The sequence below is a fragment of the Leuresthes tenuis genome, unplaced genomic scaffold (genome assembly GCF_036924035.1).
Source record: "Leuresthes tenuis unplaced genomic scaffold, fLeuTen1.0.hap1 SCAF_4, whole genome shotgun sequence".
NCBI classification, from domain to species: domain Eukaryota; kingdom Metazoa; phylum Chordata; class Actinopteri; order Atheriniformes; family Atherinopsidae; genus Leuresthes; species Leuresthes tenuis.
Window position 1 is genome coordinate 5,146,976 of NW_027325358.1, and position 71,874 is coordinate 5,218,849.

Consider the following 71,874-nt stretch of genomic DNA (forward strand, 5'->3'; position numbering starts at 1 on the left):
ACCACAAGAGAGACAAAAAAGAGAGAAAGGATGGTTTCAATAGAGCAAGAGATCTTCTGCAGATGGGAAAAATGCTGATGAAAAGAAAATGTGCTTTTTTAGAAGTTGTCTGCTGTCCAGAATACAAGTATAAAACCATTCAAGGGTGAGTTTTGCAGTTATTATGTTGGTTGATAGATAGATGTTCTCATAGGAGTCTGATATGTCATGAATAATGGGACAATTTAAAGAGAGAAAAAAATGAGCTTTTACCATTTAGCTGCTTCATTTTCATGGTGCTGGTTGTTTACTGGGAAGCCTGTAAAGCTTTTATACGTTACTTCAGGAAAAACAAAGTGCTAAACACAAAGAAAGGGCCAGCAGGAACAACCCAGAGGCTGCCGCTCTACAAAGGAAAACTCAACTAGACTCAACTCAACTTTATTTGTATAATAATATGTTACTTAACATTATACATCATATTCAAACACCAGTGTAACCAGTGCTTTCTTCAGATCTGAAGAAGCCTGTCGGATGCGTCACTCACTCTGGAATGTGAGTCAGGGGTGAAAAAAACAATCCTTTTTGCTGACAGTTGTCTTTCTTCTGCAATAATGACCTTTATTTGACAGAAGCTTGACAGGAAGTTGGTCAGAAGGAGGCGACAAGGACCTTTAGCCTCCACACATAAGGCGCTCAACTAGCAGAGCTACACAGCACTCTAAATCCATTTAACACTTGATTTTACCACAATATCACAACTGTCTGCAATGACAGTCACGCAGCAAAGGGTGCAATGTTAAGCATTCATGATATTAATTGATTAATTAATCAACTGTTTTGTGATTAACCAAACCATTTTTTTTCACACACAAGTCTGACATCATGTGTGATACAGGCATTTAGAAACAGAGGAGGGTTCTCCTCATTTCAAAAGGAAATTGATCCTTTCAGACATTTCCTTGATCACTTGATACGTACAATAGCTTAGACACACTGACCCTCATGTCCAAACCTTTGACTGGTCTGCTAAATTTGGGATGAAAAGCTAAATATGCACCTGATAAGTTTTGCTGGATGGATGAAGTGAAAATATAATTATCAGCTATCCTAAGGCTAGCTACAGAAGTAGACAACTTTAACATTATATAGAATTCAACACAGCGGATTTCTTTTGAAAATTACAACAGAGAGCAAGGGTTGAAAAAGCTAAGTAAACCATTCCATCCCACTTTCCCCAAACTATCAGTTCTGTAGTACTACTGACATGTAATGTCAAAACAGCCGGTGCCTTTTTTCATGTAATATGCTGTTAAGACGTCCTTATTTCACATATTTACCGCCTTGGTGGCTGTTGACTGTGGGAGATCGACAGGAATGTTGGGCATATAAAAATAGATTATAGACTCTGGATAGTGAACACTCAACTCCCCCACCCTCCTTACATGCTTAATGTATTTTAATTGCAGTGCACAGTCACGTTGTGCTGATGTGCTTGTGTTTCTGGGTTTCCACACGTTTTCCTACAGATGCATACTTGAAAGTTCCTTTGCGTTAAAGTGTGCACCAGAGAGAGAATGTGTCATTCTTCACTATATCTTTGCACCAGCTTTGTAACCACAATCACCCAAAATCAGATGTTTGCCATAACTGTGGGATTAATTTGATTTATGCATAATTTGAAATAGCATATTATACAACAGTCTAAACCAGAGGTGATCAAAGTCAGAGCCAACCCCCACATACATTTTGGGAAAGAAAACACCACAGTCACTCCTTTTATCTCTTTTACTTTGTTATGTTGTATAATCCTGTGAAAAACTTTGACATATCCAGACTAAAGTAAATTCATAAACGGCATGAATTAGTTTGTGACTTTAAGGAAACAGCTAAATTTACTCAGAACTAATGTATCTGAGCTCTCTGCGTGTATATTAAAAATGAATCCTTTAAATAACTGATATAATATGTCTTTACTTCCATTTACTGAATGTCCCTTGAAACAGTTTGGAGATTAAACTTTGGTCTAAACTCTTAACTTAATTTCACTTTTCAATTAATTTCAACTGTTGCACATTTCCTTGTTTCTCGGTCAGTCTTATCCAAAGGACAGAGCACCATGTCTGCGGAGGACAGCAGAGGCCATCGCAGCTGAGATTAAATTTAGAGCAATGAAATGTTATTATGACAGCCAAAGCACACGTTGTTGTTTGTGGGCTGCTTGCTCAATCAGGGCATCATCCGCTTTACCATAGCCCAGACAGCAGCATGTGTAAAAACCTCTGGTTTTGTGAGCACAGAAAGGGTAGAGCAACACACTTCAGCTGACTTAATTTCTAATCTACCCAGAACTTCAGAGGAGTTAAAACTGACCCTGGCCTCACTATTATTTTAGTCCCTGGAAAAGCATCTATGTCATTTAATTCCTGGGTGCTATTGGTCGAAATGCATATTTTCTCTATTATGTTTTGAATGATGTTCTTTTTGTCCCAATGCGCTTAAGTCAAGTGGAGGAGTTTTTTTTGGAGAGGTGACTATGTGTTAGCAACACTACAGGTTGCCTTAAACTAAAAGAAACCAGTATGTGGACAGCCTTAGGTCTGCAACAGGGGACCAAGGTTTGGAAATGTCCCAGCTGACGGTGTCACAGTTTGTCACATAATATTGTGACATCAAAATGAAAGTACCGCATTCATAGATGTGTAATACTACATTGATTGATCAAGGGCTCTGTAAAGGAGGCAAGAAGCTAGACATCTAGACAACTCCCACTTCCTCTGAATCAGATATAGCAAGTTTCTGCAGCAAACTATTTTTCATGTGGCTGCTTGTCGCACCACCACCTCAGACATATTCAAGTTAAGCTCTTGAGCTCAACAAAGAGTACAGAGAAGTGTTGCTTTTGTTTTGCTCACAAACAGCAAGAAACTCATCATAAACTTGATAAAGTCACCGGGATCCTGGTCTTGTTGTGGAGGACAAGGGTAAGTATAATCTTGACTTTTTACTAAAGTAAAAAGTCAAGTATTAATCTTATGTAATTTTGTATAATTTGTGAAATGAAAGGCTCACTTCTGGAATCTGTTAGTAACAGCAGGTAAATACACACATATTTTCATGCAGATGTGTAAGTTCTCTATCAATGACCAAACAGAACTTACAAGAAAATTTGGAGTAGAGCCTCTTGAGGGACTTTAGTTTCATTTCAAATCCCACTTTTGTTGGATTTCTGGCCTTTTCTGTTACCAAGCCCTCTACTTTCTGACTATGCACACAACATTTCCACTGATTTTCTGCCTTTTCCATTTTTCTATTTAATGTACATTATATAGATGTGAAATGAACCTGTTTCCCTTTTATATAACGGTGCTTGTATAACCTGTATAAGTTACAACCATCATTTGTAACATTCAAAACTGAAAAACTACTATGTTGAGGAATCATAGAGAGCCCCGGGTTTGTACCAGCTGTTGTTAAGAAGCAGCCATAAATGCTTAGGTTACAATTTCAAACACTGAGTTTAACATGTGTTGTGGAAGTTTTTAATCGCTTCCTTCCTAATACTTCTGATGAGCAATGAAATAGAGAAACTTACTTTTTCTGCCGGCCGGCTAAGTTTTTATTCTTCGTTGCAAGGAAAAAGATCAGTCCACACCATTCAGCAGCAATGGTATGAAAAGATACAGACAAAAGAAATACAGAGTATTTATACCTGAAGATGGGGGGCTTTGTTCTTGAAGATGTGTAATCACATCTCCGGGGGGGGGGGGGGGCAGGATGCAGTCTTGATGGTAATTAAGAAACAGGAGGTTAAAACAATTATCTTGTCTGAGTGTTAATTAAGAGGTAAATAGTTTAAAACAATTAGCGTGTCTGGGTGATACAAATGGTTAATGTGGATTGGAGAGTCTGTCAGTCCTGAGACATAAAATTTACCATCACACATGCAATGTTAATCATTCTGCATTTTGATTATTAACAGGCCAATCTAAGACAAAATTAATCATGACGCCAGTAAAAAGTAACACCTGTAATTTATTAGTGTATGCAGTGTGTGTAAACATTCTGTAATGACTCATAAAATTTGCCATATTGCAATAAATGAGACGTCATTAGGGGAAGTACATATCTTTATAGATGGTGAAGACCACAATTTCACCACTTAATTACATTTAAAGACATATGCATGAAAAAAAAGTTAAAGAAGTCAAAGTTAAGAAGCAGAGTGCAAAAAACTTTCACTGTCACAGCTTCCATAGAAATGACAAGGTTAAGTAGCTGTGCTGCTAATCCAATTCAAATGAACATAAGCCCGTGTAAGAACGCACCTCTATAAAAGCAGAAGTTTTGTCAGTTTGCTGCGGCATTCAGGTGTGTGTTAACACGACGCCAAGGAGGCCATTTCCAAACTATTTGGAGTCCATCATTCTACAAAGAGAAAGATTATTCACAAGTGGAAAACTTTCAAGGCAGCTTTCGATCTTCCCGGGAGTGGACGTCCCAGCAAGTTCACCCCAAAGTGAAAAAGCCCAGAGCTACATCTCAGACTCTACAGGCCTCAGTTAGCATGTTAAATGTTAAAGTTCATGACAGCACAGTTAGAAAATGACTGAACACTATAGATCCTTCTTTTCAGGGCCAAAACTTTTGTAGACAACATTAAAGCTGTTTATCTGACATGACAGTTAGGCCGTGGTTAGAGCAAGTCGTCCAGTAACTGGAAGGTTGGTGGTTCAATTCCCACTCTCACCACTCAAGAATTGGTGAAACTGACAGCGGGAGACCTATGCTCCCTGGGTACTGTGATTGGCTGCACACTGCTCCAGTGTGTCTGGATGAGTGTGTGCATGCTTAACAGGTGCCAACCTGGTGCCAACCTGGATGGTTTAAAAACGGAGGACAAATTTCATGTGTGTACCTGTGCATGACAATAAATCTGATCTTAGGTTGTAAGCATGTTTTTTTTCTCATGGCATATCAGGTGGTTGCCATCATGTTATTTTGATGATGATTTCATGGTATTCTGGACATTTACACTTTGACAGAAAAACATTAGACATGTACTGTATTGGTAAAGCTAAACCTTATCTATTGGCTTTAGCTCATTTGAGAAGTGATGCATCTACCATCACTGTGCATGACGTGTGTTTTTGAGCTAATGTTTATGTGGTTGACCAGGAATAACTTTTAATCAGAAGTGAGTCAAATGGGAGTGAGGTTCTAATTATATAATGTTGCATTGGATAGGAAACAAAACCTGGAGCTCAGAGAGACGGGGGCAGCCAGAGGGCAGAGGTTATCAGTCGGGTTTGCTGATCTCATACCAGTGTTGTGAAATATGGAGCCCTTTCACATTTACAATGACAGAAACATATGAACAGCTGTCTTAGGTTTGCACTGAATTGTGTGTTTGGTAGTGCTTAGTATGGGAAACAGCCTTTTATTACCGTGTTCTATAAGAGACAGATTTGGTGAGAGAAGTGGAAGGACAGGATGATAATGAATGATGATGAAACTATTGAAGCAACAATGTCCCACTCAACACTGAAATGGAATATTTACCCATGGTGGTGGGATGTTTACCCTTTAATACCTGCACAGTTTTTTCTTTCAAATGATTGAGTTGACGCTCCTTATTAAAGTATTGAAATTAGGGAGAAATCAGTGGCATAAAATATACTCACACTCAGACATTAAGGTCTTAACAAAGCTGCATGAAAGCCTACAAACCTCAGGTAACTGAACCAACCTTTTAAGAAGAATGAACCAAACTCATGGGGTAGACTTGTTTTTTTTATACTGCTTCTGCATTTTGGCATTGACCCAGTGTAAAATGTCATGTGTTGTTGTTCTGAGGTTGTATCTAACTCATTTTAAAGCATTGGGAAGACCAATAAATGTATATATCCAATATATCCTGATATGTGAAATCTTAGAGGTGAAAGAGAAAGTGATGAAGACAAAGAGAATGTGAACTCGCGCTTTAAGTGAAAGCGTGTAAAAATCTCCTTGTGACCAGTTTCTATTTCTTTTCTCAATGTTTTTCACACAACCCTGCTCTTCATCTTTCTAAGTGTGTATGCATGAGTGTATTCTTAAATACAGGATGATCAAAAGAAAATCTCTGTCATGCAATTCAACTTTAATACTCTTGTGAGCATCTGCCAGCTATAAGTACTGCAGCTAAGCATTAAACCCTTTTAAAGCAACACTCCCCCTGCCTACCTTCTCTTTCACTCTTTCCTCATCTCTCATCTGTACCAGCTGTTTCTCGCAGCACTTTACGTAATCTCTTGGGTTGTATCATTTTCAACATCTTCTGCTGTCAGATGTTCTCACTGTTCTCCTGCTGTTTCATTATCTTCTTCTAATCCACCACTGGTCGAGCGTCAGTAACCTCTAAGCTTTATTATGTTTTTATCATTCCATTCATGGCTCTCTAAAACAATTTTCTGAATTACACAATGTAATGCTCAGACCATTCAGCTGAATGTAGTCATTCTGTGAAGGGCTGGATTAGACAGACCTTTTTGCTGAGTTTATACTTTTCCTTTAGATTCTCCTATTTTTTCATAAAGAATGGCTGTGAACTGAGATTATACAGTAACTTTAGTAACGTTTAAAATAAAGTTCTTTGAGATGGAAGGTGATTATTGAACTAATAAGATGACCCTCTTGCTTTCCTGCCAATAAGTTTCCCTTTCAGAAAAATGTCTTTGTTTGTGTTTCATAATCTGCAGATGAAATGTCTGGAAACATTTGTTTCTTCATTTGCTGCCTCCCCCATGTTTCATTTCATTTGCATTTTGTCCATACTGTGTCCTCTTTGAAATGACATCTGTATGCGAGTACACCCACACACACAGACAGCAGATGAATACAGAGAAGGAGATGATAGCTACAGCAATCTGCTGGAAGTGAATGGTTGGAGGGAAAGGGCAACTTTATCAGCCTCACCCCAGGTTTAATCCCGATCTTTCTTTTATGCTCTGGATCTTCTTTCTCTACATTCTTTCTAGATTACAACTACCTTCATGGTAATCCCATGCTGTTTCAGCCTACATTATCCCAGCCACGGTCAGTGTGTCTGACTGAGTGTGATTGAACGACACAACTGCAGCGGTAGAGATGAGACAGTCAATCAAAATGGATATCAGAAATGTTGCAATCCAATCACTCAGAGAGGTAGTCAGGCATTCAGCAGCTCAGATTTGAAATGCTCCTGGATTACAAAACCTGAAAATTATAATCCCACTTTATCTATTCATGTCTGTTTATGTAATCAGTACTATCCTGCCCTCTGGTGGCTGTGGTTTTTCCTTACTTCTTTGGTTTTCTTGAGTCTTACCTGATGCAGTCATACATCATTTCCAATGGTTAGGAACTTTATTCATCCCATGACCCCTTACTGTTATTTTCTAACCCCTCAAAGACTGTTTATAGTTCACTGTGGGTGAGAAAAACAGACAGCTTTTACCTTTAATTCAAATGATGTGAAGTGGCTGAAAAAGTTCTGTTACAATAATGTTTTTATTTTAAAATGTTTTTACTAATACTAAAATAATTAAGCAAAAAATGTAAATAAATATGAATATGAATATATGAAAATGAATATGAGCACAAGACACAGATAAACAGACACAACACTGGTTTGCAAACATAATCATAACATAATCATAATCATTTGCAATGCTTCTTTTTTGGTGGTACTTGGTTATTTGGCCAGGCAAATTTAAACTTAGAACTGATGATAGTTACATATGAGAAAGTCATCCCCCTGTGTTGAACCTAACTCTAATTTCAGCATGTTAATATGCTTACTTTGAAAAAAGCTAAGATGTTTAACAGATATAGTTTCTACTTTTTTTCACCATTGTAGGTGAATATTTACTTCCTTATACAGTCTGCTGGAGATCTAAATCTCGTGATCATGTGAGGCTAGGGGAGAAGGGAGAATGAGGAGAGGAAGTTTCAACGTAAACCTGATCCACCCTAATTTATCCATCCGTGACACCTAAAAGTATCATCTCTAAAGAGGGTAATGAATAGCTGCGTGTTGAGTAAAATGCGAATACCAGCATGCTTAACTGCTCATCGTGGCCGTGTTTTAAGGTCTTAATCTGTTTAATATTCTTTTATTAACGTGATTAAGGCCTTAAAGCTAAACAATATGATCTTAACCTAAAGTATGTTAAGGTCATATTCAGAGAAAACAATAATGAAATGAGGATTACTGCAAATAGAAAGAGAAAAAAAGGAAACCCTACTTTTAGGTTGATGGATAAACCCGATGAATACTCTATGTTTTAGCTTTGAGAACAGAGCTAATAGGATAGGAGACTTAATGTGAGTAAGTCCTGTTCATAGGAAAATTATTTGAATAGACAAATACAAGTCATATGAACACCATAGCTATTATATTGTCATATTTTGAATGATATTGTTGTCTATGTACAAATGGACAGTGACGATGCTAATATAACAACACAGTGTGATTAGAGTGTCACATAACGTTCACTGTGGGTTTCTGTTTTTTGAAATGACTGACTCACTCAACAGTTTTTTGAGTGTACAGTATATGGACACGTGCAAAAAATTTAGACACAGATGTACAAACATATGGCATTTCATGAAGCTGAAGGACAGTTAGTTTCAACACTCAAAAAGTCTATATGATTGGAGCCTAAAGGGTGTGGCAAGCTCAATTCCAATTCCTCCCCTTGGCCCTACCCTGCTATACCTTGAAGTAGTAAGGTTCTACTTTCCCTTTACAGAAGCAGTGATCACCTTTGAATATGGACATTGGTGACAGCTACATTACCACTTTTGTCAAAATGAATTGTCAGGAGATTCAAGGATGCAGTTCTTCCAAGAATATCATTGCCACAGTTCAGTTTTATCCGTTCAACTATATTTGGAAAAAAATACATCATCACAGTAAAGACAGGGAGTCAGAAAGTCTTTAGGAAACACAAGTGTCTGTACAAAAATTCCTTGGTAATCTACAAAATACCTACTACCAAGAGCCAGAGCCTCCTCATATCACACTATACTTTCAAGTTTTTTAGAAGTAGTCATTGCTTTTGTGTTACAACTCACAATGATTTAATTGTATTAGCCTCTACGAGTATATCAAGAACAGTATGATATGATTATATGCTAACGTGAAGTAAATAAAGGCACTGATGTCTCAGCTTTGCTCCACCCTCTGCATTGATTCCTGTGCCGTATCATCCAGGAGGCAGCCTTCAGAGAAAAAACGTGATGGGGAATGGGATTGGGTACCTGGTAACTGACAGGGTAAACTATTTAGTGGCCCTGGTGTTGTATCGCTCACATCCCGACTGCTCTGTCGTCGAGTCTGAGCTCTCAAGTTCATCCCTGGGTCCATCACTGACCTCTCTCGCTCTTCTAGCAGTCCATCAAACACTGCTCCCAAACTTTGTCTGATCTTCACAAAGAAGTCCGGGCAGCTAAAGGCGTACAGGATGGGGTTCAATATTGGATTTATAAATGCAAATGTTGCAGCTACGGGAAGCCCCACCTCCACCAGTTTGAGATTTTCTTCATCATACTGGGCTGTCAATTCGATCAGGCAGAAGATGTGATAGGGAGCCCAGCAAAGAACAAATGCTGCAATCACAGATGTAACCATTCTGGTGAAACTCTGAGATAGCTGCCTGTGATGAGACTGACCAGAGGTGGTGTTTCTTTTCTTTGTGGGTTCAGGGTTATTTTTATCACCTCTTGATGAAGCATGCAAATCAGTGCTCTGCTTTCTCCTCAGCTGCCTTTTCCTCAGGTTGAGAACAATTGTTATGTAGCTCCCTGCAATTACCACAAGAGGGAACACGAACGCTAGCAGCATCTTAGAGATGGCTGTTGCTCCTTGTCTCACGTTGCAATCTCTCTCCAGTGCTGCTTCAGAGGATAAATACAAGCCAAAATCATGATAGCACAGCTTTCTACCATCCTTCTTTTCAATCACTGAGCGAAACACAGTGTAAGGGATTGTATTTAATGCTGCCCACAGCCAACCCAGAGCACACACCTTCCATGCTCCTTTCACTGACCGATGATTCTGGCTCCAAACTGGCTTGACCACCAGAAGCAAACGGTCCAGTGAAATGGCTGCCAGCAGGAAGGCTGACACAAACATGTTGAAATAGAAGATGGATGACTGTGCTTTGCAAAGTGGAGCGCCAATCTCCCAGCTATGTGACGATATAAGGTAGAAAGTGAAGAGTGGGAGCGTCAGGGTGGCCAGGAAGTCAGAGACGGCCAGGTTGAGAACCCAAACAGAGGCCACGGTGTGACGTTTGAGGTGGAAGCCAACCACCCAGATGATCAGGGAGTTTTCCAAAATGCCCAGGAGGGAGACCAGTCCGTGGATGCAAACCACCATCAGATTGATTGATGTGTTGTTATTGAGTCCATGATTTGTCATCATTTCAAGCAGAGGGCAGAGTAACCGTCCGTTTGAGACGTTCATGCTTTTGGCCGTGTTGGACAGCACTGATCTGAAAGAAGAATCAAAGACATAAATAAGACATGATAGTTAGCAGATACAGATGCACACAATTCTCTTCTTGAATAACTCTTTCCACGGTGGTGGTACCAGGTACCAGGTCAAGATATGCTACTAAAGCACAATTTATTGCCAATTTCTAAGCAGAAATACCTGCAGAGTGAAAAAAAAGGCCCCAGCAGTCTAGGCCTATAGCAGCATAACTGAATTTGACAGGGAGGAGTATGATCTCTCCTGTTAGTTCTCGTCAGAACTCTGGCTGTAGCATTTTGGATCAGCTGGAGGCTTTTCAGAGAATTTCTGGGACAGCCCAATAATAAAGAATTACAGTAGCCCAATCTTGATGTAACGAATGCGTGCAGTCGTTTTTAAACCAAGGATTCAGCTTCTTCTGACCAATCACCTTCGCTTTCAGAGGGGCAACACTGTCCAAAGTTATATGCACTGAAGCTGTAGCAACATTAACAAAACAGTCAAGTTGTGCGGGATTAAAGTTTAGGTAGATGTCCTCTATTTTGGTTCACGCATTCTCTGATAGACACCTGTGCTGTGTTATCAAGTAGTGTAAACTCAAAAAAGGTGAGGTAAGTCAGGATTATGAGAAAATTCTGTCAATGCCACAAGTTAGCACAAGACAAAGGGTGTAATTAAGAGAGTGAGTTGGCCTGTGTGCACTTGTGGAAAATCCAGTTGAATCTAATGTAGAATAAAAGTTAATATTCAAGCTATAATTTTTAACATCTACATAAATGTTAAAGTCACTCACTACAGTTATCTGTGCTCAGCACTTCCTGAGATAAAAAAAAATTGAGAATTTAGACAGAAACTAAGTAAGGGCCACGTGGATGAAACACACCAACTAAGAGAAGAGGTTTTTGTTATTTCCACTTTGGGTGAGAAAGAGTCAGAGATTCATAGGAGCTAAAACTAGTCCTGGGTCTAAGACTGATTAGTAACCCTGATCTGAGGATAGCTGCTACTCCTCCTGGAATGTGAGCTCTTAAATAGCCGGAGGGAGTTGATGCTAACATGATCCTCCAGTTGCAGGCAATCTGTTTCTGTAAACAAAATATATCAATATCACGATCAGAGACTTAGACAGAAGGAATCTAATTTTCAGCTAACCGCATTTAACAGTTTAATGTTTTTTGTTTGGTTCAATTTTTTTGTCTAAATACTTTTTTTTAGATTTACCGGACTTGCTCCTCTTGTGTTCATTGAGTTATTTAATTTGGGTGGTGTGGGAGCAGACAGTCATTATGGGGTTTAGCAGCAGGTGGGAAACTGCAGAGAAGATTGCAAAACTACAACTCCGTGTCCAGGTCTCAACCCTCATGTTCTTGGATGAATAACAAATTCGGCCATAGTTCTAGACATGAGAGCTGCCCCCTTCCAACGTGGGATGGATGCTGTGTTTTCTAATCAGACCAGGTTTCCCCTATAAAGAATGCCGATTATCTATTTAACCCACACTGTCTGTTGGACACCTCTTTGCTCTTTGGTCCCTCTGGTGTAGCCTTCCGCCCCCTTTTTTTTTTTTAACCCTATTTTGTGAATATATTGGTATATCTGGGTTCTTGTCAAGGATTGGTGCATGCACTGGCTCAACATCTCTCCCTCTGGTGCTCCTCCTTATCCTTATCCAAATACCACTTTAGCATTTTGGAAAGGTGCCCCACTTCCATGCACCAAGCTCAAACTGCAGCAGGAATCTTCGCACCGGATTAAACTGCAATCTTTTCCTAAAATCTCTCTTGGAAAAAAGGATCTCTTCCTTGAAGCCCCGAAGAAAGATTTCATGTGAGCAGCTCACCACTCTGTGTACGTGTACCATGCAACACTTGTTATCAGCTTTCTGTCTCTATATTTTTTCTGACAAGTGGAAACTTGTCTTTGTGCCTGTAATTTCTGAGATGGCCTACTAGCGGTTAGTTATTCATTATATAACCATTTGTTACATGTTTGTTCTTGGAGTTTTTCTTATTTTTGTGTCAATTTGCTTAATATTACTCATGTCTTTATATGTTTTGTTGATACATATTTGTGGTACTAATGTCTTTGTTGTGCAATGAGACACTTGTGTGCCAGACTTAGGCGTATCCACCATATCCATACGTTAGATTCAGTAGAAATAGGAGGTGTGTTAACCTATAACCTGTTAAATTATCATTTGTTTTAAGCTAAATTATTTTCCGTTCTTATCTTTATTTGGTTTATCTGGAAAGTTGATCCCTTGTTAGTTTAGCCATACCCACAGGTCCTGCTTCCTCTATGCATCTCTGCCTTCTCTGATCATTTCTGAAACCACAGAGTAAAAAAAAAAACAGCAACTTTGGGACAGCTGCCTTTCACTTATTTAACACGATGTGGCACCTGTTGTGGTTTTGGGTGTTAACTAAGATGTGTAAAATGGATTTTTTTTCAAACCTCACTCTGGCTTGGTGATGGCAAAAAGCAGACTATCAGGACATATTTCCTGATAGAATAGCCCAGGGCTAACATTTTAAAGGTTACTTTCACTAATTAATACCTGTGTGTATCCCTTTCCTACAGCACTATCTGATTTTATCAAAAGTTATCAAAAATGGTCGACTGAGTACAAGACTAAGTAAGTGAAATAGTCCCTAAACAGTAATCCTTGTAATAGCACTAATGAACGCTGTGTATTAAGTAATGTTTTCAGAAAGAGTGTGGCTCGTGTGTCCGACACTTTGTGAGTTTTGCTGAGAAACTCCGCAGTCAGTAATCCAGGAAAAGGATATTTTGACATTACAGTTTAAAGATAGGCCACAATGTTTTCCTAACCTTAACCATGTAGTTCTTAACGTCTAAAATAGAGACAAAACAGCGACTTAACACAGTTAAAGGACACATACGGTACAGTTACATCCACAGCTGAGTGCAGCTGTAGTTACAGTTTGACATTAGCCACCATCGTTGTCCCAGTAAACATACATGTGTGAGAAAACGTTCAAGACATTCAGTCTCTTCTAACTTTCTCTGTGGGAGATCACTGGAGATTTTACTGAATTCACTGCACAGATGCTGTCTTTTAGTAACTTGAATGGTGATTTTTTTTCAGCTGACACTGCAGTTATGAAATCAGCATTTTATTAGAGGAGAGCGACTGTCTGGAAGTGCTTTGATGTGTTTAGCCATTTGAAAAGTGGAACGGAAAAATATGTGAACGTGAGCAGATTCATTGGGAATTTGGCTGTATTGATATGCACTTTGCAATACTTCTTTGATTTTACATTCCATTACATTTTGGAGAGTGCTCAGGTCCCTTTGAGTCTTGTAGATTTTATACATGCAGATTTGATTTGATCCCCAACTACATTATATTGGTGAGTTATTCCGACTTTTCAAAACTTTGTTTTTGTACAGTTTCAGTTGGACCAACATGTTTACATGCGTTTCAAAAGATCGGTTTTGGTTGAACAAACAAAAAAATTCATACTTTGTCTCTCATCTCGAGGAATATTTCCATTATTGTCCTTTTTTTAATCGTTTTTTTTCAAGTGGGGTTGTATGTAGTATTTATAAGTAGTTTTTATCTTACCGGCAGTAAAAAGCAGTCAATGCGAAGTCAGTTTAGAGAATCAGGAGAATTTTTTATGGGATTTTGGATGCTTAAAGCTACTCAGATAGAGTCTGTAAGTATATGTATATTTTTGCAGTCTAAAATATGTCAAATCTCAAAAATGTCAAACTCGTTTACCAGTCTACTGCAAATAGGATACTACTCATAAGTACTACATATATCCTTATTATCCTTAATATTTCACAAAACGTGTTGACACTGTGTTCCTCTTTGGGATCAGCAGCATGACAAAAATGTAGAAATTGGGTCTGTGGTCACAGATAGAACAATGTTTTTGGGACTGCTTCACTGGGTCGCTGTGACTTGTTTTTTTGTCACACAACCTGAAATCTTTTGTATCTTTATCTGCACAGTTAAAATCTTCTCTACAGTACTGTGATGCGCATAACAACAGTTCTAACAGCTATTCTTGGGCTACATGTGGGGGAAATTAACTTCCCACACCACTGGGTAGGCGAGCAACACAGTCTCACTAAATACACCAAAATAATATGAATATAAAGGTCAGGAAAAAGAAAAGAGGACAAAAACAAACAAAAAGCCTTTTACAAAAACATGTCAAAGCTTGTTACTGCAGCACAGCCACATACCAGCTATTGGGCAACTAAGACGATGGAGAAAGATTGACATTTCAAAGACTTTAGGGTCCAAGTACGAATGGTCAGTTATGTTTTTTTTATCTGTCTATCAATTTTATTTTAAGATAAGTAAATACTTTGTATTAGATAATTGCAAGTAGCCACACCTGAAAGATATAAACTAATCTTGAAATAGTGCTGTTGTGCTCAGTTTGAAAAAGCTGAAGATGACATGTTGCACGCCTGAAACATTCTCACACTTATCTGTATGTCGCCTAATGAAGGCAGGAATGAATGATGTCACCACAGTCTACTCATCACCCAGGAAACAGGTCAAGGCTGAACTAATATGTCATTTCTACAAAGTCACGTTAAGTTATGTTTAGTTTTTGTTTTGTGTCTACGTTGTCTCGTGGTCTCTCGTTGTCTCATGCAGATAATAATTGAAAACTTGATTTATTTTTAAAAAGAACCCGTAACACAAAACGTGGCTGAGCCGGAATACCAAAGAACAAAAACTGATCAAACAAAAACCGATGAGCAAACAGACCTAACTGGACATGACAAAACAAGAAGTAGTACAGAACAAGTAAACACGAGGTGTGACGGTCAAGATCTGACAATGAGTGAATGACAACCGGGAGACTAATTACTGTGGAGGGTGATTGGCAAGTGAGTGCAGCTGATGATAATGAACAGAGGTGAAGGGAGTGGAACTGATGACCAGAGAGAACTGAGGAAAAAGGTGAGGACATGGCAGAGCTAAAGACGCCAGAAAAAATTTTCTCAATAATTTAGCTTTTTTATGACCAATGCTTGTGTGTTGGCAGCCTGGTGGAAGCCTTACATTGAGGTTCCTCACTGAAGCATCCTAACTAAGAAAGACAATAACATCCTTATTCATTTAGTCTTTCTGGCTTACATGCCAGTCTGGAAAAAGAAATTCCAGTTACAAATACTTTAGCATTGCGTTTTGAGGGCTCAAGCACTATTGTTTTCAGTATTGCATGCCTGAAACTATTCATTGGTTAATATTTAACATGAAACTGCAACACCAGGTTATAATAAAAGTATTAAATGTCATGACGACTGACATGGAAGGCTGTATGTTTGGCGTTAGGTGCCTTTCGTGTTTTTGCACGACCTGATGTGTTGTTAAGATGAGACACTCCAGCCTAAGGGGAAAAAAAACTAAAGTTTTGAATCCACACTTGTCAGTATTGATTTGCTTGCTATAATTTCATGAAAATTTCATGAAAAAGAGAAGGCATGCCACAGTTTTTATCTCATATTTTTGTCACTCAGTTCTTCTACTCTGCGTGGTTGGAGGAATATCCATCAAAAGGATACATTTACAACTAAAAGATGGACTTCTGTTGGGCCTCTGCTGTCAGACGTGGACTCAATAGTGCAACAAAAATGATGCAGGGGTGCCACACTATTTGATAAAGTACCAGAGCGCACATACTGTAACGTATGTGTGTATGTGCTTTTTGGAAGATATATATATATATATCTTTAATTGTAAATTGCTAAATTATATGATGTACCGTAGGCCACCCGAGGATCAAAGTGATTCAACAACCTCTTGCACGTCAGAGGAACAAAAACAAGAAAAAACAAGCATTCAGTATTAATGATTTAATGTCTGGTTTCCCTATTTCCCGAAAACTGAGTCATTGCCCCTTTCCCAATGATTCCATGATTTCAGAGAGCTGTGCGTCTTTATACTTTCAAGGAAAATACGTGTTATATATCATACATCAGCCACCAAGGCTATGAGTATTGTGACAAAGGTTAAGAAAATTCCAAATGGTTTGTTTTAAGACTACACTGTGTTCTTGGTTGCTCTCAGGCTGTCGTTTGTACTTACACACCCCAATTTCTATATTCAGGATAGTGTTTTTATACTCAAACTGTATGTTCAGTTTCTTAAATCATACCTTAATCTATTACTCATCCTCATAACTAAATTTTAACACAACTATCCACTACAAGTAAGAAAATAGATCCATAGTTCCAATAGTTTTCAATGAGTACTCCGTATTAAACGCGTCTTTATCATCAGTACAGATGCTGATTAAATCCACTGTATATGACTTCATATAATATACAAATGAATTTATATGTAAGTACTAGTGGTGTGACGATACACTCGGCTCATGTGAACGAGACAAGACATGATTTTGAGAAGACTACCACGACAAAATATATGACTGGACCAACAGACTTCATTTAACCGATCATTTTAGCTGCTGCTTGCTGCTTCCGCTCCTTCTCCTCCTCATCTTTTCCTCCTTCTTTAGGTTCTGGCAGGCTAGACATAGCAAAGGCGCATTACTGCTCCCACAAGTCACAAATAGAAGTTTGGATAGCTCACAAATCTCGCGAGACTATGTGAATGTAAATATTGTCGAGTTTAATCTCACGATGTCTCGTGGCACGAGATCTCGTCACACCTCTAGTAATCCACAAAATGGGAGACATTTTGTGAATGATTGTATTTCAGCACATTACTCACTTGTTGGTTAACAGATCTCGCATTCAGCCGTGTGATTCAGTTACTCCCAGTAAAGTCCCTTTTCTGTCTCCTTTATGACAGTTTTTAAAAAATGTACTATTTTTAGCCAAACAAAACAAAGTTTTACCACCTGTCAGCAACATGTCAGTATGACAACCAGCCTGCTTTATGAAAAAAAGGGGGCTGTTGTTTTAGAGCAGAAACATGTTTCTGAATCTCAGAACTTTTACTTTAACAATGTAGTGACGATTCAATCATTTCTAGAAAAAACAGATGACTGTTGCCTCAATGAAAAAATGCAGAAAAAAATGCTCTGAACAGTACACAGACTTAGTCACATCCTCTTATACTACTCCATGAGGTAAACGTAGCACCGTGTTTGCACATGAATACAGACATCTGAAGAAATTAGTAATGTATGAGACAGTGCTGTATGACTTGGAGGCAAATCCATGTTTTCTTTTCAGTAGATGGACATACCTTGTGGCATTTGTGCGAGTTTCCCTTATAAGTTTGTATCTTTCGATAACATAGTACTATTAATATAAAACCTGCCTGTAGCCAAACAAGCCAACAGCAGTACGAAATACAGTCACAACAAACCAGATTCTAGTATTGAAATATATATATATATATATTTATATATATATATATATCAAAAACATCTTTGAATTCTATATTTCAGCATCGATAGCTGTGCAACAATTTAACAATTTAAACAATTTAAGATACTTTTTCAAGTATTTTAGAAGAAAAGACACAAACTAAAATGTCTAATAGCTGTTTCAAAAATACATGATTACACTACATTAATGACTACAGCTTTGTTTAAAGCTACAAGCAAACATTTCAGGAGCTTGAATAACACTCACCAGAAACTTGATCTTGCTCACAGAGTACAGAAGGAATCCTGTTGTGTTTCCTGAGAGTCTCTTTGTCTAATGATCACAGACGCTAATCCCTCCAGTACTGTCACTTTTACAGTTCTCCCATCCTGGAGACGCCCACTAAATCACGTACATACACACAAACTTCCCCGTACTTCACCCACTCATTACTCTAATCATTTTCCTCAGAAGTGAGTGAATCTACCGGATGCAAATGTAATCAAGGTGTAAACGAAGACAGTTGTACGTGAAAACAAACACATAGAGAAAAATCATTAATGAAGAAACAGAGACTGAAATATGATATCTGCGATATGCCACTATCTGTGCAACGTGACGGAGTATCATAACAAGGCTTGACTTGTGTAAACTTGTTCCCCTGAAACTAAAAACATTGTTTGTTGGTTGATTTTTTTTGGTGATATACCACCTCAACAGGATATGGTCTCTATTGCGACATATAGAACAAGCAGTGCAAAGAACAGTTTTTTGCTTGATTTTGCTTTGTGATTGGAAATACATATGTCACCATCTGCAAGTGAACATCACTTTTAAAATGGCATCACAATGCCACCGGGCTTGTTCTCATACAAAGCAAGTGAAGGAGCAATCGTAAGGAATTACTGTATGTAAAACTGGGATATTTTAAACTACCAATGACTTGTTACAAAACCTGCCAGGTGACAAGGTGAAATTAAGACAAAAGGCATCTGGTTATTTCCTGATCTGTCTTATAAAAGTTGTGTACGAAAAGTATTCTGAGATCTAAATGTGCTTGTAATCCAGAAAATAGCTTCCTCCTGTGGTAGTCTGCAGAGTACAAGACTTATGATTAAAAAAGGGGCACACTTTTGGGATGAGGAAGAAACCTAATTAATGCTCTGTGTTTTGAAGGATATGGCTACGTGAATGCTTTGGATTGGAACAAATATTGGAAAGAATGCAGGGGAGGGGGTAAAGTGGGCATGACGCTCTAATCAGATGATACTCTGTAACATCCCTGGCTGGCTGGAGCCTATCCCAGCGGTCATCGGGTGGGAGGCGGGGTACACCCTGGACAGGTCGCTAGTCCATCACAAACAACCACACACACGCTCACATTCACTCCTAGAGAAAATTTCAGGGACACCAACTAACCTAACATGCATGTTTTTGGGTGGTGGGAGGAAGCTGGAGTACCTGGAGAGAACCCACACATGAACGGGGAGAACATGCAAACTCCACACAGATCAAACCTGGAACCTGATGTCACAACTCGGTCCCTCCGTTCATCCCAGGATTGCCGTCTAGCAGCTCCTACACCACGCCTAAGACAATCCAAACTCTTTTCATGTGTCGTTCCACGATGATGGAATGACCTACCGAGCGCTACCAGAACAGGGGCGTCCCTGTCTATCTTCAAGAAACTCTTGAAAACCCAGCTCTTCAGAGAGCACCTCCTATCCTAGCACTTACCTTGTACTTCCTTACCCCCTCTATCTCTGCACTTTATCTTTCTGCACTTCCTTCTATGCCTGCACTCTATCTCTACTCTGTCACCTCTGACAGAGTCGGACTATTGGGTTCCTTCTATGTAGTTTATTGTTAGCTTTTTATATAGCTTGTTATTTCTTAATTTGTAAGTCGCTTTGGATAAAAGCGTCTGCTAAATACATGAACATAAACTTCCTTGCTGTGAGGCGACGGTGCTAACCACTACACCACGTGCATCCCACTCTGTAACATGTAAACTGGAATATGAATGCAAAATGCATCTTTTTTAAACACCATAATCTTATTTACAATAAGGTAGATAGGTTACTTGGTTTCATCTGATGCTACATATCACATGATATGCAGCATTTCATTTTAGAGAGAAGAGGCCTTCACCTGCCTCCCTTCCAAACAAGCCACACTTGTTCAGTCTTTTTTTTAACAGTACTGATATTTAAAACGCCAACTGAACCCTTTAGAGTCTGAGGTGTAGCTCTTTGGTTTTTTGCAGTTCCTTTAAGCAATGAAAGAGCATTTTTTCTTATACTTTGATTTTCAGGCATAGATTAAGCAGGGGCATACAAGCATTTTCAAAGCTTTCGGTGTTATTGGCAGGATAGTTTTGGACCACCAGAACTCTCTTTAATAGTGAACAAACTGAAATTGGATCTAAAACGCTCTGGTTAAGAAAGCGTTGTCTTTCTTGAAATTATGTTGTTCAAGCCACATGGAAGTCACTCTGCATAGAAGGCGCATAAAAGTCTGACTGGGGTTTTCCAAATTGCATGCCCTAAGAAAAGCCTCTTCTCATGAGATCACATCTAAACTATGTTGGCCAAACTCCAAGCACAGTCTCAGTCAATGCCAGGAGTTGTTTCTCAGGCCAAATCAACCTGTAAAGCAGGAAGATGGAAACTGAATGGGGCTGACATAGGTGACAAGTACAGAGAGGTGAAGGCTGGCTGAAACTGGGGCAATTGGGCACAGCAATGACCTGAACTATTCCCCCAAAATAAAATATGCTCCCCATGTGGGAGGATCTGGCTACAGGAAATTGCTTGAATGCATACAGTGCTAGTCTAACGATTTGGGCCTGAGGTCCGTTTCACAAAGCAGGTTTAGTGAAAACTCTGAGTTTATTAACCCTGAAATGAGGGAAACTGAGTTTTTTTTTTTTTCCATTTCACAAAGGGAGGTAACTCAAACCAGAGAAAGAGGGGTAATTCTAGCCTGTTTCAGAGAGATAAGTTAAGCTCTGGGTCAGTTACCGTAGTAACAGACTCTATGAACCTATCCTGGTCGAGACCAGGTTTTTCTCAATAAACCTTGAGTTCCTCTCTGTTTCCGCTCTTTCAGCCATACACGACATTTGATTTCCTCATTCATTCAGTCAGCAGGCGAGTTTTGGTGTAGCCTAGTTCTTCTAGAACTTTTCGAAGTCCATTAGACACAGTAGGAGGCGACTTTTTTCATGAACACGGCATGTCCTTTTGACAACGATCCCCTGGATGAAGGTGCAGCATTACTGCGCACAGGATTAAATATTCGTCGGGAGATGGTTATCAGACCGCATAGATGTTTTTGCATTTCCAGACAATTATCTTTTTGAGTGGCACCATTAGAATCTGTTGGGACAAAAGAAAAAAAAAGACAAATAAATATTTGTATGCATAGGCTTAAAAAAGATATCTATAGGCCTATTAGAAGGCAATTGTGTCTTGGGGGGATGAGCTCCCTCCAGGGATTCCCTCAGCCACAGGCCTTCCAATATTCTGGCTTAGGGCCAGCTCCTCCGCCTCCGTTAGAGGCCACCACCCGTTTTACGGCCTTGTTTCTGTTGGCTGAGTAGAAGTCTGTGTTACTTTGAATAGGCTTAATTATTTAACAGAACATGATAAAGATGAGAAGACATTTATGTGTGTGAAAAACTGCCCTCTATCTGCATGCTATCACCTTCATCATTAGACTTTGGATGAATCATTCAGGAAGGACGTGTTACGTAGTTCCCTACTTATCTTAAGGTTAAAAGATCTTTAAGGCAGGCATGTATATGTTTTTTTTTTAATCTCAGAATGTTGTAAAGAACCAACAAGGTTTATAGGGTTTGCTTCTTGAACAGATAACCTGATACATTTAATGATTTGATCGTAGGTACCATCATATATTTCATGGGAAATTTGGCATCTGTATCACAATGACTGCCCTTTTAATGTGAAACCATAAAAGCAGTAATTTGGTGAGACAGAACATTTTTAAGTAAAATATTAAGTCTTGACAAATAAATTCTGTTTAGGTATTTCTCCATAATATCTTAATAGGGTATCTCGTTGATGATTGTTACGCACTAAACATTTTATTTGAGAGGTGGGGAGAATCTAGTCATATTTCGTAGACATAACTTGGCCCATTTTAACCACTGGAAGCATTTTAATTCCAGTAATATTCATCTCTCAGAAGAGAGTTTATTAAAAAATGTGTCATTACACTGCACTCCAGCAAGTATGAACATTTTGTAAAGTATGACAGCTTTATGATAATAAATGGTGTTCAGCTTTTTATGAGGAAAACTCCTTACATTAGAGCTGTGTTCGCATATCCCGATCCACACCCATCAATGTGAAGACAGTGCTGTATAAATGCAGCTGTAGAGGTGAGGTGGGAGTGCACTTTAGACTTGTTCAGAAGCCACTGGGGCAATTCCAGCGTGAAACTATCCAGGTATGATTGTTTGTTAATTCATTTTTAAAGATTTCTGCTTTTTGCACTTTGTGCATTTTTTATAGTACACTGTAGAAACTAAATTATCTTAAATGAAAAAAAAAACAATGTGATAATGTTAAGTTAATGTGTCATTTTAATTCTGATTGCAATCAGTAAACTGTGTAATTTGTTTGTTTCAAACAAGTTTGTATTGGCGTTTTTGTTGTATATGTGTAACCAGTATGTTACAGTATATGAATATATTGTCCTGATTATTTTAGGTATTTACATCTATTTTAACCAACAAATAATTGCATAGGAATAACATTACAGTTGGAGACCGTTCTATATGTAGCTTTTAATGAATTACTGTTAAATTGATCAAATTAATGCTGAAATTTTTGTGAGCAAATAAAAGAAAAACACAACAATAATGTTGGCTGGGAGTGGCAGCATCACATTCCTAAAGCGTGTTTGTCTTTACGTTTAATTCTTTACATCATGTCTGCCTGAGTAAACCGAAGCACTGGTAGAACTGGTGGTATATTATTGGCCTTTCAAACTTACTCTTATGTTGCATAAAAAACACCAGAAAATTATGCAAATACAGTATATAAGTGAAGGCAATTGTTTTTACAATGATCAGTTTGCTGTTTTTCTATAAAATTATGCTTTGTGGTTGGTTTTAAGTGATATTGTGGATCTTTTAAATGCTCATTGTTCTTCTGGAACTTTGTGCTGTCATTTAACCCAAGATAAAGTACAGGATGTTGGAATATTCTGATGTTTCCTCTAGCAAACAGCATCATTATGAAGCAACATGAGCAAACATAACCAAGAAAACTCCGCCCTCTTCTGATGACTAATTGATTTGTCATTTTCTTTATCTTTGTAGAGTCATGACTTCATTGCTGGGTGTGACTCTGTTGGCCTTGGCTTTAATGGCCCCCACTGTGGCCTTTGTTCCCATCGGGGGAGGGGTGTCCACTCACATCAGCATCACAGGAACTGCTTTACTGCAAATAGTTACTGAGACATGTCGGGATGTGGCTGAGGACGCCGGCGATGACTTCAACCCCACAGTAGGATGATAGAGCACAATTTACAGATAAACAAACAGAGTCCCCGTTCTAACAAATGAAAAATCCGCCCGGTTACATACAGCATGCGTTCAAAAGCAAGAGAGGGACACACATAAAATGCTTGAAATCAACAGTCAAAGGAATAGTGCACTCGTTATTCATCATCTCTTACATTTGAAACTCAGGGTCCATCTCCTGAGGAGCTGGTCCAGGCCTGTTTAGGTCCCAAAGCTACAGGGCTGGTGTCTGGTGCCAAGTTCCACTCAGCTCTTCAAGAGATCTACACCCAGAATGGACTCGTAGACCGCGACTTTGTCAACAGGTATGGAAGGAGGAAAATGACAAAGAGTAGAATCTTCATAAAAAATTAATACACGTGTTTAAAAAGTATCAGATCTGCTCTTACATGTGAACAAAAAAACTTTCAGTGCTCCACACCACTTCAACTCTGAAGCTTTCTTTGAGGGACGTTCCCTAATTACTTCAGGCATGGCGGCCATTAAGGCCAACATTCGCAAGGAAAACTTCAAGGCCGCCAGGGAAACACTGGGAAGAATCCTTCATACACTACAGGTGAGAAGTGTGTGAGACGTCGACTCAACTTCATTTATACAGCATTTTTATAATACAAGTGCAGCTCAATGTGCTTTACATAGCAAAGACAAGACAGAGAAGTAAATGTGGAAATTAAACACAAAATTTAAAGCTTAACAGCTCTTACAATGGCAATTCAGAAATAGCTGTAAAATATGAATACAACGGGAATAAAAGTGGACAACAAAAAATAGTAGCGGCACAAACATAGGGAATTAAATAGAAGCTCTTTCAAATAGACATGTTGAAATCTTAGTTTTAAAAACAAAGAAGTCTGTATCCTTTACTCAAACTGGCAGCTGGTTCCAGAGGAGAGAAAAAAGAAACAGCAGAACACATTTTAAAACTAAATGTGAAAACAACAGTTTTAGCTGAGCCCATGCATTTAAAAGGCTGGACAACATGTGATATTTATGATCTTGAATACGTGTTTCCATGCACTGTCAGGACTTCTACAGCCACAGTAACTGGGTGGAGCTGGGCTACCAAGAGCCATATCTCAACCTTATACGACAAGACCTTCCTCTGGAAAACCTGGCAGGTGAGTGTGTGTGTGTGTGTGTAATATCTCATTTCTCTACATAGGACAATGTGTCATTCTATCTTGGAGCATATCTATTATCCAAAGAGCCTGTTACTGTTTTGAATTTTTCAACTGTGAGACCATTTAGTTGTTAGAATACTTTGTCCAGAAGTTGACAAAAACAAATATATAACACTTGTATGTGACAAATGTTGCATTTTGCTTACATAGATAAGAACACTGCCACCTGTGGTGACTGTCCAAGTGGAAAATGCCGTAATCAGATCCTTCCCAACATCCTGAGGGAAAAGATACTTACATCAGGCTACTTGGACGTCTTCTCTCCTTTAAAACCTCAAGGTATCGTGTCTCTTGAAAATGAATGGTTATTATATTTTTAGAAATCAAAATTGTAATGCAAGGAACAGAAAGAATGAGAGAATCATCACTGTTTTTAATGCAGTGTTGCCTAAGAGCCTGAAGATGGTGGGCATCTGTTGCTGATTTCCACCCTTGCGCACAGAGAAATGTTGAGATTCTCTGAATCTTTTGATGATATTATGTGCAGTAGATGATGGAATATCAAGTCTTTATATACGTAATATAAAGCTTTTAGGACTTTAAATTGAGGAACATTATTCTGCCGTTGTCTCACAGTTTGTAGATGCAGGGTTTCTTTGCAGTTTTCTGAACCTCTATCTCTACCTCTACTAATGACTACAATTGAGTAATTAAAGCCATTTTGATGTATTTTCTGCACTATACATAGTATTGCTTGAGACACAAAAGAGAGCGGGCTGGTGGAAAAAGCCAATTTATGATGGTAACTTTAGGAGCTTGAAGAAAAGGTTTGAGGTGGAGCTCTAATAAAAAAGCTTCTCAGAACATGTATTATTATTCGTATTCCAAAAAGATGCCCAAACCAAATAGGTTAAGTCTGTTTACTTTTAGCTTTTTGTTTGTGTCATATTTATCATGCCTGCAATGTTTTATATAGAAGATATTGTTTATATTGTTTGCTTCCATGATTTGTAAATGTTTTTTGTTGATGTAGTCTTAATGATTTAATAAGAGGTGCTCTTTTTATACCCAATCATGTCAATGATGTTTTACCAATTGATATAATTAGTCAGCCTTTTTGCTGACCATTTCAACTTTTTTTTTTAAAGACGTGTTGCTGCCATCAAATTTAAGATGAGCTGATATTCTTCATGAAAGAGTAAAATATCTCATTCTCAACATTCTATATGTTTTACATGTTCTGCAGTGAATACAGTTTTGGTTTATGAGCCTTGCAAATAGTTTTCTTATCTACATTGTACAAAGTGCCCTGACGTTTTTGGCAGTGGAAGCTTGTATCTTGCTGTAGTTTGTAGTTGCCGGACAGCAATGAGTCTACACCTCTGGCTTTTAGCAATAACAAAACTCTCATAGTATTTCTATATAAAATGTGTTCTACTTTATTATTCTATTTTTCTATGGACCCATCCATGAGATTTTTTTCTTAATAATCAGAACTTATCTGAATAAATAATATTCTTAACCTGTAATTAACAAACAGCAATGCAGTCACTCCTGTATAACTTGCATACATAACCTTTATCCTGTATAACATATGCATTTAGTGTCTGAATAAGGTACTTCAAATCAATATGCAATGCTATTAAAATCGTGCTTACTGTACCACCAAAACAGACATGACTAAACTGTTCCTAGAATTCATCCTAACTAAAAATTTACACTCAAGTACACATACAGATGCATTAAAGACAACAGTTTGAACCAATCCGGTTTGTCCTCTCCCTCCTTTTCTGTGCCAGGTAAGTGTAGCCATGGAGGTGAAAGTGATGCCACTAGTACAACAGTACCACGAGGAGGCATCAGCAAAGATGAGCGTCACTCGAACAACGAGGGCTACCATAATGCTGCTGTGACAGCAGCCACAGAAGCCACCCTTCAGCTGCTTGAAGACATCCGCTTTGCTGCAGGGGATGAAGAATTTCTTAGGTAAAACTGCAAGATATAGACAATGCATATTGCGGTCCTGTGCATGAGTGACAGAAAATTGTTCTGAGTTCGAAAAAAATAAAGATTATCTTGTCCTTTCTCAAAGAATGATGGGGATTGCCCGTTCATCTGTGGTGTGCTTTGTGATTGACACCACTGGCAGTATGTCAGACGATATAGAAGAAGCCAGGTCAGTAGTTTACCAAATCATTGACAGCCAAAAAGGAACACAGGACGAGCCCTCAGAGTACATCCTGGTGCCCTTCAATGATCCAGGTACGAATACTTCTACCTTAGTAATCCTGATTAGGAAACCATTGTCAGTGTCAGCTTAATGCTTCTATTAGGTGTTTTATTTTACCAAGATGCATCCTGTACTTCTACACAGTCACATTGGTTGTCATGGATAAATGACACATTTAGTTAAAAAAAAATTGAACTCCAGGTTAGTCTTTGTGCTCCTTTTTGTTAACATATGTAGGTTTTGGACCAATGATCAGAACAACAGATGCTGATAAGATGAAAGCAGAAATCTCTAAGCTCAAAGCAAATGGTGGTGGTGATAAGCCAGAGATGTGCCTTTCGGGGCTTCAGGTATGACATCGCCAAATCGCAAACTTAGATGGATTTCTTTTAAAAGGTTGAAGTTATGAACCCTTTAAAGACATGGAACCCTTGTTTCTTCAGCTGGCTCTCACTGGTGCCCCCTCCTCATCCGACATCTATGTTTTCACTGATGCTGTAGCCAAAGATTTTAAACTCAAGGACACTATTATTGCTCTCATGAGGAGCACCAAATCAAAGGTAAATGCTGGCACGAAATGTTTGTCAGTGTTCATCCAGTCTGAATAGGTGAGAGGTTGAAAGCCGTATAATTGTCATGTTAACTCATCTCCACAGGTGTCGTTCTTCATGACTAATACCCTCCGTAGGCGCCGTCGTTCTCTCACACCTTCGTTTGGAGACTACAAGGAATTAGCTTTGGCATCTGGAGGCCAAGCCATTCAGGTATCAAAGGCACAGCTGCCTCAGGCCACAGCCATCATTCTTGATAGCTCAACATCAGCCCTGGTAAGATTTTGACACTCTACAAATATCCTGGATCTGAAGCATGAATCAGACCTGAATTTATGGTAAATTGTCCATCTTTCCCTCAGGTGACAGTTCTTAATCGAGCAACAAATGTTGGAAGTGAAGTGACCTTCCCCTTTATGTTGGATGAATCATTGACAAATATCACTATTTACATCACAGGAACATCCATTACTTTTACACTGACCAACCCTGCTGGTAACTCACTGTTCCAAACACTTTAGATAGTATGAATGTCTTCGCTTCTCACTGAAAATATTGTCATGATGATGCGTGAATAACTTTTATAGGGGTGAGCCAGAATCACAATGAGCCCAACAGTAAACTGGGAACCATTCAGACAGTGGGAAACCTGATAAGAATCCGTCTCAACTCTGACAAGCAAACTGGAAACTGGAAGATCAACATCAAATCCAGCCAACCATACACACTTAAAGTCACAGGTCAGATACTGTTTATTTGTGTGTTACATATATACACAGTAGAATGAACTAAATTACTAATTGAGATGTCTTTAGGTAATCTGCAGTTTCAGCTTTACCAGAAAAGTTGTTTTGTTGTCTCAACATTTCTGAACCATGTATTTGCCTCTCAGCCAAAAGAGACTGCTGTCTTGTGGCATCTTTTAAGGAAAGTGCAGGGTTTAGGACAGCTTACATGGACAAATGCATGTATCATTAAACTCCCATCAGCCCACCAACCTTCAAAGAAGTGCTTGCTGGTATTTAAGGCCACAAATTGGTTTAATGAGACGTAAAATAGCAACAAGAGAAATGTCAAGCTAATACGTGTCAATTGTTTCTAAGAACTGATCGTTTGTGGTGTCTGAGTTGTTCTTATTCAGTGTCAGTATTTACTATGAATGTTTGTCCTCAGGCCAGAGCACAATTACCTTCATCTATGATTTTGTGGAAAGCTTCGGAGGACCGCACTCAGGTTATGCAACACTCAGTGGGCGTCCACAAGCAGGTAAAGTAACTACATTAAGACTTATTATTTATGTCTTGATTATTTTATGTCAACTTGAACGCTTGCTTCTTCCCTCCAGGCCAGCCAGCCAACCTGATGCTCTCAGTAATTGGTAGAAAAGGTCCAGCCTCGATGACTGTTGCTGAGGTCGGCTTGGTAATAGTGTCTGGTTCTGAGGCTGCTACCAATGGAAATATGACTGATATGGGCAATGGAAACATTCTGGTGACAGTTGATAAGGTCCCCGAGGGGGAGTTTGTGGTCATTATGAAGGGAGTGGACAAAGTATCAAACAGCGAATTTCAGAGGCAGTCAACGACCCAGATGTCCATATCCAAAGTGAATATCCAGGTATGTCCTTTTACCTCCTCTTTACATCCTCACACTGGACTTGTTTTACTGATGACAGAAACCATGAGGATTGAAAATGAGTATATAAATCCAAATTATTCTAGAATTTAATCTATTAGAATATTGACATTTTATTTGCATATCAATGAGTCCCCTAACCTGTTTCTCCTCCTTATCCCTTCTAGGCTGTGGTGAGCAGCAGTGTGGAGCCAGGAAAGGCCTTCAGTATCCCCTTTAGTGTAATGACCCAGGGTGGCAGTGGTCCATACACCATCACTGCAAGAAATGACAAACAATTTCCCATGACCTACCTGGATCAGTGAGAAGAAGCTACTACAAATAATTCCTTTGTTTAATGTTAAAATCTGGGATGATAACATACCATTGTTATTTGTTGGCAGGGTAGCTTAGATAAGTGGAAGAAGAAAACAGTTTGCCTTGCTTCAGTTTAACGGAAATACAGTTGAATCTCTAAGCCCCGTGTCAGTCATGTGAAAAAGAAACTACTCCCTCGTTTTCATAAGTATCAACATAAATTAAAAAAATCTATTGGTCCTGATATATCTCAGATGAACATCAACACATGACATTAAACATTATTATTTATTGGACAAAATCTAAGCTTAAATACAGTAGCAGTGTGTGAAAAACTAAATACACCCCATGATTGACTTCCTTGTAGAACCATCTTTAGCGGCAGTAACTTGAACTGAATGTTTCCTGTAATTAACATCAGTCTCTTACATAGTTATTTTGGCCCACTCTTCTCTATAACATTGCTCTTACAACTTGAAGAGTTAAATTTATGTATGCCTGTCTCCTTATTGGGTGAATGAGTGTGTTTGAGTATCTGTGTTGTTATTCCAACCAAACACTGAAATCTCAAAATTGTATTTTCTCCTCTTTTGACAGGCTCACCTTGACAACTGGACAATATGCTAATGCTACATTGACTATTACACCGCCTGCCGCCACAGAATCAGGCACTGATGTCACTCTGACTATTGAAGCCAAGTCTTCGAGTGGTTCTGACTCCAATTACGCAGTTCTGAGATTGTCTGTTTTGACCAAGGTAACCAGAGTTTTCATCAATTAGATATGGTTGGAATCAGTGAAATACAGTGGCATGCTAATGTCTGGTCAAAACTTCTGCTCCTAGTAGTGGATAGTGAGGTAAGGTTGGGATGAACTGACTTCTAAAAGGCATTTATTTAACATTCTCAGATATTATTCTTTAATTTAGCTGTTTTCTGTTTCAAAATAACAAAACAGTACAGGGCTTCCCCACAAACAAAATTAAATGAATAAATGGTAGATAAGTTTCACAGCTTGAAAGGGATGTCACGAAAACCGATACTTCTGTACCGTGGTATCGAATTGGGTATCGAGAATCGTAGAATTTCACTGGTATTGGTATCGATCACTCAATATCTGATATCATGGCATCCCTACAGCTTGCAAATGCATTTTATAGCCATCAAAGTTTTGTCACACATTTTTCCTTCTAAAAGATACCTGATTATGTGGGATTGGACGGTTGTTTAACACATGGGGCCCTTTTTGAGGCCCAACTTCAGATTATATATAGGTGAGAGGACAATGAAGTGCACATCTTTAACTTGATCCTCTTGAAATAGTCCGCTGTAGATTTTTTAAAGTGTGTTCAGGATCATTATCCCTTTATGGTAACCATCCTCTTCTTGTCTTCAGTGTTTTCACAGACTGTGTGCTGTTTACATCCTGAATTTCTTGGTATTTAATTTAAATAATTTTTCTGTCTATCAGTGAAAAGTTCGCTTTGCCACAGGCTGTAACAGCATCCTTAAAGCTCCACCATAATGCTCAAGAGTTTTAAGATTTGCTTAAGTGCCATGTTACATGGCTCTGTAACTACTGTCACTCTTCTGTCAAACTTTCTCCTCCTCCTTCACTCTAAAAGTGTACAACACGGAAATAATATATTTGACTTTAAATGTTGAACATAACCTTTTATCTTCAGCTCCTTTGTCCTTGGAGATCAGTTCATCATATACTAACTTTACTATTCAGGAGCAGAAGATCTTTATATACCATTGCAACTGAGTAGAGGCGTTTTAAACTAAGCCACTAAAATCATGTTTGCATCTGTGTCATTCTGTTATAAACTGACATGCTGAATTACTCTCTTATAAACACAAATCTCACATCTTTTTTTTCTGTCCAGATTACAGATTTTTTTCAGCCAGAGTGCAAAGTGACTTTTGTGGCTGATGATTGCCCTCAAGATGTGTCCCAGTGTGAACCTCATCAGTGGGGGCTTTTGGCTAACCTTACCGATGGAAATGGCACAGGGATAGAAAGCATTTCCATGAGTAAGGGTAATGGAACCTTGATATACAGCCCGCTGACTTTTCCTACCATCCTTGCAAACTACAGCGCGTCCTGCTGTTCACAGATTGTTGAATTTGTAGCAGTAGACAAAGTCGGCAATGTGGGCAAGTGCTATCATTCAATCGTTCGCTCTGGCGGCCCCCCCGCTCTGACTCTGTCCCTGCCACTGTGGCTTTGCCTGTTGGTATCCATCTTTGTGGCAAGGCCTTGAAGTAGGTTTGCTGGGGTTAAAATCCTCTATCTGCTCTCTGTATGACTGTTAATAATACTGTTGATAATAAAACAATGGTTTATACCATTTTGCTTGTATGCACATCATGGGAGAAAAGAACCATTAATGATTCTTCTTGTCATGGGAAAACTGTGCAAACATGATGCTTTATAGATTACATTTTATTTTGAGCGTCTAACAAAATGTTGACCAATAGCCTCCTTCTCAACAGAAAAAAAATCCCCATTATTAAGTACATGGGGTTTGATGACTTCTTGTAAATAAATCCAGAAATCTAAGGACTTCCTAGATTGCCAAAAACACCGGTGGTTTTTGCTTCTGCACTGTTTTGATTGTCCAAGTCATAAATAAATACAGACTTCTCAGTATGGCAACGCGTGTTCATTTTTCTCAACAACTTTTCACCCAATTTACATAAAAATATATAATATAATAATATGCATATTTAAAATGGATGGAGATAGTGCGAAACATACTGCCATTGATCAGGAGTTGTAATTCCAAGACTACAAAGTGTTGTGATCGCTGTGACTGACAGAGGTCTGTTGGTGCAGACTGGGGGCTTACACACAGTGATGTTATGGGATGTAGTCCTCAGCACACTTACATGAAAGTTTGTGTAACTTGTTACAACTTTTATTTCCTCTTCAACAGCTCATTGAACTCTCTCTGTCCATCATGTTGACTTAGGACTGAACCTAACATCCACACAGCTGCCAGTTTGGACTTTGAAAGTTTGGGTGTGCCATTGTGAAAGTGGGAGCTGTATTTATCACAAAGACCAAATGGGCATTGTTGTGAGATGGAATGCAGCATGATAATCTTTTAGGCTGTGATTGAAAACACACTGCACAGGGGTATGGGAGTTGCCTTACAACAAGAGTTCTTGGTTCGCATCCCAACTGGGGCCCTTCTGTGCATATTCTGCCTGTGCATGTGGGGGTTCTCTCCAGCTCCTCCCAGCATTCCAAAACATATTTTTAAAGTTGACTGATGATTCTAAGATGACCACCGAAATTAGTATTTGTTGTTGTGTCGCACCTCTTACCCAAGTGGTGCTGGAATAGGTTCCAGGGACCTTCAGTTGGATGAAGCATTTATCCAATTTTTGTACCAGTTTAATCCAATTCAAAGTAGAAACCTGTCATAACCTGCTTTATACTAATAAGGGTCATGGGGAAAAAAACTAAACATTACTGAAAGAAAAAGCTCACACTCACTTTTTTTGGACAATATCTCATTTATTCCCCGTTTCCTGAAACAAAATATACGTCTAGATTTGACAGAAATCAAATCAGTGTAAATTCACAGTATGTACAATGACTTCAAAGACGCTGACAATAAAAGCATGTATTGATGTAATTTGACATGTTTCTCTGCGGTTAGCATATAAAGCATCTAGGAGAAAATATTAACAAATCAAAACTGGTGTTGACCATAAAAAAATGGTCTAAATTCTTAAATAGAAACAACACACAGCTGAAGCAGTCCATCTTTACCTGTGCCACATCATCTCCGAAGGTGTGTTTCAACCACACGTGAAAGGTTTATTAAAAAGTACACAGCGGCACATGCGTTGTAATGTCAAGATTAACAGCAGAACATCAGCTGAAAGTGTAACTACTCAAACACAAACGAAAAGCTTATGTCCAAAGGAGTTAAACACCTTAAAAACATTCACGCACCTTTACAGTCCCGACTTCAGGTGGTCAATTATTGCACAATCAACATTAATAAACTTAACTGCCAATTATAGCAGAGCAGCAGGCCAAAGCTACACAATCAATATAATTGCTATATGACTAATGTGAGGTTGCCAGGCAACATGCAGCAGTCGGGCAAATTGATCACAGATCGCTCCTTCACAATCACACATATATACATTTTTGCAACATGCATTTTGTCAAACTTAAATACTCAGGGTTATATATATATTTTTTGGAGTATCAGAGTCCTCCTTTTAGCTTTCACAAAAACCTGCCTGAAAAACTGAAACATGCCCATTAAAAGCAACTTTCTCTCTTATTATACAATTCTCAGTGAAACAGGTCGGCCTCTCGGAAGCCAACCTTTCACTCGTCATGATGCACGTTTTTCAAATGCTTTTTCAGGTGGCCGGTCTGTGTGAACTTCTTGGGGCAGTGTGGGCAGGTATGTGGTTTCTCCCCAGTGTGGGTATACTTGTGCCTTTTCAGGTTATTGAAGTCTAAAAATCCTTTCCCACAGTATGAACACCAGTGCCTCTTTTCCCCATTGTGCCACCGCAAATGCACATTTAGTTCCACTCTCCTTGTGAATTTCTTTTCACACAGGTGGCAGTGGAAGGGTTTCTCTCCAGTGTGGATCCGTATGTGGACCTCCACATCTCGTTTCGTGAAGAATCCCTTGCTACATATTTGGCAGACAAAAGGTTTTAGCCTGCCGTGGACCATCTGCTGATGTTTGGTGAGGCCAAAACGGTAGACAAAGCCCTTCCCGCAATGACGGCAGATGTGGATCCGACCGTTGCGGTGGACCCGGCCATGCCGTTTGAAACTCTTGGAGTCTGGGAAGCTCTTCCCGCAGAGTGAGCATGAGAAAGGCCGGTGTCCTGCATGGAGACTGACATGGCTCTCCAGGGCAGGACTGCTGCTGAAGATGCGACCACATTGCCCACACTGGTTCCTCAACAAGTGCTTACCAATGACAGCTAACGGCTGTAAAGGTGACACAATGGGTGATTGGTTGAAAGGTATGAGGGGAACTTTGTCTTCCACCTTGGCAGGTGGTGGCTTCCTGAACTCTGTTGACGGCACTTCATTAGGTGGTAGTGTAGGAGGATACCACACTTTAGCTCTACACTTTTTCACCTCCAGGTTTACCTGGTTTTCTGCCAGCGGTCTTTTCTGCCTTTTCAATTTATTAGATGTTTTCATTTTAGGTCTCCTCTTAGCTTTTGCTGCTTTAGCCAATTTCAAAGCATTTGCAACTTTAAAATTTGTTTTCAGAGCAGGACGTCCTTGAATTGATCTGTGTTTCTTGGCGGGAGTAGATGCTCCTGGAGTTTTAGGACATTTCATTTCATGGCATTTGATATTTTTAACACTTTCAGTACTTAAGCTATACCTCCCAGGACTGAAAGAACTGGATTCTCTTTTAATGGATTTGCTGTAATGGCTCACTTTAATGAAAGTGGAGCTATTAGATGGACCAGACACTTTAGGACTGGTGCTGTTTCTACTTAAAGTGGATTTTCTAAGACCAACACAGGGAGACTCTGTCTTTTTAGGGCTAGTAACCTCTCTCATTAATCTTTTAGGACATGGAGAGGTACATTTTGTACTTTTGGGGCTAGAATTGTCTCTAGTCATTTGAAGACTAGCCCCGTCTTCAACAGAGCTGGGCCTCATGGGACTTACAGAACTGGATCTCTTATTTCTGGAACTTACATGAACTCCGTCTGAAGAAGATCGGCATAGACTCACAGAAGCTAATTTAGTCTTTTTCGGGCTTGTACTTTCTTTTGTTGAGTTAAACTGCTCTGGACTCAGAGATGTGGAATTGTTATTATTTGTGCCAACACAGTCTGTGACTGATCCGGGCTCCCCAAAACTCACAGCAGTAGAATCACTAGTAGACTCAGATGTACTAGAACCGACAGAGGCCGGCTGACCAACAGTGGTTTTTGCTGAAACATCTTGAGATAGTCCAGGTCTCCTACGACTAACAAAAGAGGTGGTACTACGGATTGTATCAGAAGTAATATTCTCAGTTTCATCTGATTTTGTTGAGCAAGCAGAGCTCTCATTTATCAGATTGTCCTTTTCTAATCTAGGTTTCTTAGAGCTTTTGGCAACATACACCATTTCTGCATCCGTTTCTTCTGTTGCAGCTCTTTTAGCTTCCAAGTGAGTTTTCAGGTGACTTCGTAGTCCGGCGACAATCGCATTCTTCTGCAGGCGTTTCCTCCTACTGGTTCTTGTCTCTGTGACGTCTGCTGAGTTATCGGTGCTGGACTGAAACACAATGTAAGGATGAACCACAAATTTAGTAACAACACATAGGAGACACAAAAATGAGCATCCATAAAACGATCAGGGCGTTTACCTCTTTGTCTACGGCTTGGACTACTGGTGATACTGACAGTTGTGCCAGAAATTGAGTTTTAGTCATTTGTAGGTGAGGGTCACACGTGTCTTTGGACGTGATGGAAGTTGGCCGCAAGAGGCCATCTGTTGGATTCTCTTGCACCACACTGCTGATAATTTCCTGATTCAAATGAGGAATTACTTCCCTAACAGAAGTAGGTTCAGGTAATGGGACCGTCGTGTTGCTGGCTACAGGCGACTTCACTAAGACCGTCTCTGACACAGAAGACGATAAATATGGCTGCACATCTCTGTTGATTGGGGACTCTTCCAATATGGATGAACCCTCTGGAATTTCTGACACACAGAGGGGGTTCACAGAGGATGTAACTGACATTCCTGAGTGCAAGATGGTTGAGTTTGATGAATTTTGAGTGATGCAATCAGAAAATCCTTCAGATAGTCTTGAAACAAAGACAGATTCTTTGGTTGACACTGGGAAAGGGAGTCTTTGTAATCTGACCACTGGGCTGAGCTTCAGATCAGCACTGGAAGGTAACACTGAAGATAAAGGTGTTGGTCCTTGTCCAACTGACATTTCTGAACTTGAACAGACTCCCGTAGGAAAGGTATTGGTTTCAGAAACTGAGGTAGTTTGTTTGGAAGACTCTATATATTCAGTTGACTCATCCATTTTGTCAGACAATATGCTTTCATCAAAGAAAGATGGACTAGAATCATGTGTTTCCATCCATGTCAACGATCCTACAGGAGCTGGAGCAGACGGTTCAGTGGCTCCCTGCTTTACAGTGAGAGAAATTGGTTTCGCCAATGCCTCAGCTGACACCTGTCTTGGAGATATAGTTATTTTTTGGTGTGGGGAAGGTTCCAACGATTCATCTGTTAAGACGGCGGAAGACTGTAAAGGAATGATAGGAAGCAGCTTATTGTAAGTAACTTTGATTGTTTTCCGGGAAACAGAAGAACGGGGATGTGCTCCAAGAGGTAATTTTTCAACTTTAGATGGTGGAAGTAAATTATTCTGTGCAGCTGTCAAGGTGCCTTTCGAACACATCGGTGAAGAAACTCCTGTGACCTTATTACACGTATTAGGCTGCCCAGGCCTTGGGACAATAATGATCGTGCGAGGTGCATTACTGGGTGCTCCCAATGTTATCAGAGGACGTGGAAGCGACTCCTGAGTGGTTTGAGTTGCAGCAGCTGATAAGATCACCGATTTGATAGTGCTAGATCCTCCTCCCTGCAGAGGAGTGAGTGCATGCTGTTGTTTTGGTACGACAACTTTATTTTCAGCCTGTGCATAGCTGGATGAAGTGGCGCTCTGAGGAGCAACATCCTGTGTTTTCGCTGTGAGCAGAGTCTCGACAGGTGGAGCACGTGTCTGCATTGCTGCGGGAATCTCAGTCACTGCTTCTAATGTACCCACAAGTGGAGCATGTTGGGTTTTGGGTTGATCTGTGCTTTGTGGTAGGGAGACTGCTTTTGCCACGGTGGACTGATTCATGGCTTCAACTAGAAGCATTGCATCCTGAAGACTAACAGAGGTGTGGTGTTCTTTGAGTGGACCTGACGCTACTTGCAACAACTCAGCTTGTGTTGAGTTTGGTGTTCGACTTACTGTTGAACCTCCATAGGACTGAGCCTCGGTTGCATCTTCTTCCACTGCACTGGAAGGTGGTTGAGATTCAGCTTGAGTTGGCATGTTACAGCTGCTCAAAGATTCAACTGAAACTGGTGGAGAACCAACTTCTCCCTTCTTCTTGTTTGCAGTCTCGTGGACAGTTGAAGTGATAATGGATGAAGTCTCCAAAGGCTCAGCTGGAGATGCTTCTGAAGACATTGATGAAGAAACTGCAGGTGATACTTCAGCCCCCTCCTCTCTTACTGATGGGGCATTAATACCCTCCAGTCCTTTTGGAACCTCAGTGGACAATGACAAGACCTGCGGCTGCCCTCTTCTACGCTGTGATGACAAATTGAGCTTAGGACTACCCTCACCTTCTCTTACGGCATCTTTTAAATATTCAGAAGTTACTTCATTGTTCACCAACATAGACTTTGCCAACTCTTTGTCTGTACAGTGCACATCTGCATGTTGTTGCACAATAACTTCAGTTTGCTCATTTAGGGATGCTGCATCGTCTTGGTGACACTCTTCAGGGACCAGTTTTGCTTTTTCAGACATTGTGGGTTCTTCCTGCATCTCTGCCAGCTTCTGACCACCTTCCCACTCTTCCTTAATGTCCTCTCTCAGTGCATCTTTGAGTGAAATAACTAATGAATGCTGTGGGTCAGATGACTGGTACTGGATGTTCTGTGATCCTCCTAAACATGCTAGATTTAGAACTACTTGGGTCTCCACAGCTTTCTGAGGGGAGTTCATTTCTTCTGCTGAACATTCTTGGACAATCATTGACTCCTTACTTTCAGCTCGACGAACAGAAGCCTCTTCTGACCCTGGGTACAACAAAGACAGATAACAGAGGAAACATTTGAAAATGGTGGAGTAGTAATGCTCAAATCTTTGTTTTCCTGAATCCTACAAATACAACAGGAAAGGAAGCAATTAAAAAATTTCACCTGAATTATTACTGATGAATTGTCCAGAGGCCACAGGAGGCTCAATTTCCTCTTGCTTCAAGGCATACTGAAGAGAGGAATCACTGTATGATTCCTGGGAGGGCGACAAACAGTTCAATTTTTATGGAACATAATCGCTGGGGCCATTCTTATTTTTGTAACCAAGAGTCACACGAACCTCCTGCTTGACGAGTAACAAAGCCATCTTAGAATTTCTGTCTCCATAACTGACATAGTTGTGCTCCTGCAAACTGTAGTCCACCCTCTCAGAGGCACACTGCATCTCTTGGTTTTGCAGTGCAGAGTGTCTCAGTGGTTGACATTGCTCCACTAGAACTGTGCGGCAAGGGACGAGGTCTGTAGAGTAAAGAACACAACAGGAGAGGACTTACAGTCATTTTTTTTTTTTTTTTTGGTCATTTACCTGCTCCAAAGCAGTTTCTCTAATTACCAACATGCTGTAAACAGATGCTAAATTTGGTATTTTCAACACAGTAGAGCTAATCTACCATAAGATGCATCACTAAAGCGTGATAAGATTATATGCATAACATACTCAGCTCAATTTAGTCAAAGAGTAGGTGTGAAGACTTCTCAAGATTTGAACTTGACTGAACTGTTTTACTGAAACATTATAAACAGAACTACTAGTGTGGATTAGCCTTTTCATTAGTTTTCCTGAACTGTGTGTTACTAAACTGTGTTTTACTAAACTGTGTTTTACTAAACATTATAAACAGAACTACTAATGTGGATTAGCCTTTTCATTAGTTTAGGTTATAACGAACTGTGTTTTCCTAAACTGTGTTTTCCTAAACTGTGTTTTACTAAACATTATAAACAGAACTACTAATGTGGATTAGCCTTTTCATTAGTTTAGGTTATAACGAACTGTGTTTTCCTAAACTGTGTTTTCCTAAACTGTGTTTTACTAAACTGTGTGTGACTAAACTGTGTGTGACTAAACTGTGTGTGACTAAACTGTGTTTTCCTGAACTGTGTTTTCCTGAACTGTGTGTTACTAAACTGTGTTTTACTAAACTGTGTTTTACTAAACATTATAAACAGAACTACTAATGTGGATTAGCCTTTTCATTAGTTTAGGTTATAACGAACTGTGTTTTCCTAAACTGTGTGTGACTAAACTGTGTGTGACTAAACTGTGTTTTACTAAACTGTGTTTTACTAAACTGTGTTTTCCTGAACTGTGTTTTCCTGAACTGTGTTTTCCTGAACTGTGTTTTCCTGAACTGTGTTTTCCTGAACTGTGTTTTCCTGAACTGTGTTTTCCTGAACTGTGTGTTACTAAACTGTGTTTTACTAAACTGTGTTTTACTAAACTGTGTTTTAATTAAACATTATAAACAGAACTACTAATGTGGATTAGCCTTTTCATTAGTTTAGGTTATAACGAACTGTGTTTTCCTAAACTGTGTTTTCCTAAACCGTGTTTTACTGAACTGTGTTTTCCTGAACTGTGTTTTCCTGAACTGTGTTTTCCTGAACTGTGTTTTCCTGAACTGTGTTTTCCTGAACTGTGTGTTCTCTTACTTTACTTTATTTTATAGTCAGCCTAAATCAAACAAATAATTGCAGACATTTATTGGAAATCAATCAACGAGATGACGTCATTAAAAGACTACCAGCATGAAAACAACAAAGACAACATGTGACATGTATGTTGGGTTCATGCAGCCTTCTTCAAACAGGTGAATACAAACGATTATGATAATTGTGCAACCATGACTATCATTATCTAAAATAATCGAAATTACACGATTTAATTGTTAATGGTGACAGATCTGGTTGTGAAAATATGAATGGCTGTCACTCATGTGCTCGTGAATATGACTGGAACATGAATGTCAGAAAACTGAATGCTGTTAATGTAACAAAACGATAAAGCTATTAATGTTACGCACCTAATGCCTGAAAGGGTGTGTCCAAATAATCTAAAAGGACTTTTTTTTTGCAGAGCAAAGTGCACAAACTGTACTTGAATCGCTGCCACAATAATGGGTTTAAGTAGAAAAAAATGCAAGGCATTGTTGGACGTAAAGCCAGGGAAGTAATGCTAATGTTTTTGTTATTTTTCATGACAAAAAGAGAGAAAATGGAGATCAGCTTCTGTGTTATGTGCTATAAGGCAATCACAATCAGCGTGGAATCCATAACTAATCATGGAAATAATGTTGCAGCTGTAGGACAACCAGCGGTGGCATCCCTGGACACACCACTGAGTGTTCACAACAGTTTTTTACTTAAACCTGAACGTTTTAACCTGGAAACAGAGGGCGCCACTGCACCTGCAGCATCAGATCTAAATGCCAAGAGACCATAGATGTATGCAGCTCAATCTCTAGCTGTAGCTGCACTTTCAAACGTAACAGGAATCAAGATAATGTTAATTACAAGACAACACCAGCGCTAACAGCAGCAGACTTTCTGTTCGAAAGCAAACTTGGTCAAAGGAAACAATTTAACCAATAAGTCGGACCTTTGTGGGTATGATGGTTTTTACTTGCCATTGGGCCTCAAAATCTGCAGGTCCTGCACCCAACTGAAAGTGGGCTTTGAACTATTTAGAGCTGTTTAACTTCACGGATGTGTAAGCACTCCCTCCACATACAAGATAAGTTACTGCATCCAGTCAAACACTCTTTGTTCTCACACAAACATCTCAGCAGCCATCTTCAGCATCAAGACCGATATCTCATAAAACACAGCAACCACGAACCAGAATCTGAAGCACGCGACGTCACTGCTAATTCTCACTGACGTCACTGTTACTCATGTTCTTCTTCCTGGTTTCCATTTCACGTTTCTCCAGAAGCTGAAGCAACACACCCTTACCGTCAAAGCCCCTGTTTTATTCTAACAGGAGGGCTGCCTTCACACAACTGTTACTGGGTTTCAGCAGAAATTCTTCAAAAATAAAACCTATTTGGAGAACTACAACATAAATCGTTGCGATTCGAGATGTGCCAAATTAACCCGTTCTTTTCTAACACAATCCAGCCATTTCAGTAGAACACACAGGCCACACATGTACCAACCTCACCCCTCAAATATTCCAATGCAGAACTACAGGTCAGGACTAAAATCAATTGAGAGCATTTGAGCCGAAGATCACCTGAAACCAAAAAGTTTTACTCTACTAAATATACAAGTGCGTACTTTTGCAGTATATTTGTAATCAGGGCATTGGACTTCATGTTCATCTGCGATGTATTTCAGCTTCACCAACATGTGTTTGAACACATACGATTGTATTTACTTTCTTATCTTTTTGTTATATACAATATCCGTAACACACACAGCCATAATACCCAGAGGTTGCTACTGTTTCTCACCTATTCTTTACACCCGGACACCACTGTATGGTTTCCCTCCTGTTCTGGATCCCACGCTCTTGATAAGACTGAGCCAACAAAACGATGACTTTAACGGACACGATAAACGCACCAGATAACGATAATATACAGAGAGACCTAGGTAAAACATTAAGTAACGTTACAGTACGATCATTATAGTAAATATCAATTAGCTTAGGGTGCTAACAGGCATCATTACTCACCACATTGTACGGCAGTGTCGCATTTTTCCAAGGCGTCACTTTGCTCCGCAGCAGGGTCTCTTTCTTTGGTTTGTCCAACCGGTTGGCTTTTCGCAATCTCATACAGTGTACATCTTGTTTTGAGGTCCTCGTTCTCCTTTCTAATATTGGATATTTCTTCCTTCAGCTCGTCAACCATAGTTTCGAAAAGTTTCGTGGTCTCTGCGATGGCGCTCTTCAGCATGCTCTCCATGACGGAGGCATACTTGGTCTGAAAATCATCCGCCGACATTTCGATATCGTGGTTGCTCCTGATTTCGAAACGAGGTCCAACTTCACCGCGCCATTATCAGAGAGCTCACCAGGACTTGGCCCAACATGGCTCCCTCACATGGATAGACGCGGTCTTCGCTTTGTGTGACGCACATCAACTGACAACCGGAGTTGAGCAAATATCCGCTTTTCTAGATTCAAATTCAGACTATGAGTGAACAGAAACTTGTGTCAGTATCGCATTACCTCTGATTTCTTAATGTCGCGCCAACGTTCGACACACCGATTAAGGCAAGGAACGTTCTTTCCTGGTTCCTCTCCTTCTCTGGAATATATTGGCAGGTTGTCCAAAGAAAGCTAGCAACGAGCTTCCAGGCGCATTACTGCCACCTATTGGTCTGGCGTGTGGGACTGTGAAGTTGAAACTAGAAAGACTTGAAACTTTTAGTTCACGTCTAATGCAAGTATTCAGTGTTAAATCGAGACACTTTTCCTTGAGCTTTTTAGTTTATTTTTCTTTTTTGACAGCAGTGATCTCCTAAACATGGAATGTAAAATGTAAACAAACACAAAAGAGACATTTTACTATATAATGACAAATATTAGCTCGTGTTTACCGCCGTGTAACATCCCCTCCTCTTTTCCCAACAGTTAAAGCTAAAAGTGCATGTTGTCTTTCCTACACGTCTGCCAGGCACCAGGTGTACAAGGAATCAAGTTTGATTCAAAGCGAGCCAGAGATCAGCGAGTCTCATGGCTGGGGCTGAGCAAGAGGATACAGAACTGACTACACCATCTCTCCCTGTGTCCAACGAGCCTCTTCTGGGTGCAAGAGTGCTTCCTGCTGTGCCCACGCCAGCTTGTCAAGAACATCAGTACCGGCTGCCTGAGAGTACAGCAGGTCAGACACAGCAGAGACGGGCAGTTTGGAGTCAGCGCCCGCGCTCCATCATGCCAAAGGGACATTTGTTTGCTGGAGCAGGCCTGAAGAGACCATACAGGCGGACAATAGAGGCAAACACCTGCAAGAAGTGTGGTCAGTTCCGCACTGCTAACACTGGACACGGTCAGTACCGTGGCACAGTGTACTGTCCTTTGTCCTAACGATCAGTGGTTGCAGGAAATGAGGATAAAACAGTTCAATACGTAATCACGTATGTATTGTAAATAGTAAAACGTTGTATATAGTGTAGTAGCATTGTGTATAATTAATAATTCTAAATAATGGTTGTTTGTAAATATTTGAAAATATTATTTGTTAAAATATTGATACATATATAGTGTGCTGACTGTACATAATTGATTTTTTCTACTTTTTCATTGCATTTGTTGAACTTTTTTTGGTCTTTTTTAATGAAATCTTTTTTCTTTATTTAAGTGTTTTTTTTGTTTATTTTTTCTCTGAACAAACAAAACTGGAATTCAGCAAAAGTGTCATAATATCAATAATAACAATAATGATAATAAGAATAATGACAACAATAACAGTAACATAGTATTTTATTAACAAGAGAGGTTTCAGATCCTATCCAAGTCATGTGATGAGCCTGTGACAAGTGAGATTTTTGGTCCTGCAGGTTGGCGAGAGAAGAAAAGCAAAAATTATTACATATTACACATTACAAATAATTTATCAAAAATATTGGCACTAAGTTACTATAACTACTACAAGATGCAGGGAAGAACCTTAAATACAGTCATGTCTTTGTAGTTATTGTATATTGTCTAGTAATTTACAATCTAAACTTTTGGGCTAGCAAAGCTTTCTTAAGTGGGGAACTCTCAAACACCTGGGAGTGCAGCAGGGGGAGCCACTCTCCATCCATTGAGAGTTTCCCTTTAAAATCCACAGTTCGAGTCCCGCCTACGGCGAGTCCAAAATGTCAAAAATGTACTGTTTGCTTTCAGACAGCAAGATATACATTAAACAAATAGATCTGGACACAAAATCTCCTGATTTTTCCGACTATCTTTTTTTCAGATTGTTCCCCAGCTTAAAAAGAGAGAAGTTTCGCTGCGGGCGCTTCTAGATTGGATCGACTGGAGGGACGCTGAGGGACTATAAAGACTGTCTCACTTCCCGACCCGTATTTTAATACCGGAAGTGTTCTTGTTGAGGGAATCCAGAGGAACTGCAGCAGCTATATTTTAATAAAGAAATTGTTACGGTAGAGTACATATAATCTGTTTTGTTTCTAGACACACAGAACGAATATGGCAGTTTTTGTCGTAAATAATTGTTAATCAAGTAGTGGTCGGTTAACAGTGACGGAACTAAAATTAGAGCTGCAAGCTAATTAGCTAACAGCAGTGTAACGTTCGATTGAAACAAACAAATGGTAAACCGGTACAATCCTCATATTGTAACTATAACTACAGCAATAACCGACTTGAAGAGACTGGTACATTCACCATAACGAAATCCAAACCAACTGTGCCCCAGAAATGACTCTCTGCTGGTGGCTTTGAAGTGCCAGTAAAAAATCTCCTCTATTTGATTATTTATAACGTAGAATTTATATAATGGCCGAGGCTATAATAACGTTTCAGTCCCAACTTTCTGGTGTAATGGAAACGGTTTTCAAAGCCGCCATGTATGAGATCACCCGGTTGGTGGAGGACAGCTTTCTGGAAGAGTTGACACGATGCAAGGAGCAGGTTGAGTCCCTGAAAAGACGACTGAAGTGGGCGGAGAGCCGCCGCAAGGAAAGGCAAGAAGACAGGAGGGAGAGATGCGTTGACTGCGGAAGAGTCGGGATGTCCGGTGAGAACAAATCCTCAACCACAGGTGAGTCACGTCCCTTTGTTCTGTGTAAGTCATTATTCATTTAGTTACATCGCCACTAGATACACAGCTATTTATAGTCTTCTTCATTAAGCACGCACAGATAACATTGGGAAACATGAGCACAGGAAGGTCGTTACATTACATTAACCTAGATAGTAAAGCATGTTTAGCCCACATCTAGAGTTTTCTGATGGCCCACATTCAGGCTTTAATGTCCACCAAAGTATAACAATGGTTAGAGCTGACTTAAGACATTTGGGTCACAGCTGGCCCTCACAACACTTATCTGGAGCTGAATATGGTCCAGCTGTGGCCCGAATGTGTCTGCTTTCTGGGAAGAGGTGATCCACTGGGAAGGTGGTCCTTTAAAGCCAACTGGTTAACTTCCAACAATAAACTAAGAAAAACAAAAAACTGACTTTATTTTCATCTGTGGCTTGTATTTGGTCCTCGTCATCTTAAGTGTATGCTGTGTGCTCCGAGTCAGACGGTGAACAGAAAACCTGAACTTTATGTCGACGTCAGAAAATGATGAACCAGATATTTTCACAAACGAACTGAGTCAGAGCCACAAAATGACTTTAAACCATCTACTCTGATGAAATGTTATACACTTTTCTCAGTTGAAAGTGGAAATATGCAGTTTTTACGTTATTTCCTTGTTTCTTTTAATGCACATCACTAGCTTTGCACACTCACACATAAGAATTAGGATGGATACATTTCTGTGGAGCACTGTATGACTCAGGGTAGGTGTTGGGGAGGTGTCACACGGGGCAGCCAGCCAGGCATGAGTGTGCAGTAGACCCCCCCATGTTTCTCTCTAACCTGCTCCTCTTTACTATTTTCTGCAACAGAGAAAAGTCTGAAACAGGAGTGTGAGCTACAAGAGGAGCTCCATGGATCCCAGGGCTCTACCGGAGAGGCAGCCAGTCATCAGATGGAAGAGGCAAAACCAGACTCCCAGAATGTCACCAAGTCAACACAGGTAAGCAAGGTAGGAAGGGTTTTCACACAATATGTTTCATAAACAAGGTTATGTACAGTAGGAACCTCTGTAATATTTTATTTTTTGCATTAAATCTACTTTGATCGACTGTAGTCTTCTACAAGAAAAAAATTCAATCAGCCAAACGTGCCTTTTAATACATTCCAAATTAGGGATAAACCAACAGTGAATTTTTCATGTATTTGATTCAAGCCCAATTCCAAAAGAAAGTTGGGAAGCTTTCTAAAATGTAAACAAACAAAAAAGAGACATTTTACTGTACAATGACAAATATTAGCTCGTGTTTACCGCCGTGTAACATCCCCTCGTCTTTTCCCAACAGTTAAAGCTAAAAGTGCATGTTGTCTTCCTACATGTCTGCCAGGCACCAGGTGTACAAGGAATCAAGTTTGATAGACTCCTGAAGGAGGAAGCTCTTCAAAGCGAGCCAGAGATCAGCGAGTCTCAGGGCTGGGGCGTCCGAGCAGACGGTGAGCAAGAGGATACAGAAATAGAAATCATTACATATTACGTATGAAAGATGCACGTTGTCGGTCACATATAAGTCAAGTGTCAAATCAGAATTTTACACTGACTGAATTGGACATTTACGGCTCTTTTCTTATGGTTCCTCTTCTCACATCTTTCAGAAACGGATGGATCAAGCCTGCCAGGACCTAGTAAACGTTTTAGTGAGCAGAAGATCCCAAAGTGCCATGTGAACTGGGAAACCGGCTTTGACCAGAGACCAGAGTCAAACCAAGATGGACACTCGGGTGGCCCCTCTGAACCTCTGTTCCAGAGCAGGTATAGCATGGATGAGTTAAGTGGCTTTGACAAGACCGGGTATGGAGACACCAGTATGATAGACATGGGTAACTTTGATGGGTTACAAGGTTCATCATCCCACCTCACTGATGACCTGAGTTATGTGAACCGATATGATGAGGATGTGGAAGCACCAGAAGAAGCTGAGCACCCGTGTTACCAAACAGGCACCCCAGGGAACAGAAGGGTTGCACAGAGTTCACCAACAGGCTCACCCTCAAGGACAAATAATAATGTAAGTGCAGAGTTCAGCTGTTTACTGATAAATGAGGAAGGGTACCTTCAGGACCCAAATGTCATGTATGCCGATCAGGTGTCTGGTGATTCAGGCAGTAGATCGAGCTTTCGTGGACATGGCGTTCGATTTGACCCCTCTGTAGATGGCGCTAAGGATATATATGAGCCTTCAGATACATACAGTGATACTTTAAACTTGGGAGACAGGTTGCAGCATCAGAGTACAGGAAGAGGGGGGAAGAAAGACACCTGTAACCAGTCCTCCACGTCCTTCCCTGATTCTGTTTCCCTGAAGACCCACAAACAGACACACAAAGGCACCGGACATGAGGCCCCATACTCCTGCAACCAGTGTGGAAAGACCTTCGCTCAAGCTTGTAATCTCAAAGTCCACCAGAGGATTCACTCAGGTCAGGGGCTCCACCTGTGCAGCCACTGTGGTAAAGGTTTTCCTTCCTTTGGGGATCTAAGGACACACAAATGTGGCCAAACGGGAGACAAACCTTATTGCTGCACTGTTTGCGGGAACAAGTTTAGCCGACTCTGGAATCTGAAGCTGCACCGGAGAATTCACACGCAGGAAAAACCTCATCGGTGCAACATGTGCGACAAGAGCTTCACAAGGGCGGATATATTAAAGGTTCACCAGCGTACCCACACAGGGGAAAGACCATACTGCTGCGCTGTTTGTGGCCTCAGCTTCAAACGCCTGGATCATCTCAAGTCACACCAACGCAAACACATGACAGACCTGTAGGCCAGGGCTGAAAAGAGGTTTAATATAGTTTGTGGTAAAAGGAGGTCAAAAAAGGAATGTTTGTAATTATAAGCTATAGATATTTCCTGCTCAGATACACTCCTAACTTCTCTTCAATTATTGAAAACCTTTTTTTAATAAATAAGGTAAAACCAAGACAACATTGGATATTATATGTTTCATGTTTGATTTCTAAGTCTCCTTTATACCCAATTTCAGCTGCTCATTTTGTACTTTAAATACACCAGCTATGAGTAGAACGGGGGGAGAAAAAAAACAAAAACAGTAACCTTATTGTTTTGTTTACTTGACTGATTCTGAATAAAACTGGCTTCAAATGTCCCTGCGTGTTTCTTGTTTTTAGACATTTGTCCCTGCAGGAACCTTTCAGATGAAATCACGCTGTGGTTTATAAAACACTGACGTGTAGTTTGGCTCTTGGACACTTCACAGCAAGAATTGAGGACATATTTGCCTACTTTTACAAACACTCTGTCTTATCAGACAAAACCGTGTCACAGGCTGAACCTGGTATATAAACCATGGGCCTGTAATGCAGAGCAGGTTCAGTATATCCAGGTAAGCTTTTGGTTATCTGGCTTAACTAACCCCAACTACTGAAATCCTGTTCCGTGAAGTCACAATGCTGCTAATAAACTCTGTAAATTAGTTTTCTGACAAACAGTTTAGTTGGCAACACTGGTACCAGGTTGAATGATCAAATATTGTACCAAAATCAGGAATTTTGAGTTGAAAACACATTTTTGGGTTGTTGTTTACAGTCTCTTTATATAAAACTGTAAATAACGCAAAAGAGGCTGAAGCTCCAGCAGCTACATGCTGCTTACACACAATTTATCAATTTAGTGATGGCATAAATTATCATATACAAGGCAGAGGGACCAAGTACTTGTGGAGCAGCCATGGCTTGGCAGGTACGATGGACATTCTCAACCAGAAGATCAGTAGTTCGATTCTGAACACCTAAATTGACTCACATATGATCATCAGATTAAGAGATTTTTTTGTCATGTCGATACAGAAAATTACTCCAACCCATCCAGGTTGGTACCTGTTGAACATGCACATGGAGACAGATGCCATAAACAATGGAGTGGGCAGCCATTCACAGTACATGGGGAGCACGGGGATATGATGACTTGCAGATGGGTACTTCGGCTGAGGCAAGGAGGTAAACTGCCATTATCGGAAGAAGAAGGTAGAGTGGGAATCGAACCGCCAGTAACCTGAACTTCAGGTTATTGGACGACTCTCACCACTGAGGCCCCAAAAGTTAATGGCAGCGGTGGGATTCGAACCCACGCCCCCGAAGAGACTGGAGCCTTAATCCAGCGCCTTAGACCGCTCGGCCACGCTACCTTAAAAACCGCAGTCACACGCAGTCAAAAATATATAAAAGGAAATAGCTTGTTACTGTACAGCACATAAATAGTTTGTTTAGCTCATTTATTTCCTTTACACTTTAGACTTATGTGGCAATAAATATGATTTTAAGGCGTCATTTAAGTGCTAAAATGTATTTTCTTTCTAAGTAGATAAGTTATATGTGGATGCTTGGTACAGCCAGCGGGTTTCACTTCAGAAAAACGCGTTTTGTAATTCTTTCTGTCCTATTGAAGCCACCGTACGGCGTCGTCGATGACGTGATATCAAAAACAAGACCCACAAGTGGGTGTAGATGACTGAGCTTGGTTTAATAATCACTCGTCATTAATTATATTAGCTAAACAACAAAGCCATGTGACAACTTTGGCAATTTACGCTGAACTATAGTTGAAATCATCGAATTGCTCGGAGTCGCTTCATCCTGTTAATGACTGTTAGCACACGAATGTTCAGCGACGGAGACATATTAGCTAGCTAGCTAGCTCACGCTTCCAGTTGTGCAGTTACATTTACAGTTTAATTAGCTCCTGTTTATCGCTCAATACCAGGAATACCGACAAATGGATGCGTTACTGAACAGATGCTGCTTTATCTTTATGGCGTACTTCCAACAGGATGTAACAGAATTTTCATACGAACATTTTTAACGCGAGGACCTCGTCGTTGACCCTTACTTACTCTCCATAACAAACGGTATCCCGGAGTGTAACAGACACGGGACGCTGACAGAGTCGACCATGTCGGATCTGGACACCCTCGTTGTGACCTTTCAGACTCAGCTCTCTGATGTGATGGAAGCTGTGATGAAGACAGCGATGTTCGAGGTCACCAGACTGGTGGAGGACGTCTTCTTGGTGGAAGTGAAGCGCAGGAATGAGGAGGTGGAGTCCCTGAGGCTCCAGCTGCAGTGGACTGAAGGCAATTTCAGTGACGACGGCGGAAAGACCAAAAGGTGTATTGACCTTGCAAGGAATCATGTGGAACAAAGAGCTGACCCTGTAGAGGAAAGGCCCGAGGACTCCCAGGGTGGTGAGAACAAACACACACAAGATGAGATGTGTTCGTAGAGGGAGGTCATATAGGATTACAACAGCACAGTCGCTCTCTTTTTATTTCCAGAAATGTTTAGGGGCTGTGATGTGAAAAAACAGGGAGATTCTGATGAACGCTGGATGTCAAACCACGGAGTCAAAGCAAGCTCACCAGACAGTCCAGCGGCCACCCAGAGCCCTGAAAGGGAGTCACAGGTGAGTCAGAGCAAACGTATGCTGCGCTAAGATAAAGACAAAAGCCCTTTTTCATATTCAGAATTGATTATATGTGCCAGGAAATGAGGGATAAGATCTGTGTTGGGGTGAGAAACACCATGCTATCCTCAGCATTTTATGTGCTGCATGTCTTGTTCAGGCCACAGGAGAGGCTGATGTGATGCCCACAGTAGATATGAAAGAGGAAGAAGTTAACAAGCCATATTGTTCTGCTGTGCACTTGAGAGGTTGGAGCAGTGCTCTTGATGGTGAGTGTTTTGAAGTGTATAGCAATAAATAAAAGGAAGTGAAGCATTATTTACTGCACATTTAACTTTTACTGCTAACTGTACGACAGACAATAATATAATAACAATACAGGTTTAACAAGTACTGCAAGGATTCTGTTTTTATGACAGTGGTTATGATGCGTCTTTGCTGGCCCAACTCTCTTCTTGATCCTGTGTGACTGCACATATTGTATAAAAGGGGCGATGCATGCATCATTTGACACTTTTTTTGCACAAAATACACTGATCACCACAGATGAGATGAGGTGAATGCAGCAGGAAAACTCCTACAGTTCATACATGCCTACCATTTATGACATCTGCACGTCAAGCTCTTACACTAACTTTTGGACAGTATTCCAATTAAATGTCCCAGTCGAGCTGTAACCATATCTCGACTCAACTGTGCATGTAACTGTACTGAGTAAAATTCATACATCTATTGGATGTTTTTTAAGGGGGTGAAATATTGTGATCAAAATACCAGGTACATTGTATCAACAAGAGATGGAGCTTTTTTTCTTTAATTGTACCAGCAGTTCAGATAAGTGCTATGAGCTTGATTGAGTTTTGTTCTGGTTGATTTTTCCAGGTGAACCTGGTCCTGAAGAGACATCACAATCAGACATCACAAATGAAGTGGTTGAGGCACCGAAACAGACTCAAGAAAAGAGTGAGGAATCATTGAAGAGTGTCATTAAGCAGGACCCACAGATATCTGCTGCGTATGGATTTTCTGAGGACCGGCAGGAAACACACATGGCTGCAGATGGACCTCTTGTTTCATCTTTAGAACTGGACTCCAGCTGGGTTGGTCTGCCTGTCAAAGCAGCTGGACCGCTGCAGAATCACAGACTTGGTGCTGAAAAGGAATGTGACCCTGTCAAAACTAAAAGTTCTCTAAAGCTTGCAGAACATGAACTGTCTGATTCTGTTAGAGCAGATGTACAGTTTGCCCCAGACAGAGATCATGCTTGTTCCTCAGAATCCCCTAAAGGCAGACTGCAACCCAGCAACATCGTGGGCGTGACGGTTAAGGAGGAAGTTATTGATTCTGATGGGTGTGACGAAAGCGGGCATTCAGAAAAGAAACTAAAAAAGACTGGGACGGCATCTTTATCTTTTTCAGTAAAGCAGCACAGAGTAAGTTCAGAAGCACACAAACCAAACCACATTTACCATAAAGCCACTGTGCAGGAGGTTATGAAGCTGCATTCCAAAGTGGGTGCTGGTCTCAGATTACAGGCAGCGATGCATCACCTCCACCGACCGATGAAAAAGGCCCCACACACACTCCAGAATAGCGCCACTGCAGCCGTGTCTGTAGCTCACTCTCAGGTTGTAAATTTCAATAACTTCAACAGAATTCCCTCCACATCCAAAACTGTCGCTCCTGCTGCAATCTCAGTGCAGCGCGTTCACCAGGGTGACAAACAGACTTCAGCTCTGAGCCGAACCGGTGCCTCGTGGATGAGCATCAAATCCCAAAATCAGTCCGCAAACTCTCATCACGTCGGCCCCGCCCCCCACCCTGACTCTCACCCTCACGCTGGCCCCAGACACCTCTTGCGTTGCGGCCAGTGCGGCAAGTGCTTTCCCCACCCGAGCAACCTGAAAACCCATCTGCAGACTCACACGGGTGAGCGGCCTTTCTGCTGTTCGCTCTGCGGTCGCAGCTTCACGAAGCTGAGCAACCTCAAAGCTCACAGACGTGTCCACACCGGGGAGAGACCGTACTGCTGCCTGGCCTGCGGCAAGCGCTTTACCCAGAAATGCAACCTGAAACGTCACCAGAGGATCCACCTGGACGTATGATGATGGACAGACAGTGATACCAAAGACACATTTGGTGTGTGTGTGTTTGTTTTAGATTGACAGGCTGGAGAGTTTACTTTACAAAGTGTGAGCTAAATCATGCGACCGCATCTGTGCACCCGGCACTTAAAGTGATTCTCACATTCTTCTGCGCATTCCAGGAAGGCTCTTCTGTTCATTTTTAAAGTTGTTTTAGTGTTATACAAAGATGGGAAACATTGTTTCATAAGTGGGGCATACACCAAAATAGGCCAAGTGCCAGTTTTACTTAATTCCTGATTTCTCTGTGAATGTTGAGATGTTTATTCTTTTTAATGTAACTGGAAGCACAGCAGCTCCTAACAACCATGGATACAACCTGCATTTATTAAAAGTGGAAATTGGACTTCCTTTCACTCCTCTTTACAAACAGTTCACATTTAAAACTTTAGAGTGGCTATCAGACATCATTAAAGTGATTCGATGGCACAGACACAACTCTATCACATCTATTGCTGGATGTGAGTTTTTATCAATAAGTTACAGGATTCGCAGTTAAAAATAGTGTTGTTTCAGTCTTCTGTCGGAATTTGTTCAGTTGTAACATCGAACCTTTGTGGTCCATCTCATTGCCTCAGTTTTTATCTATATAATATTCCCTGTTCTCATTTGTTATAGATATTAGATTGTTGTTTATTGATTTTGGGGATGTTATGAGAAACGAACCTTTGTAAAAATATTACAGTCATACACTGTTTAAATAATGAAATGGTTAGGGTTAGACTAACACTTGGTAGCAACACAAGGGAATTCTGTATTTTTGATACAACTTGACTGAGATTTTGTATTTGCCAAGACTAAAGTACTGAAGCATGCACCTTGAGGAAAACCGCTTGAGTTATTTGTTAACACATAATGTTTCATTTAGTACACCCCCTGTATATAAGTTCAGTTTAAAGAGAATACATAAAAGCATAACTGGGTGTGAAATGTCTCAGTCATCGTTCAGTACCTCGTTTAAACACTTGGTGTCACCCTTGTACCTTGTTGAAGATAACAGGAGCTTAACAAAGATTTTCAGATGATTGCTTGTCCTTTTTATTTGGCTTTTTTAGGTATTAATGGAATAGAAAGGGCACTCTTAAAGAAACCCCACTTCGTTAGAGGGATCATTTCTGGTAACAAGCATCTTCAAGTGCTGTTTTAGTCTGTCCGTGCACCCAAGTCCGTGTGTGTGACTCATTCTCAGGATTAAGCTTGACGTGTTGTATCTGTAGCAAGAGTCAAAGCAGCACTGTGCAGGTGGAACAAGCGATAACATTTTAATCTTGTTTTCAAGGTGAGGAAAAAGCTAGCAGTGGCTAAACTGTTTCTGTGTGTGTATGTTGAAAGGAAAAAAAGTGAATTAAAGCAGCGCCTCCGTTCTAGATGTTATCCACCCTTTTTTATGTTTGAAGTCAACAACAAGAGGACTTTTCTATGAGGAGCAATTGAGAAATATCTATTGAACTGCATCTGCAGTAGGCAATGGATAGTGGTCACTGTGAGAGGGATTGTTAAACTGTTGAATGTTTGGAAAAACTGAGGTTATATGAACGTGTTTGTCCGACATTACCTTGTACATGTGCATTTAAGCTGTACCATAACTTTGTGTAATTTTGTTTGTTTGTTCGTTCAATTGAATCCCTGATGTAACTATCCCACCTGAAGATCTTGAAAAATACATTTTCATTTCCTTCTCTGTTGTCTTTAGCTGTGTCTTTACATTAATTCTTTGATTTGGATTAGATGAGGAAACGCACTTGACGTGGTCATACAGGTAAAGAGACTCAATGGAGCCAAGCAGTGAAAATGACTCTTAAAGATCTTGCTGCAAGCTTGTAGGAATTGGAAAAGTGTGATTGAATGTCTCCATGAGCAAAATATTGAGCTTCTATCGTATACCTTCTAGCTTATCAACCACATATGCAAAATGACCAAACTATTAAAGTTATTTCTACTTAACATTAGAACTCTATTACCTTGAATTAAAATCAGTATTTAATTAAAGCTGTCCGTCTTATGATGTCCAGGGGCACAACATGAGCAAATAAGTGCCAGCCTCCTGTACAGGTGACTGGAGGAAAGAAAGACAGTTGTCTTTATGAGTCAATTTAATGCTTTTTTTAACACTTGGTTTAACTCCAAAGCATTTTACAGTGACAAGGTACAATTGTGCCATTGGATTCATTCACTGTGAGACACTTGGGGTCAGTCTAGAATTGTCTTTCACAGTAAAAAAAAAAGGAGGATTTTTTACCACCCACTCAGATAAAAACCGCCCATGCACTATGGTGCAGTAACCCTCCCTCCACTCCCGACCCCAAACAGATACAGAGAACCTAAGCTTCTTTACTCATGTACTTTGCTGCCATGAATCTGATCTCCAAAATAAACAGAAACATTATTTTTGATGAATTCTGATTAAATCATTTTGATGAAATAAACATTATGCAGGTCACAAAGTGGAACTGATTTAGTTACTGTGGCTGTGTCTAATATACTGCACTTACTCACTCAGCTTTGTGGGGGCTCAGATCTATTAACGTTTATTTAGTATTTGAGCCTCTGTGAGTTCCTCCTGATGTGCAGAATCCTGCAGCACCGCATAGCTCGATAATGTGATAATAGGTGAATTAAACTCTGGTAAAGAGAAGGCTGCTCAGAGTCACCCCAAGACATAAACATCAAGCCCACTTCTGAAGGCAGGATGGATGTCATAACACAGACATGATCACAAACAATATCTATCTTAAGAGGTGATTAGAAACGCTGTTAGGCACAGAATCTGATACCAACACATTACCGATATCTAAGGTTTAGCTCTTAGAAATGCACGTGTCGAATCCTCGATGCACATCTAACAGTCAGAGTCGTTTCTATGCTGTTAAATGAAGAAGGGATTTTAATTTGGTTTGATTTTGGGCAGAAAAATGTGGGGGTTTTGCTAATTTTTTTGAGATCACACATGTTCAATTCAGGTGAAAGCGTTGATGTAAACGGTTATCAATCCCTAAGCAGCTGAAGTAAATAAAGACCTCAGCTCACGCTTTCAAAGTATGTTCGTAATTTGTAATAGCAATTTTATATGTATATATATTGATATTCAAAACCCTCACAGATGGGACAGTAACATTTGGAAATGATCATCTCATTGTGGGTCCATCGGCATGGATGAACTCAACAAGGAAGGGACGCCGATGTCTGTGCCAAGAGGAGTTGGTAACTAGCAAAGTGAACCACACAACAGGAATACAGCAGAATAAGTACAAGCTATTCCTCAAACGTTTGACGTAATCAGTTGTGAGACTGATTCTTACCGAACGTGTTGTTTCTTGTGCTAAAATAAACCCACAAACAATCTGACATCCAAAGATTTTCTGTCAAATCTGAAAAAACACAGATAAGAAGCATCTTTCTGTAGTTATTATTAACTAAATGAGCTTTTCAGTTTAAAATGCTTGGAAGTCTTTACATTCACATAAAAACATTCTTTATTTGATAGCTTCAGTATTCAAGGACTGCAACATGAGCTCAGTCTGTTGGATAGAACAGAAAGTCCACTCTGATTATCTGAAGACCATCATCAAAGTCTTCCATTTTACTTTTATACTTAAAGTCCATTTCACAGCCTGTAGTTTTCATTTTAAGTCACCAGACACATATTTTCAGTGCATTGACTGCACCCTTCAGTGTTTGATGTAAATGCTGAGAATAAAGGCCAAAATCAGCTCACAACAAAGATCCTGAGGTTCATATGCAGTATATGTCCCTCATTTCTGTTTCACCTGCCATAGATTGCGATCAGTGAGGGTGCTCTATACTTAAAATACTTCTACTGCTAATACTTTGTTATCACACAGCCCTTTCTAACCTGGAACCGAAGCTGTTCTTTTCAAAGCCATCGAGGCTCTTTTACAAAAACAGGATTTTACCTCACAAAACACAGCGGATCCTGGTTCGCCACTGCCTTGACTTTGTTAGTTCAGAAGCAAACCAATGTGTTAAAACAACAAAGCTATACAAAGTGATCAAGGCGATGGTTGAGCAGAGACGTCATTGTTCTTCTGGTGGCTTTGAATGAAGCGTACATGCATATAACAGCTTCGTTCCTTGTTGGAATAGGCTGTCTGATGACATCGTAAAGCACTGAAAGTAATCTAAATATAACACACACTTAAGCTGGCGTGTTTTTTTAGGCGATTAGTTTTGTTCATGCTCAGCCCTCTGGCAGCAGTACATTATTCGGGTTCCCTGCCTGTACGTCTGTGTGCTTTTGCAAACTTGAGACAGACTTGAAACAAGTCTACTTCAAAGAAACAAACCCATCCCTTTGACCCAATCAGAACAGAAATGCTTTTGAGTGTTATTCTGGAGGGTGTGGGGGAGGAATGCATTCTATTATTTAAAATGGTGAACCTGTGGAAAAATGCTACCAGCTGCTTTTGTTGAGCTGCTGAATAAACATCCATCAAATGAACGATCCAGGTAATAGTTATGAGAAAATGCAGCTCCATGGCCAACACAATGATCAGTATTTTCTCTATTATGACACTTAGAAACATAAAATCAAATGGAATCAGTCGGATATGAATCCCCTCCGAGTACCTTTTGTTTAAACACACAAAAACCTCTCGTGTGTTTTCTCAAAATCACAAGTTGTTTCAGCTTTCACTTTAGTTCTCCCACTATGTTCAAAATGGTTGACTGTTTTTTAAGGCACTGCCTTTCATTACTGTGACCCTGCTAAATTTTCTCTGAGCTGAGAGAGAAAGAAAAACATAGAGGCAGATATGAAAGAAGGCAGACAGAAGATGTCAAAGGAAAATGACACTGACAAAGAAGGCCAAAAATGACCCTTGTCTTGCAATTTTCATCCGAGTCTTAATTGTCTTTTTTAAAATTTTCTTTATTTACAGGTCAAAAACAGAATAAGAAGCAGTGCTTGACTGGGCTAATGCCTCCTCTTCCTGGAATATAGAGTTATGTTTTAAAAGAAACTTCTCTACAAGATCATTCCAGGACTATCTTCGGTGCTTAATGAGCTTCCAAGTAGGTTGTTGAAAATTTATTTCAAGTGTTGCCAGGCTGGTGTATCTTATTCATAAGATCTTTATATATATATAATAAAAGCAGCTGAGACAGAGGAGCATGAACTTTGATGTAATTTTTTCACTAACTTATATTCTCATTTGTTGTGAGTCCATTAAAGCCATTGAGACATAGGTTTAAGTCCTTGAGATTCACCTTCTATTTCATTGTGTGTTAAAGATTAAGTGCAGCCATGAAGTCAGTACTACATATCACACTGTGAACAGAAAAGGTATTCACAAACATTCAAAGAGGACTCATAGAAATATTCTCCCTGATCTTAATGACATTTTTCAGATTCTTATCCCAGCAGGGGAATGAATGCTAATGTTCATTGCAGCTGTTAACAATGAATTATCATTTTCCTGTTGAAGTTGGTCGGATGTTGTTCAGTAGCTAATTAAGTTTATAACAGTTATATTTATTTAGCCTCCAAAATGCATCAATAGTCAATGATGTAGCTGAACAGTCCAAAGTCAAATGTTTGGTTGGGTTAGTTTCTTTCAGTTTGGATACATTGTTCTCTTCAGTCAACAGCAGATGTTTGTGAATTATGTGATTTTACTTATTCTCAATTAAAAAATAAATAATTGTCCACAAACTCCATACTGAAAAAAAATTTTTCAGTATAGAAGTCTTTCAGTACTGACTGCAGGATGATTGCTACATCATTAGGTTGATTATAATCTGTAATGCTGTTTGAAATGTAAATAGAAACAGAAAGGAATTATTTGCACATCTCATTAATTGTATGAAGAGTAGAACATAGAAAACATTTTAGAATGTTGAAAGTGAGACATGCTATTACTTTGTGAACAAGATTAGCTCATCTTGAATTTGATGGCATCAACATGTCTCAAAAATGTTGGGACAGGTTCATGTTTCCCACTGTGTGGCATCTATTCTTTTAACAACATCTGTAAACATCTGGGAGCTGAGGAGCCCAGCTATTGGAGCTTTGGGAGAGCATCGTTGTCCCATTCCTGTCTGATAGAGGATTCCAGCTGCTCAGCAGTCCCGGGTCTTCTTTGGTTTTATTTTGGGTTTGCTGTTGGTGAAAGTCTGGACTGCAGGCGGCCCGTCCAGCACCCAGACTCTTCTACTACGAAGCCATGTTGTTGTAAAGATGCAGTGTGTAGTTTAGCATTGTTTTTTCCTGAAATATGCAGAACCTTCCCTGAACAAGACATCATTTGGACAGGAGCATATGTTGATCTAAAAACCTGCAGGATGCAGGTTTAATATTTCAGCTGAGTGCTGATAACAAGCTCCTCTTCTTTGATTCCATGATTTCCAAAAAGAATTTCAAATTGAGATTTTTCTGACCTCAGAACAGTTTTCCATTTGGCCATCAGAAGATGGCAGGGTTTCCTGATCATGTCCACATGTGGCTTCTCCTCTGCATGACAGAGCTTTAACCTGCTGTGTTCATAGACAATTATTTCTGGAAGTGTTCCTGAGCCCAAGCAGTGATTTCCAGGACATAATCATGTCTGTTTTTAATGCGCTGCTGCCTGAGGGCCTGATGATCAAAGACAACCGATGTTGATTTTCAGCTGTTCCTTACACACAGAGACGTCTCCAGATTCTCAGACTCTTTTGATGATATTGCGTACAGAAGATGAATGTTCAAAGTCTTTCAAAGTCAATTTTACTTGATTTGTTACTGACCTGTTGCCAGTTAACCTTAGTAGTTGTAACATTTCCCTCCAGCTTTTTCTCCTGAGTACCAGCCTTCCAGCTTTTTTTGCCCTGTCCCAACGTTTTTGAGACGCATTGCCGCGATCAAATTCAAGAAGAGCTATTATTTTTAGTTCTCTATGCACAGTGTCCCAACTGTCTTCCAACTTTTCTCAGTATGTTGTCATTAAAGTGAGTATGTTCTTAACTCTAAAAGGAGGACTCCCACTGACATGGTTTAACACTTGACTTTTTCTTCATTGCCATAATTAAGGAATGAAACATTTTGGTTTGATCACTAAGGATGACATGTACATGTACAGTTTTGACTTTCTTTTAACTATTTGTTTTCCCCAGTCACAAATATTACTTAATCAGCTAAAGACAACTGACAAATATACCATGTCATATCACCTTTATGTAATCAGCTAGGACTTACTAAAATAATGTCATCTGGTACTGTGGTTTAATGGTAGCTACAGGGGGAATTAGTGCCACAAGCTATTTATCTTCAGGGGATTAACTTCCAACATATGTCAAAGAGCTTATTCATTGTAACAGATTTAGTTGCAAATCCATCACAGCACCTGAGGAGGTGATCTGCAGAATTTGTAGCAAATAGGTGGAAGTCAAAGGTGTATAACACTATTATTACTTATTACTTACATAGATGTGGTATAAAATTATCTGAAAAAAGAACATCCATCCATCCATCATCTGCCGCTTCTCCAGGGATCAGGTCGTGGGGGCACCAGCTTGAGCAGAGAAACCCAGATGTCCCTGTCCCTGACCACTTCCTCCAGCTCTTCGGGGGGGACCGGGGCCAAGAGACATAGTCTCTCCAACGTGTCCTTGGTCTTCCCCAGGATCTCCTCCCAGTGGGACGTGCCGATCCACCTGTCAATCTCCCGCTCCATCATCCGCAAAAAGCCGAGACCTGATTTTGAGATCGCCAAATTGGACCCCCTTAACGCCCTGGCTGCGCCTAGAAATTCTGTCCATAAAAATTATGAACAGAATTGGTGACAAAGGGCAGCCCTGATGGAGTCCAACCCTCATCGGAAACACGTCCGACTTACTGCCGGCAATGTGGACCAAACTCTGACACCGGCCATACAGAGACCAAACATCCCCAATCAGCACCCCCCACAGGACTCCACAGGGTGTAGAGCTGATCCACTGTTCCACGGCCAGGACAAAAACCACACTGCACCTCCTGAATCCGAGATTTGACTATCCGACGGATCCTCCTCTCCAGTATCCCCGAATAGACCATACCAGGGAGGCTGAGGAGTGTGATCCCCCTGTAGTTGGAACACACCCTCCGGTCCCCCTTTTTAAAGATCTGCTAGTCCAGAGGCACTGCCGCCAATGTCCACGCGATGTTGCAAAGGCGTGTCAACCAAGACAGTCCTACAACATCCAGAGCCTTGAGGAACTCCGGACAGACCTCATCCACCCCTGGGCCCTGCCACCAAAGAGCTTTTTGACCACCTCTGCAACCTCAGCCCCAGAAATGGGAGGCCCCATCTCCGAGCTCTTCGACTCTGCTTCCTCTGAAGACATCTTGGTAGGATTGAGAAGGTCCTTGAAGTATTCCCCCCAACGACTCACAATGTCCCTAGTTGAGGTCGCCAGTCCATCGCAGGGCCACACAGAGTCAAGCAATTTAGTGTTCCTCCCAATCATATCCTTGTCATGCCCCAGTGACCCACATCCGGGCAAGGGACAACGTGTTCCAGGTATGTTTTTCCTCATAGGGGGTCTTGTTAGCTGTTATTCGTCTGGGCCCTCATCTAGGATTTGTTTGCCTTGGGTGACCGTACCAGGAGTTTAAAGCCCCGGACAACATAGCTCCCAGAATGAGTGGGACACGCAAACACCTCCACCACAGTGAGGTGACAGCTCATGGGGGGTAAAAACAAAAAAAAACATTAAGTTGTTAAAAATTGCTCTTTGTATATCAATCATTCACCAACCTAATTTCCATGATCATGTGAGTCTGTCAGTCTACTTGTTTTTTTTACATCTGTCGTCAACACCAATTTTTTTTTTCTTTAAATGTTTTTTTTTTCATTCATGTGTGGTTTCACCACAAGGACCAGTTGTCGTCCTTTACACAATTCATCCATCCATCCATCCATCTATACCCGCTTAATTCAATTCAGGGTCACGGTGGGGTGTGAGCCTATCCCAAATTACGCAGAGCGAGAGGTAAGGTACACCCTGGACAGGTCGCCAGTCCATTGCAGGGCCACACAGAGTCAAGCAATTTAGTGTCACCAGTAGGAGTACCCGGAGAGAACCCCCGCATACACGATTAGAGCTTGCAAACTCCACAAAAAAAGGCCCAGCTGGGATTCAAACCAAGAACCCTCTTGCTTTGAGGTGACGGTGCTTACCACCACCTAAACCCCCTAAACCCCCTAAAGTTTCTAAGCCCCCTAAACGAATGATCCTTCTTTGCAAGGTCTCGAAGATTGAATATTACTGTCATGTAATGTAATTTCTTTAAAGATTCAATGTTCTCTCAATTGGATATTAAAATTGCTCTCAGTAGCCTCTTGATTAGGTTTAAAACATTTAGGGATGTGATAAATGTAGTGAAATTTAGGTTAAATATGTTGTCAACACAGTTCCTGGACACAAAGGAGCCCTTCTCCTCTGTACGCAATGAACACAACAAGAAGACCACACTTGACACAGGGAGTTATTTATTTATGAAATAGAACCGTCCATTTCATATTAGAGAGGAGTAAAGCTGTAGAGTAGGGTTCACAATGTCACTGTCTTCCATCACTGTGTGTGTGTATGTTATAATAGCTGTGTTGGATTCATTCCCATGCCAGTCTCACAGTTAGAGGCTTGTTTGTCCTTCAAGTCTGGCAGAAGATTCTGATATCGCAAAACCTATCTTGCTGAGTCTTTCCGCCTACAATGGAAGTAAACCAAAAACACAACATGTTCCTTATCTGCTTAATGATGAAATATACTAGTAATGTATGTACCCTACCTGTGACTTGTGTTATTTTCTTCTCTGAGGAGAACTTCTTGGCACAGACCAGAGCCCCACGAGTCATCAAAATCGTCATTAACAAATTCTTTGAGATGAATGTGAGAGCAGGGGATGTGTTCTCTGAGTAGTGATCTGATATCCTTTTCTCCCCTAATGTGTTACATTAGCAGTCTGACGAACTATTAAACAAAAGATAAAGATTCAATGAGAGTTATGTGAGGATTAAGGGTACATTGGCTGGTTTAAATGTCCCATTACCTTTTTAAAATATACCCCTTTTCCCATCTGCCTGAACACATTCTGGAAATATACCTAACTGTGTGTTTTACTGTAGTGGTTACTTTTATGCAGTGTCATTAAATAAAAGAGAATAAAGACTAAATAAGTTGCTGAGTCAGGTTCCACAGATCTGCAATGTTCCCCTTGGAACATTCAGTACTGATCGGTGCATTGAACATGTATTAATCCAAGGGACAAGGCTTTTTATTGCTCTCTTTTTAGTTTACACACAACTTTAAGCTAAGACACTTAACCCATGTTGACTTTGTCTGATTTGTAGTGATAGATTGTATGGTTAATGTCAGCCATTTACTCTGTTAGTTCATAATATCAGTATTAAAGGAATTAACTATTTGTGAAAGAAGAAGAAATAGAATAAGAAGAGGAAAATAATTATTCATAGTCAAGACATGGGTGGAATGATTACTGTTTGACTTAAACTCATTTTGATTAAGTTTTAATGTCAGTTCATGTTTTTGAATGAAATATTACAGACGACCTCTAATCCTATTTAAAAAAGAAAATAAGTGACAACTTATTCATTTGAATCCACATAGCACATGCTGCACGGTTTAAACTCTCATGTTTATTTAGTCTTTTTGCCCTTGGAGGTTGATACTCTGCCTGTGGTGAGCTCTTGATAAACACTTTTAAACAAGAACTATTACTAACATGCCATAATGAACAGTTAAACGTGTCATTATCAAACTAATGCAGCAAATAATCAGAACTGTCATGCTTAAAAGTAAAGATGATAACAGATATGCTTCGACCAAATCTTTTGAAATAACTTATAATAACTAATACTTATTACAACAGATATTTTGTGAGCTTGTTTGCTTTAACAGTACATACATAACTTGACTGATTTTAGTTGTATCATCAAGAAAAATATTCAAATCCGTCTATAAACGGTTATTGAACTGATGGTTTATGTTCAGAACTGAAATTAGCCATGAAGAAAAGTTGTTGATGTTAATTTCCTCAGAACTCTAAATTAAATCGTCTTAGATGTTGACAACAACTCGACCGAGCGTTTACTTTCTCTTTTTCCTCTTGTTGTGCAGAAAAGAGTAGTCGGACTCGTCTTGGTCAGTCTCTTATGGGGAATTTATTGAACAGAACGTCATAGAGACATGTATGAAAATTCCCAACGACCTTAGTTTGTGAGATCTTCTTACACCTTTCGATATCATTCTGTGTGTGTGTGGCTCAAACCCAATCTCTGCTGTCTGAGAATGCTACTACATCTTCGTCATTGTCTTGACAGGGTTCGTTCTGATCTTAAACAACATGTGGTTCGAGCCGTGTCAACGCCCTGCTCTCCCACACTCTTTTTTCAAAAGCACCGTCAGCTCTGTCGAACTGCATCAATGTTGTTTTTTAGCCAGTTCAACATGTTGATACCGTTGAGTCTGTCTGAAGGACAGTTGTTCAGCACAGTGAATAAGGTCGAAACATTAATGTTGAATAAACTGTGTTATGTTTGATGCATGAAACCTTAAAGCATGAACTCTGTAGACTGGGGATGTGTTCATTCATTAATTTGTTAGCTAAAAAAGTCTAACTGAGCTCAGCCTATGTGCAGTATATGCTTGATGAACTGGGGGTAAAAGACCAAACATAATAAAAAAGTGGACTACGGTGGTGTGATTGCCTCACAGTTAAAACCTTCATGGTCTGAGTCCCCCCCAACATACACACACACACACACACACACATACACACACACACACAAACACACACACTTGGATTAAGGTATAGAAAATGAATGGATGAACTACCATTATTTCAATTGTGTTTGCAAGAGATAAAGAGAAATCCCAAAGATTCTTGGAGCTCCTGCTGGCCCAGTTGACCCAAACATATGAAATAAAAATGGTCAGTGGGGGGCACAGTGTGCACTCAATGAAAAATGTTTTTACATATTTTTTACAAAGAGGGGAAAAACACTGAGTTTGTGTTTAATTAAATGTGCTATATAGATGAAACTGGCTTTTCATATTGTTTGCATCTGAATACATCAGGCTCAGCGGCCATACTTTTGCACTTTTCACTCTGCCGTGACTGAAACCATCTTTTAGCACGGTGCTGTTTGTACGAATCCTGTCACAGAGGTTTTGGATCAGTTTTGCAGTCATAACTTGATTTTAGGACCAGTCATTATTCGCTTTTCACATGCAGTTTTCCTCATGTTGTCATGGCCACAGTTTTTGCACATTCAAGAAGTCCAACAGAGATTCTTTACACTGAATGATTCTATAATCCACCCTTGGCAATTTGAGCATATACTTTTTATGGCTCTACAGAACTTGATTATTTTGTCATGTCACTTTTTGAGGGCCTGTAAGTCCAAACAGTGACTGTGTGTTTGTCAGTGCCCTTCAGCATTTAGCCTATTACACAAGTCAGTGCCTTTTTAATTGTGTGCCAGCTCCTTCAAAGTCCATTTTGATGTAGCTTTTTCATCATTTGTCCACTTTCCCTTTTTTTCCTCTCTACTCTGATCTTTGCCATGCACTCTTCAAAAGATAGATGAAACCACCACCATGCCACTCATTTCTTTGTGAACTTCTGTTTCAAAGTGACACGTTTGGCATTTTGACAATTATTATCTTGTCTTACTTGAAACCAGATGTGACGAGTGAGAGATGAATCTGGGTGTCTGCACATGCAATGCATATAATTGTGTTCTGGCCATTACAAACCAATCATGCATATAAAGCATATCCTGCGTTATTATCTATTATACTCTCCTAGGACCAACATTTTACAAAATGAGCACTGTGATTGAGACCATTAGGAATATCTTTACTTTAGAAATAAAAAAGTCTGAGATAGATTAATTTTCTGATAGATTTTCATGCCATCAGATCTCTTTGTGCAAAAATAAGAGTTGCCCCCATGTGGAGTTTGCATGTTCCTCCCATCACCCAATAACATGCATGTCAGGTTAATTGGTGACTCTAAACTGACCATAAGAGTAAACGTGGATGGTTGTTTGTCTCTGTGTGGTCCTGTGATGGACTGGCAACCTGTCCAGGGTGTACCTTGCCTCCAATGACAGCTGGGATAGGCTCCAGTGTGGCAAATGAAAATAAAGCATTTTTAAGGCACTTGTGGATTGACTACACTTTTCAAAGCCACAGGTGATGTCCATGCTTCATATACTCATGTGTTTTGTGCAGACTCCCACTTTCATCATTTTCCTGCTCTCACCTCTTTGACTCTCTGCCACCCCTCTCTCACTATCCCCTCCACATGTTTCTCCACCCACACTCAAGGAAAGAATTACACTCTGGTAGCAGAAACATCATCTGCTGGTTGCTGTGGATTCAGTGCCATTTTAACTTGTCAATTCTCCTTGTTTAGCTATGGGCTGATGCCCACCCACGCTTTCAGAATGCTCTGGCTTTGGTTACCACTATCATACACTGTTTCAGTTATATTATTCAGCTTATCTACTGCCTCTGTTTCCATGTCAAGAAGATGAAACTGATATTTGTATGTGAACATTTGGAGTCCAGTGCATTATAGGTTTACTGTAAGTAATTTTTTTCCCTCTACTGTCTAAAAAAATATATATATTGTGACACTAAATTCTATTCTCTGGATACGTCCATAATGTACATACAGTCTAAGACTTTGAGAGGAGCTTGAATGTGCCTGGTTAATCTGACAGCAATCTAGTTAAAGGTTATAATGTGTTACTTGGGAAGCAAAACTGACATTTGAACTTTTGAAATTTTCCTCAAAATAGAAAGAAAAATCTAACTGAGCACATTGTCAACTTGGGCCAGGACTCGATTAAAAAAATTAATCTAATTAATCAGAGACTTTGTAATTAATTCATCTAAATTAATCGCATTTTAATTGTATATAAATATTTCACCTGAGAACAGTGAGAAGCAATTTTTTTCACATGGAATTTAGTATACCATTGAATAATGACTGAATACATAAGCGTAAGCTAAAAAACATTGTTTATTTTTTTTCAAGGTGGTACTTAACCAACCGCGCTCTCATCGACGCTTCCATCCATTCGTCCGTTTTTTTTAAATATATTTTTTTATGCCTTTTAATGGACAGGACAGATAAAAAGAGACAGAAAGCAGAGAGAGGGGGGATGACACGCTGTAAAAGGCCGTCCAATGCGGGATTTGAACGAGGCCGGCAGCAGCGAGGACTGTAGCCTCTTTACATGGGTCACCTGCACCATCCCACAGCTACGCTACCGACCATCCCATCCGTCTGTCTTTTAAAACATTTCCCATCCACGGGTCCAACCAAAGCGGTCTCAACAGCTTCTTCGTTCATGTTTAACTATTGTTCGCTGTGGTTTGTTGTCGTCTGAAGTCATGAACGTTAGTTGGTGCTTCGGTATAATCGGTATGCCTGAAACTCATCCAGTGAGAAATGTCCCGCAGTGCAAAAATAAGTGCGATAAAATGCGTTAATTTTAACGCGTTATTTCTGTGTATTAATTAATCTTAATTAACGCATTAAAGTCCCGGCCCTAGTTGTAACACAAGGAGAAAAAGAAGTAAGCATACAAGTTGCTACACTTACATCTAGATTTTTATACAAAACAACTTAGCAACTATGGTGTAAACTTTTAATCACTAAATTTATCTGTAAAGGATAGCAGATGAGCAAAAGAAGTGAACAGTGGCACTCACATCTCTGATAAGAAAAGTCCAGTACAGGACAGCATATAATAGTAATTTTACAGGCATTTTCAAATTGGGCGTATTTTCTTTCTTCTTTCACGTGAGCTGGTACTTATTTTCTAAAAGTGCCATGTGAGCTCATTTTCACTCATTTACATGACACCAGAAAAAACACATTGTGCCATTTAGACTTTTAAAACAAACATAAATGTATTCGTCTGATTGAAATTATACAAAATTGAATTGACAAACTCAGATAATGCAGTTGGGGCTAAAGTCGCTCCTGCATGTATAGGCTCAAATAGGCCAAGGTGCTCTGCACATGCAAGTTCCATCTTTTAGCATATTTGTTATTAGAAACAGGTATATACTGTATAAGCATAAGTTTATATTGAAACAGCCAAATTTCCAAAGCAGGTGAGTGTAAAAACAAGTATTACGTGGTACTTCCTTCTCAAAACCACCCATCGGTTTCGTAGTGTTGGTCTAAGACAAAAATCATTAAGTATTGCACCTTAAAGATAATGCTCCTTATGCTCTCGACAAGGACATATATTTTTAAAAGCATCATTTTATGAACACTTTACTTACACTCAAGAAATGCACAATACCAGGGTATATTTTTGACCATCTTACAGAACTAATCATACGCGCTTGTGTAATTTTCGTATTCTTTTTGACGTTCATCATCTGAGAACCATGAATGACTTTAATGGAAATACGTCCATTTGATGTTGAGATTATTCACAAAATGAGTGAACAGTGAACTGCTGCGAAAGGAAAGCTGCTGGGATAAGCAAAGTGACAAGGACTCATCCCTCTGAAACGAAACAAAAAACACAAAAACTCAGCTTGAGTTTCACATTTTTCAGCCAGATGTCAGCACTATAGATCAAAAATCTCTGCTATGACACTCCAGCCTCACCCTAATTTATAAAGTTATTAAAGATCATCTTAACCAGTAGAAGCCAAGTTATTTTCAAGCTTTTTTTTTACCTTTTACTGGACTTTTCTTAAAAGGAGCCTTCTGATGCAGTGAAAAGGAGCTGCCACTCTGCCTTCACTTGACAAAACAATATCTCCTCATGCTTTTACTTACAGGTAATATTTTCTTAAAGAAGCACATAAACGGAGCTTAAGTGACATCAGTAAAGCTCAGTGGTCTTTATGGTGAAAATGAAGAAGATTTACTGATAAAACAAGGCTTCTATGGAAAGCTGGCCCCATTCACACTTTGTTTTATTGGTATTTTAGCAAACCTGTCTTCCTGTCAGACTCGAGGTTCCTGCACAGTTTCCATCACAAATCACAAGCAGACTGACATTATAGGTTCAATCAGCTTAAAGATTGCTGCTCAATCCCCAAACTGCCATTTGAAAATGTCGGCAGTGCTCCTTGAAAGCAGCAGGAGAAATATACAGGCGTGCGCTCATGAACAATCATTACTTTTGAAGGAAGCTGAGATGGAGGTGATTAAAAGTTTATACCTCTGAAGTCAAACATAATAAATCAAGGGTTTAGCAATGGAAGAGAAAAAACAGAAAAGCACATAAGCAGTTCTCAAAGAGATTCATTCGCATCCATAGCTGCCTACTAAAAGCCCCCTTAATTGATATAGGCAAGCGAAAGTGATGGATTCACCAGGCTATAGCAAACCTGTTATCTGTGATTGTTCAGATAGAAAGTGAAAGACCCATGATCCCCTTCAAAGGAAGGATTTCTGGATATTACACCTCACCTTTTCACAACAAAACACATCTGTTACACTACATTACACCTCTATTTCTGGCAGGACTTTGTTCTTGAAAACCATCTTACTGCTCGAGTCAGTGCGTTTTCAAGCTCAGTATGAAACACTGTGTTCAGGAGCGTCACAATGAAACAGCGTTTTAAAAAAATAGCTGCTTTCAGTAGGGGTCAGTGTTGCTCCATGGAAATATGTGGGACCACCAGTCGTCTCTATTGCACTGACTGAGCTGTGTGTGTGTGTGCATGCATGGGTGTCACTGGGACCAAACCTTATCAGCGCAAACTGACGTGGACCGAGACGCGCACACCCCCACCCGCACACCCCCACGCTGATATTGTTTCCTGCTTTGATTTCTCCGACTATCAAGCAGATGAAACATTTTGCTTTACTGTGATGCCTGCTCTCGCTTCCTCTTTACCACCTTATTGGTCTTTTTCTGCCTTTTGAATTGTTCTAGCCTCTGGCCACATGCACACACACACTGTTGCACACACCACACACATACACACTCACCAAAGCAAAACAAGAGAGGAGAAGCAAGACAGAGTGTGAGTGTATGTGAGAGTGGAGAGGTATGATAGCAATGGTTTGTGTTTCTCCGCTTCAACACTGTATGAACCAGAGCAAAAGACCACACACACACGAGCACGCATGCACACGCACACACACACACACACATTGATCTGCCTGTTTTTGCCCTTTCTTCTGAGAGAAACCCTAAAAGAGGCAAACAAGCAGCAGGAGTGGTCGAAGAAATGCCAAACAGACAGACTAGATGAAACTGTGGTCATTTCTTTGTCAGCGTTTCTAGTTTCAGAGAAAGATGTGTGCAAATGTGATAGTTTGTCAAAGACTGCTGCATCATGTCTTTAAATCTGTGTTATCAGTATCAACCAGAACGATTTAGCTGTGTGAAGTTCACTTACAACCAGGTTAAATTGACTGTTCCTGCCCTTACCAAAGCCTAAAAGAAAGTTTGTTGTGGAAGTCAAAAAGAAAATAAAAATCCAAGGTCTCTCTCTCCTCTCTGGCTAAGCCTGCTGCCACTATCTGGACAAACTATTGGTGGTCTCTGAGCCGACAGACAGAGGTCTGTCTCTCAGTTTACTGAGCCAGTCTGCTGAAGAGGAAAAGATGGAGAAAAAGAGAAATATCGGATTAGCTGAGTTGGGCTTATTCCATTACCTCTCAGCCAGACGTGCACGAGGCCTGTGTACACACATGCGCTTCCCTACATGATGGTCTTTGAGACTGCAAGTTTTTCTTCCTGAGCAGGAATGAGAAAAAGAAGTGAGACAGAGAGAGATGGATGGATGTAAGGGAAATGGTCAGTAAATTCATTTTCCTTCTTTAATTGCATGAACGTCATTTCTAGAAGCTGTGAGTTCTGCGAGAGCCGGAATTAAAAGTATTCTGGTATGTCCTCTGACAGTTCTGTCTTTTGACTGGCTTCGTAGCATAATATTTAATAACCCCTGAGTAAACACTGGGAGGAATTGCTCAATAAATAATTGAAATTTATAAATAATTTTTCCTCTTAATCTACTCTAGTTCACTGCAGCCAGGTCCCTGAAGCGATGCTTATCCCTCCAGACAGCCAGCAGTTCCAGTTTCCCGCCTCATGGGGGTGCTCTTGTTATTCTGGATAAACCACCTCCTCAGGGCTGCAAAACAAAAAGTAAAAAAATAAATAAATGGGTTATTCGTATAAAAAAGAAATGGAAAAAAATAGTACATGCGTATACGAAACAGGATCTAACCCTCTATTAAAATCTTGTTTTTGTGAACACTACTTTTGTTATCGGTGCTGTCTCAGATTTCAGAGCATTTTCAGGAAATGAGAGAGCTTTTTTTGCTCCCCAAGCAGCTGCAGCGTTCTACAACCTGCTCCAGGGTCTATACAAAATGCCAGGAAGTATACCGAGGCATCCTGTTTGACTTTGGATTAAATTGTCCATCTTAAGTTTGAATCCAAAAATCACAATTAAGTAGTATTCCGCTCCATGTGCTTCTCCATTTCTTTTTTTTCCCAGTTTCTTTTTATCTTTTTTTTAATCTTTTTTTATAGATTTTTCCCATCCTTCCCTCCTTTTCTGCTTCAGCTTGTAGTGGCCTTGTATACGGTTAATAACTGTTTGCTAATGAGAATGAGTGGGGGCTCATTATTCATCATATCATTAACATTTAATCACTCTGTGCTAATCCTAATAACCATCTCACACAGTTTAATCGGTTGTCACTTTCTGGCACAACCACAGCGTCAGTGTGGTCTGACACGAGGAGTCCCATGTGGCTGAGGTTAGGTTTATGCTCAAGATGAAAGTTTTTTCTAAATAAATTCAAACGGATTGCAGCTTTAGAGGTAATTAACTTGTGGAGTCTTTGTCATAAGTGGCAGACAAATTCCCATCTCGCTACTCATGACTGATGCAGAGCCTTTTGTCTCATCATTTCAGCCATCTATGGCTTCCGCTTCTTTCCCCTCAAGTTATTTTCCTTCCATCTCTACCTGTCCCACCATCTCTGTCTCGTACCAAATCTCTTTTCCTCTTATCCATCGAACTACATGTCTGCTTGTTTCCCTGTCTCGTCCACTCTCTCCCTCATCTGTCCCCCACTTGTTCTATAAATTGTACTGGGGCCAAACATCGGAGATGTAGGAGATGCTGACACCCTTGGTGGCAGGAAGGAAGCGCAGACGCAGGACAGATCCTCCCTCCATCACTCATCACCGAGTAAAATAAGAGAGACTTTGACATCGATTTGAACAGAGAACGGACACAGAGAGAGGTAAGAAGAAATAGACAAAGAGAAGGATGCTGTATGGGGAGGGCTAAGAGGGGGAAACAGAAAGGGAGTGAGCAGCCACCCAACAGAGTCATCTACCCCTTTCCATCCATCATCTGTCTCAGCCCAAAGGCTGCCACTGGCTCACCAGCGTCAAGCCCTTGTACATTACGTGCGTGTGAGAGTGCACATAAAAAAGGAGGTATATGAATATTTGTAAAAGTGTGAATGCTTGGCTG

General features: G+C 40.1%; 4 protein-coding genes and 1 non-coding gene across 6 annotated transcripts; 2 read left to right on the forward strand and 3 right to left on the reverse strand.

The window, feature by feature from the left end:
• Positions 1–2,892: 2,892 nt before the first annotated feature.
• Positions 2,893–31,662, forward strand: vwa11 (von Willebrand factor A domain containing 11). Of its 2 annotated transcripts, none has more exons than XM_072384236.1 (18): positions 2,893–2,963; positions 23,166–23,352; positions 23,538–23,674; positions 23,781–23,925; positions 24,394–24,487; positions 24,701–24,829; positions 26,290–26,476; positions 26,583–26,752; positions 26,958–27,070; positions 27,164–27,280; positions 27,377–27,547; positions 27,634–27,766; positions 27,859–28,011; positions 28,445–28,537; positions 28,617–28,888; positions 29,074–29,207; positions 29,801–29,960; positions 31,092–31,662. In XM_072384236.1, exons 2-18 carry the CDS (start codon positions 23,170–23,172, stop codon positions 31,467–31,469), a joined length of 2,769 nt encoding a protein of 922 aa, XP_072240337.1. In that variant the 5' UTR covers positions 2,893–2,963; positions 23,166–23,169; the 3' UTR covers positions 31,470–31,662. The 2 variants fall into 2 exon arrangements, with proteins under 2 accessions (XP_072240337.1, XP_072240338.1); XM_072384237.1 differs by lacking the exon at positions 2,893–2,963 and adding an exon at positions 12,266–12,328.
• On the reverse strand, positions 9,039–18,148 carry LOC140305379 (prostaglandin D2 receptor 2). The gene is made up of 2 exons (XM_072384238.1): positions 18,083–18,148; positions 9,039–10,499 (listed from the first exon to the last, which is right to left on the reverse strand). The coding sequence occupies exon 2, from the start codon at positions 10,469–10,471 to the stop codon at positions 9,170–9,172; it is 1,302 nt and encodes a 433-aa protein (XP_072240339.1). The 5' UTR covers positions 10,472–10,499; positions 18,083–18,148; the 3' UTR covers positions 9,039–9,169.
• A 1,064-nt stretch (positions 31,663–32,726) lies between the features above and the next one.
• On the reverse strand, positions 32,727–42,293 carry LOC140305376 (uncharacterized). The gene is made up of 5 exons (XM_072384234.1): positions 41,736–42,293; positions 38,337–38,515; positions 38,159–38,252; positions 35,577–38,035; positions 32,727–35,485 (listed from the first exon to the last, which is right to left on the reverse strand). Exons 1-5 carry the CDS (start codon positions 42,004–42,006, stop codon positions 33,563–33,565), a joined length of 4,926 nt encoding a protein of 1,641 aa, XP_072240335.1. The 5' UTR covers positions 42,007–42,293; the 3' UTR covers positions 32,727–33,562.
• A 1,805-nt stretch (positions 42,294–44,098) lies between these two features.
• LOC140305187 (uncharacterized) lies at positions 44,099–54,048 on the forward strand. The gene is made up of 9 exons (XM_072383941.1): positions 44,099–44,775; positions 45,633–45,772; positions 46,149–46,254; positions 46,414–47,581; positions 48,107–48,164; positions 49,646–50,021; positions 50,112–50,239; positions 50,400–50,508; positions 51,122–54,048. The coding sequence occupies exons 1-9, from the start codon at positions 44,511–44,513 to the stop codon at positions 52,342–52,344; spliced, it is 3,573 nt and encodes a 1,190-aa protein (XP_072240042.1). The 5' UTR covers positions 44,099–44,510; the 3' UTR covers positions 52,345–54,048.
• trnal-aag (transfer RNA leucine (anticodon AAG)) lies at positions 48,884–48,965 on the reverse strand. The gene has a single exon. It is a non-coding gene; the product is annotated as a tRNA-Leu (tRNA).
• Positions 54,049–71,874: the final 17,826 nt, after the last annotated feature.

Bases quoted from the DNA above. Each gene is read 5' to 3' on its own strand.
- LOC140305187 (XM_072383941.1), top strand. From the start codon at position 44,511: ATGGCCGAGGCTATAATAACGTTTCAGTCCCAACTTTCTGGTGTAATG. The intron at 47,582-48,106 runs GTAGGCCAGGGC...ACCGTGTCACAG, and splicing joins CGCAAACACATGACAGACCT to GCTGAACCTGGTATATAAAC. The intron at 50,240-50,399 runs GTGAGTCAGAGC...TGTCTTGTTCAG, and splicing joins GCCCTGAAAGGGAGTCACAG to GCCACAGGAGAGGCTGATGT.
- vwa11 (XM_072384236.1), top strand. From the start codon at position 23,170: ATGACTTCATTGCTGGGTGTGACTCTGTTGGCCTTGGCTTTAATGGCC. The intron at 26,477-26,582 runs GTAAAACTGCAA...CCTTTCTCAAAG, and splicing joins GGGGATGAAGAATTTCTTAG to AATGATGGGGATTGCCCGTT. The intron at 27,548-27,633 runs GTAAGATTTTGA...TCTTTCCCTCAG, and splicing joins ATAGCTCAACATCAGCCCTG to GTGACAGTTCTTAATCGAGC.
- LOC140305379 (XM_072384238.1), bottom strand. From the start codon at position 10,471: ATGAACGTCTCAAACGGACGGTTACTCTGCCCTCTGCTTGAAATGATG.
- LOC140305376 (XM_072384234.1), bottom strand. From the start codon at position 42,006: ATGTCGGCGGATGATTTTCAGACCAAGTATGCCTCCGTCATGGAGAGC. The intron at 38,516-41,735 runs GTGAGTAATGAT...TTTACTCTACAG, and splicing joins CGACACTGCCGTACAATGTG to ACCTCGTCCCTTGCCGCACA. The intron at 35,486-35,576 runs GTAAACGCCCTG...ATTGTGTTTCAG, and splicing joins TCCAAGCCGTAGACAAAGAG to TCCAGCACCGATAACTCAGC.